Source organism: Protopterus annectens, chromosome 2.part0, assembly GCF_019279795.1.
Source record: "Protopterus annectens isolate FY-2018-M chromosome 2.part0, PAN1.0, whole genome shotgun sequence".
NCBI lineage: Eukaryota > Metazoa > Chordata > Ceratodontiformes > Protopteridae > Protopterus > Protopterus annectens.
Window position 1 is genome coordinate 1861519831 of NC_056728.1, and position 72089 is coordinate 1861591919.

A 72089-nucleotide genomic window follows, 5' to 3' on the forward strand; every position below is an offset into this window, starting at 1 on the left:
TGCTTCGTGCTGTGCCACCACCCTGGAGGTGTGGGTATCTTTGACGAATATTGATACTCCCCCTCCTTTTGTGGTTCGGTCCAAGTTTTGGCGACAAAAAGCATGGTATGAGGTATAACCTGATAGTGCTGGGGTGCTCTCGGGAGCCTTAAACCAGGTTTCTGTTACTGCACAGATATCGATGTTCTTCATGCTTTCCTTCAGGTAATGCACATCAGCAGAAATCCTGTTATTCTAGCAGCTTTCTATTTTTATAAAAGCAATATTCAATATCTGACCCTATTTTGGGGCTTTTGTAAAGATTGAGAGGTTTGATACATAATGGTCTTGAACATACAGAAATGTTTTACAAGCAGGCTGTGTTAGCACTGTAACTAAATATGCAACTGTAACTTAAAAATACGACGACAAATAACTGTCCATGTTTAAATTTTAAGAGAAGTTACATAACTGGTTCATAACGCAGCATACATAGAAAATATTCAGTGTATAGAGAGAGCCTGTATTAGTTTCAGACACACACAATCTAAGATATTAATCGCCCTGCCATTGCTACCCCTCCTCCTATGCAACAGTTCAGTTTATGCTACAAAACTTTAGGAGCAGTATACACATACTGAACTGTAGTTAACACTATTTTTACATTATTGTAGGCCAGTGTACCTTGCCAAGTTGAAGAGACATTCACAGTGACTGGAATGTATTTACAATGATGTTGGGCGCAAACCCACTTGCTTTACAGTGATGGGATCGCTAGGTGAAATGTAGACCAAAAGGCTCCATGACTCCCCATGCCTACTGCTCCAAATCCTAGCACACATACCCCAGTGTTGTCCCGTTTCCCCACACCATAACAATTTCTTTTTCATTTTCTCACGTTGCCTTGTACTTCAGCTTTCTAGATACTCTGATGTACATTTTAGAGCTTTTTTTTAACAAACCTTTTATCCAATGATGGCTTGAACAAAAATCATGAATAAGGAAAGAAATTCAGTGTTACTGTTCAACTTTACTTTTCCTTGCATCCTTTCAACACACCCCGACTGGTCAAGACTACACAGTAATTGTGCAAGAAATAACTGAACCACGGAGGGGGTCTTGGGGCTCCCAAGTCCCCTGAAGCTATGGTGTTATGGATACTCTAAGGTGCATTTTAGAGCAGTTTCCCATTCTTTTGATCCAGTGATGACCTGAACAAACTCACAAGTATGGAAAGAAATTCAGCCTTATTTTGTTCTTCCAAGGCTTTAACTTCAAAGCCAACAAAATAGTAGCTCACAATAAACTGGCAAGACAAATCTTTGGAAGGATACATATAGTCTCTCTGTGGATACTGCATGTTTCCTTACACTCCCCTCCCCTGAAAAAAAACAGTACTTCCCTGCAACCCTCCCATGTTACACTGGGAAGAAAGTGAAGGCACATGTGGACACAGTCATATAGTTCAGTTCCTGCATATTATATACACAATTAAACACATGCATATCTATATAGTACAGTTGTGTAAAATCTTACCATAACAGTAGATGCCCTTGCCTTTACTGCTGCAGTATTCTTGACTATATGGGATTCCCTGCTGCAGAAGCCCAACATCTGGCCAGTCTTCCAAAGACATGAATTTAAAATGTATGCCGAATGTCACCATAACCACCCTACGCAACGTTCAGTATAAAGGTGATGTTCAGGCTTACCAAAAACAGAACTAATTGCCCCAGGAGGAACACCAGTCCAAGGAACCCAAGAGGTAATGTGTTCAACCAGGAAGGTAAAGAACTAGGGGGGTGGAGGAAGGAGTGAATATTGTCACAGTGAAAGTAAGGACATCTACTATTATGGTAAGACTTCACACAATTGTACTATGCCCTTACATTCACTGCTGCAGTATTCTTAACTATACAGGAGAGTACCAAAGCTCAAGAGGAAACTAGGGAGGAGGAAGGAGCATAAAGAATCCCCCCAAAACTGAACTAGCAAAACCAGACCTAGCTCTACAGATACCATCCAACTTGTAGTGCTTGTTAAAGGTATGCACAGAAGTCCAGGTAGCTGTTTCCAGAATAGAATTAGCATCTAGGCCTTTGAAAAAAGCACCAGAAGAAGCCACAGCTCTAGTAGAATGAGCCTTAATTGAAAAAGGAAGGTTCTTGCCAATGAAAAGTGTAACAAAATGAAATAGCCTTAGAAATCCAAGAAGAAATAGTCTGCTTGGTTATAGCAAGCCCCAAAGATCTAGGATGAAAACAAACAAATAACTGATCAAATTTTCTGATAGCTTTGTTCATATCCAAATAAACTCTAAATTGCCTATGCATGTCCAAAGTATGTCAGTTTGCAGAGAGAGGAAAAAAAGGCAGATTAATAGACTAAGAGACAGCTCATTAACCGGTTTCAGCATAAAAGGGTTAACGCACAAGGACACTCTGTCCTCATGAAAAAATCAAAAAAGGAGGACAAGCCATAAGGGCATGCAACTCAGACACCTATCTGTCAGAAGTAAGCGTTAACAAAATAACAGTCATCCAGGAACAAAGTTGCAAGGAAGCTGAAGCAGCAGGCTCACAGGGAGCCTGAGTCAACTTCTCCAAAACAAAATTAAGATGTCAGGGAACAGGCTTCCTGGGAGGTCTAATATTAAGGACGCCTTTAAGAAATTGTTTCACCTCAAATCTAGCAGCTAAAGGAGTAGAAAAAGACAGACAAGCAGGTGGGCCTTAGTAGAAAAATGGGCCAAGCCAGCATTGAGCAATTCACACAAATAAGATAGAACCAAAGGAGCATCCACAATAAGTGGGTCCAGGTTATGACAGAGACACCAAACAGAAAACCTCTTCCACTGGGCTAAGCAGGATTTCCTAGTTGTAGGTTTCCTGGCCTCCTGCAGGACTTGCAGCATGACCTCAGAAAAAAAGGTGTCTATGAGGAATCAAAATCCTATCACCCACAGTGTCAGCTGAAGCGTGAACAAACACATGTTTAAGTTCCCATAAGGTCTTACCCTTATCCTGAAAGGACTTAAACAATCCAGCAGCAGATAGATAAGAGATCCCTTGGCTTGTAAGAGTAGATCCACCCTGTGAGGTAAATTGTGATGACTGCCCTGGCTATATGCAGAAGAGGGAACCAGTGCTGTTGCGGCCAAAAGGGCGTCACCAGCAAGATTTTGGGAGCATCCTGATGAATTGTGAACAGAAATTTAGGAATGAGAGGAAGGGGAGGGAATGCATAAAGAAACATCCCCTTCCAAGAGAATGAGACTGCGTCCACCGTCCATACCAGAGGACTTGGGACTCTGGGCACAAAACAGAGGAAGTTGTTTGTTCAGAGGGGAGGCAAAAAGATCCACTCGATGGGTACCCCGCTGGTGGATACTGTCCAGAAATGCATCCCTGTGAAGCATCCATTTGTGGGACTGAGTTAAGGACTTGCTCAGGGTGTCTGCCACAGTTTTCTGACTGGAAGAGGAACCAGTGCTGTTGGGGCCAAAAGGGAGTCACCAGCAAGATTTTGGGAGCATCCTGTTGAATTTTGAACATAACTTTAAGAATGAGAGGAAGGGGAGGGAATGTATAAAGAAACAAACCCTTCCAAGAGAATGAGACTGCGTCCACCTTCCGTACCAGAGGACCTGTACCTTTAGGGAGCCAAAAGTCGCACTCCATCCCATGTCTGAGACATCTGTGAACAATTCCTGAGTGAAGAGGGGGATGAAAAGGGATCCCTGGATTTAGGGACAACTGCTGAATCCACCAGAAAACTTTCTGTCTAAGGCAAGGAGGAAGAGGAACTGCAAATTCTAGAGGATGAGCATGATGAAGTCACACTGACTTCAGAAACCAGTGAAACTTTCTCATATGAAATTTGGCCAGAGGGACCATCAGAATGGTGGATGCCATGAAACTCAGAACTCTCAGAAACTCTCTGGTGGTAATGGAAGCTAGAAGAAGAAGAGTGTGGAAGAAAGAAATGAGAGTTGAGGCCTATACAGGGGGCAGTGATGCAAGCATTGGCACCGTCTGAATCCTGCAACCAAGAAAAACATGATCCTGAGAAGGAGTCAGAGAAGACTTTTTGAAATATATAGTGAACCCCAGGCTGTGAAGAAGGGATATGGCAAAATGAAGATTTTGCAAAAGGGTCTCTGGAGAGGACACCTGAATCAACAGGTAACCCAAGTAAAGAAATATTTGGATTACTTGAAGTCTGCAAAAGGCAATCACAGGAGCAAGGCATTTGGTGAACTTGGCCAGAAAAAAGGGCAAAGCAGGGAACTGAAAATGCCAGGAAGTAACAGAGAAACGCAAAAAATTCTATAAAGAGGATGGACTGAAATATGGAGATAAGCATCCTTGAGATCCAGAGACACCATATAGGCCTGAGGGGGCAAGAGAGGAAACAGAATCGGAAGGGACAACATCCAAAAGGAAGGTACCTTTAGAAAAGTGTTTAGATGAGAGCGGTCTAGAATAGGTCTCCAAGTGCCCTCTTTTCTGGGTACTAGAAAAAGTTGGGATTAGAACCCTTTCACCCTTTGGGACATTGGTACCTCTTGAATAGTATTCTGACACAAGAGATCTTAAAGAACCTCCGGTAATAAGGGAAGATGCTCCCAAGGAGGTTGAGGAATGCCCATAAATGGAGGACAGGATTTCTACACCATGAAGTACCCTTGACGAATGATTGACAGAACCCAAGAATCCTGCGTGATCTGAAGCTAAACTGGAAGAGAAAGAGAAAGGTGAAGAGAAAGATGATGTGGCTGGGAAGGGATGGATAGTCACACAGCACCTGGTTTGTCCAGATAGGAAGACTTCAGAGTCCCCAAAAATTCCGTAGCCTTAGCAGGAGGAGTCTGTTTGCCACTCTTCTTACCTTTAGTAGAAGGACATGATTGCCTATCAACAAAGACAAGCTTAACATGGTAGTTTTTCTGAAATTTAGACACAGGAGAAACAAACACATGTTTAAGTTCCCATAAGGTCTTACCCTTATCCTGAAAGGACTTAAACAATCCAGCAGCAGTTTCCCCAAACAAACGTTTAGAATCCAAAGGAGCATCCATCAACTTAGCTTTAATATCATCAGGTAGAGGTTGAGGCCTAAGCCAAGAATACCTTCTCATAACTGAACCAAAAACAGGAAAACAGGAGTCCTAGAAGAGGCATCCACCGCATCATAACTACATTTAATAGAATGATGTACGATTTGAGAGGAAGTTCCTAGCAAGGAAAGAACAGAAGTTTTACCCTCACAATCTGGAAAATCAGAAATAACTTGACAGGCCTGAGAAAGAACAGCCAAAACATACCTAGACATATGGGTCTAATAATTAATAGCCCTAAAAGTTAGGGTAGCAGAAGTGTAAATCATTTTGCCCAGCCTGTCCATAGCTCTACTGTCATTGTCAGAAGGCAATAACTTGGGTGAAGGAGGCAATTGACATGGCTTATCAAAGGCTATGGACACTACTGAAGGGTCAGCAGCAGGACATTTATATAAAAAAGAACAATCCTTAGGAACCTCACAAAACCTATCAAACTTTTTGGGAGGAGGGAGGAGAGAATCAGGAGTCTGAGAGGCATTGGAGAAAGCATCCAGTAAAGCAGTCAAGAGAGGAGGAATAGCCACAGCCAGTTTAGGAGAGTCCAACTGCATCAACTCATAGTACCTTTTATGGATATCAGAGACCTGAATACAATCCCACTTAAAAAATCCATTATCCTAGAGAGTGTGTCCCCAAAGGAAATTTCCTCCAAATGAACATCAGAACTAATACTAATACTTATGTAGCACACACAGACCCTAAGAACCTCATGATCTGGTTAAGTTTGACTTGCATATTGACCATACGATTAACGCAGTTAATAAAAAACTGTCTCTCGATACAAGATTAAACCCTTCCTAACTCCCCTAGCTAGAACTGTTATTGCGCGCACACGTATACTCTCCACCCTCCTTTATGCCTCCCCCTTATTCACAAACTTGAGTAAAAGAGACCTGAACAAACTCTCAAGCTGCTATAATCACATTGCTAGATTTGCCACTGGGACAGCCTATAGAACACACCACTGTCTTAGGTGGCTTGAATTACCTAATCTACTTCAGGTCAGCCAACTAGTAGTTGCCTATAAGATTCTCTACCAGCCCGAAAATACGCCTGTACTTAAAAACCTTATCACCCCCTACCATAACCTCAAGACACTTCAATCATCCAACAAAATATTAGTTTACACTTTCAAAACTAACAACTCAGCTGTGGAATCTCTGTTTGCCAATTGTGTTGGCAAAACATGGAATTCACTTCCTGCTGACCTAACCTCAGAACTCTCTCTATCTCAATTCAAAAAATGTCTTATACAATACTTTAAAACATGATGGCTATGTCCTTGTTCTACTCCCAACTAACTTCTACCCCCTCAACTGCGTGCCTAATGAGGACTTCTTGTAACAATGAGACTGTATCTTAATTATAAATTAATAATCTACTTGTTTTGTATTAACATATGTGACTGAGTGATGTTTATATCCTTTTATTGAATGTATTACTGTACAGAAATTGTAAAATGTGATATACATGTATATATGAATTAATTTTTGTATGTATGTCTGGAGCTTTTCTCCCCAGGCCTCCACTGAAAAAGGACATGTATCAAGTCGGACTATCCTTGTCAACAAATGTAAAATACATAAAATAAATAAATACATTTCTCCTCCTCTGACCCATTGTCCAAAGGAGAAGGAATTTGAGTAGAATAAGTTAGGAATTTGTCAGCAGAATCTGACTCATCCTCAGAAGAATCCTGGTATCTAGACCTTTTAAGAGGAGCAGAGGAGCAAGGAGGAGAAGGAACTGAAACCCCACGAGGAGGCTTTAAGGACATTAAGGCAGAAAATTATCCCTGAGTAAAAGCCTGCCACTCACTTTGTGGATCCCTAGAAGCAGAAGAAACATGTTTCATTTTTTGGTTCTAATTTAAGGGAATGCCCTGAGAAGGCTGAGATCCAGGACGACAGTCGAGAACTTTAGCAGGAACTTCTTCCCCAACTACAAACTGAGGAACTCCCCTAGGCCCCTCAGGAAAAAAAAATCAGCCGTGGTTCCCTTTAAATGTCTGAGATGGATGCCTGCAAAGCCTCTTCTGACGTGCTGCCAGCCAGATTCTCACTGACCTACAACACTGTTGCAGCATAGAAATGCATCAATACAGCTGGGCAAGCCTCTCGGTTCTTAAACCTCAGGAGAAACACCTGACAGAGGCTGGGCAGTGGAAGATGCTGGTCATACCTTTTTCACCTTCTTCTTCCCTAAGGGCTGACCCCCGGGACAGGAAATTCCTTCCATCGGGTCTTTAGCAAGTAGCCTAAGACTCTGGTTCTTAAGATACAAGGCAAGGGAAGAAAGGCTAATGTGAAGGGTTTTTGGAACAAATGCCTGACAAATAGAGCAAGATGCATGGTCATGAGAAGCACCTAAGCAAAAAAGACATTTATTGTTGTGGTCTCTATGGGGATCTATCTCCCACACTGGCATTTACCCTTCCTGGATGACATTAACCTCAAGGTACATAAAAAATAAAATTCCCGATGGGGCACTTACTGTATCTTGCAAAAATGAGAAAAAGGCATAAGAAGTCCCTGGAGAATGAAAATGTGTTTAACTGGCAGAAAACGGATGCAGTTAAACAGACCAACGGTGCAAAAGATACGTTCAGAGTGGCAGCAAAGAAGTTCTGTTTTTGGTAAGTCTGCATGTCACCTTTATGCCCTACGTTACACAGGGTGCGTATGGTGATGTTCAGATACCTTTTAAATTCAGAAGTCTTTGGAAGACTGGCCAGACGTCCGGCTTACGCGGAAGGGAATCCCATATAGTTAAGAACACTGCAGCAGTGAATGTAAAGACATATATATATATATATATATATATATATATATATATATATATATATATAAATGTATACATACACATACATACATAGATACACACACACACACACACACACACACACACACACATTTATCTATATCTATACGTACGTATATATATATATATATATATATATATATATATATATATATACATATATATATATATATAATACTTATGTGTGTGTGTGTGTGTGTGTGTGTATATATATATATATATATATATATATATATATATATATATACACATACACATATGTGTGTATGAGAAAAAACAAAAATCAGTGCTGTTACAACAAGGCCGTCATAAAACACTGCTGTGACTTGAGTAGAAACTTTAATAAAATAGTAAGACTTAAAAAACTTCTAAGAATACAGTGTCCTCTTTTAAAATTCATTTAAATACAAACCCAGTAAGAACACACACGTGTGTGTGTGTGTGTGTGTGTGTGTGTGTGTGTGTGTGTGTGTGTGTGTGTGTGTGTGTGTACACATACATACATCTACAACATATCTCCTCATCTCCTCACCTCTGTCCCCAAAAGGAGCCACCTTTTGTGCACCCATCTGATGTCAGCCCAGGAAAAAACTGAAAGAACAAAGTGAATACAGTAACATATTTCATCATGTTACTCTCAGACATATTTAAAAAATGTGTTTCCTTACCCCTTCTCCAAAAAGATAGCCATTTGGGTACATCTGACATTTGATTATGAGGAAATTGAAAAAATAAATACGACTGCAGTAATGTTTTCAAACTCACTGCTCCTAAACAGTGCACTGCTCCTATACAAGCTATAGTGATCTTTGCACACCTCTTAGGTCTGTGAATGAAGTAAAAGAAATAATGACCACACTGCCGCCAGTCCCCAGCACAAGTTAAAGCAATCTTCCTTTTAAGAGTAAAGTTAAAGAAGTCATAACCACACAAGGTATAATGACCACCTGAGCACACTTCTGAGGTGTGCGAGGAAAATTAAAAAAAAAAAAATGACCACAACAATCTCCATTTCCTCACACGGGTGAGTTGAAGGAAAGAGGCCACAAGTATGCCAAGTCAAAATCCATTTATATAGTCTGGGGGTTAGGAGCCACTAGAACCCTAGAAGTTGTAAGGGTCTGGATAATTTGTGATGCATTTTATGCCTCATTTTGAGACAATGACATTTTTATTGCATTTTACTGTTACCCAGAAGAGCTATGTATGTCCCCAGCATTACTGTGTATGTTTGCATATAGAAATTGGTGATACTTATGCACACATAGACACAAACAAACACACACATATGCACACTGATGCTGCCCCAACAAGCAAGGTCTGTCATAAGATGTGAAAACTCACATTCAGTCTGCATTCTCACCTTTATAAAAACTGAAGGAAAGCCAGTTCATCTACAGCATGTGTTTGAGCAATGGAAGAAACTCCGGCACATTGGTAAACCTATACAGACACAGGGAGGGCATGCGGACTCCACAGAGAAAAAGTCACAGCCAAGAGATTAACCAGAGCAAAGCACTATGAAATGACAATGCTACTCACTGCACCACTGTGCCAATGAGCATTTACTTTCATACCCATCCTGTTCATGCCAAACCACCAAAGATAGTCATCAGTCATATGCGAGGCTTATGTTTGAGATGGTAACTGAAATAAATTATGGTCAACGTCTTATTCATAAATACACTGCAACCCCCACCCCCCCAGACACACACAGACACTCAAGTCACCACTTCTTCAGATCATTAAAATGGAACACAGGGATGTGGCCAAACATATGATATCACAATTGGTTTGACTAAGAATATATTGTAATGATTTTAAAACAAAAATGAGTTAAGCTGGGGCTCTGGATCTCATATGCCATGGGGTTCTACTTGCAGCTGGGTGCACTTTAGAGCTTTTGTTTACTACCTTATGATGCAGCAATGACCTGTTAATAACATACCCAGTATCAGAAAGTTAGAACATGCCTGACATTATTCCACTTTCGGTACATGGTCAGTTACAATTCCTTGCTTGTATTACATTGATCATGGCAAAATTGACCTCGATGAATGTGGCTAAGATACATGTACCTTTGACGTAACTTAAACTGATCTATTTTGATACTGCAGTATTATGTAATATCTTAGCTTACAGTCGCGGAATATAAAACTACCTCAGACACCCTATTGATAACGTATGCAGCAATAAAATAAATGCTGCATGTATAAATTTAGTCCAGTGGAAATGTACACTATCTGATAAACCAAACTGTATTACTGCGTGTGTTTACTCAATGGTAAGCAGTGCATAACTGCAGTTTCTTAACCTGAAGCTGGTACCAGAAGCATGACATTAGTCATGCGAGCTTAAATCACATTGACAGCCATTACTGGTGCATATGCATGCAGCAGAAAAAGAGGAGTGTGCCATTTCAGCAAAAATCTGGGTAAATAACTTGTTCAGACTCAGATAATTATTTTTCTTTGGGTGCAGTCACAGAAAGATAAAATGTTGAATGCAGTCTGATAACCCACCCCTTACCCATATTCCTTTTATCTCCTCCCTCTTGTGCCCCAATATTTGTCTTCCTATCCTCATCTATGAGCTGTACATTTTCTTACACAGAAGCTGCTATCAAATGGTAAACCATTATAAATGGTCATTGTTTTTTAACAGAAATAATAATATATTGCTGTAACACTACTATAAACCCACATAAACTCACAACATTATGGCAACAAAGAAGAGGAAGTTCTACACATTAGCCTAAAAAGATGTACAACCCTGGTTTCTAAAAGCGAAACAAATCTGAGTAAAACACAGCATCTTTTTCTGAACAGTTTATGTTAAAAGTTGCAGAACTGTTGGCATTTGCGTTCACCTTCAGGAATCTAAATGGGATTATTATAACATTTATTAATCCAGATGAATTGAGATGCATAGTACCAAAAACATATAAACAAAAAGAAAATAGAGCATTACTTGGAAACATACAAGATGGCAGTAAACAGCTGTGCAGTGCAGAGGAAAAGATAATCTGCTTGATAACTTTAGCAGAAGTACTGTTCTAATATGGGCTGGGGTAATCTGGTTCCTAGAACCCAAATTTTGCTTTTAGTCCATGTCCTTTATGGACTGTTTTACTTTGTTTTTCCACAAAAATTGACTGCAAAAAAGTACCAAGCCCATGCTTCATGAAAGCAGGACAGACTCTAACTGGAGAAAACACCTAATGTCATATCTGCAAGCCACACCCTCTTGAAGTTGAAGCCAATCACTGCATGACTTTCAAAACCTAGACCTAACAGGAACACCACTCCCTGCCGGTTTTAGTTTGAGATACGTTAATGGAGAATAAAACCAGAAACAAGCGCAGTGTTACAAGAACTGCAAACTCAGAATAGGACTTGTCCCACCACTGCAGGGCAGGCTGTGAACAGTGGGATGCAGCATTCGAAACCATGAGTATCCTGCTGATAGCAGGATTTGTGGCAGGCTTAACACACACACACACACACATGCAGAGCCACAGCAATGATACTTTTACACTATTACACTGATTTCAGCAAATACCATACATTGTGTGGCACTACTACTGCCACACTACTTCAGTGACTGTTGTTTAACAGTGATTAAACAACAGTAGGGATAAATCACTTTTATTCTCCTCATCAAAGATTTGAGAAGGAACGCATACCTGTTACTATCTCTGATTTCACAGAACATCCCTGATTTTGACACATATTTTTGCCGATCCGTCTTAAAATGTTTGATTTCTTGGTAAATCACTGACAATAATGGAAGACTTTAGAATTTCCTGCTTCTTATTTTTCAAAAAATGCATGTTGGTGTAGGTCTATTAACTTTTTAAGTGAATTAGAATAATATTTTAAAAGTGATCCTGATGTTGTGCCTTTGTCCCCCCATTATATTTGACTTTGTCCAGAATTCATGAGTAAAGAAGTTTAGACTTATGGTATCCAGTGTCCTATCAGTGTTTATAAAATTCCCCTATGAAAGAGAAGATCAAAATCGTCTTCACTTTTCAAAAGCACAGGTAAGGACTGAAATCAGTAATTCTGGGCTGCTGATTTCTAGTGCTATCTTCAAACGCATTCACTGGTTATCAGTATGACTGAGGCCTCCCACAGGAGCAGGTATCATGGGTGCCTAATGCCAACTATGAATATATAGAATACAGTGCAGAGGGAAGGTAGAAGTGAAAGGAAGGTACAAAGATGAGAAAAGACAGGTTAGGGGGACACCTCACGGGTAGAATAATGAAGTATAGGGTGAAGAAAATAAGAGCCTAGAGGGAGGGGAATGGGTATAAGTCACAGAATAAGATTACAAATCCTATTTCACATAAAGGCTTACCAAGCTTTAATGATGCTGGCAGCCAAAAAGGGAACCAAAAGAAAATGGAAATCAAAAAGCAAACCCATTTTGGAAAAAGTGTGATTATGAAAGAAATAAAAATAGTGAGAGATGGGAGATCCCCAGCAATTTGGTTTTGTGAAGGGTAGATCCTGTCTATTTAATCTGGTAAATTTCTTTGAAAGAGTTATGTAAACTGTAGATGGTGGCCATGGAGCACACGTGGCATCTCTTGACCTGACTAAAGCCTTTGATACCATTCGGCATCATACAAAAGCTACATGCTGTAAAAATAGACCCATGTGTGGGTAATGGATAACAAACTAGCTGAAAGACATAACCTACACAGTGAGAGCTGGAGATGTCACATGAGAAAGTATTAAAGTGACGAGTGGTGTCCCTCAGGGCTTGATGCTAGGACCTCCCCTTTATGGTACTTACTTCTCAAGTCTTCTATCAGAAAGCTAGGATCTCTGGCTAATAACGTTTTCAGATGGTTGCAGACTAGGGACTGTTAAGTCACCCTATGACACCCAAGTCCTCCAAAATGAACTTGCCATAGAAACTCTGGTTTACTAAAATGGGCTCAAACTAAATTCCAATAATTATCACATCATCACTTTTGGTAGGCAATCCTTACTGTCTTTACATTGTCTAGACAACACACCTCTACAAAACAAATATGTAGTCAGGGACTTCAGTACTTGAGTTAATAGTTCCCTCTCTTCTGCTTATCATATAGCAATGGTTGTCAGGAAATCATTTTATTTATCCCAGCTAATTACCAAAAAAATATCATTAATATCTAAAAAGGTAACCATACCTTATGCTCAGCATTGATCAAGCCAGTTATCAAGTACAGTGCCCCCCCCCCTTCAGCTGTATCTCACTAAACATATCAAACAATTAGTAAGACCCCAAAGTTTCTTATCAAAATGATCACAGGCCTAAAGTCCTCGAGGCACAAAGAGAAGATGGAATCTCTATCTCTTTATTCAGGGTCCTAAAGACTTTTGAGGGGAGATCTCTGTCTTGTTTACTGCTCCATTAGAGATCCAATTATGCTGAAAAATTTGTTTCTCCACAAGTTCTGTTCCATTAACAGTATTTCACCTACAGATAAATAAAAGATGATGGAGGGACAGATTTACAATCCAGTGCCTACCAAACCTCTGGAATTAACTTCACCTGCATGCTAAGCAGTATGACTCACTATCTTCCTTTGAACATAAACTAAATATCTGGATGGTGTCTGCGCATTTACTCCAACTGGTATGGCTCTCCTGGAGAAAGGAAGTGCTGCCTGAAGCAGGATACTGGAAAGAAGCAACCCATCAGGGGACTAAGTGGCACTGCAATATCTATGAAATTATGAATCTATGAGAGCAATGGGGGAACGTTGGAGAAACCCGCATATAGAAAAATGGTATTTGTGGGAAAACTATGTACAAAAAAATGCTCAAGGAAATTAATGGTGTAAAAAAGATAGCAGGAATTAAATAAGAATAAATACAGTGATATTTGTACATTTGGTGTTGGCGTTGATAATGGGTGATCTGAATGCACATATTGGGACAGACAAAATAGGATCTTGCTTTTTTCCCACTTTTCTGAGATTTAAAAAAGTTCAGTTACAGGCTTGCTGTTCTGAACTGTTTGTAAGTTTCTTGGAGGCCATTTTTTGCTTGGGCTAAAGGGAAGTCTCTCTGTTCATCAGTGGCAGTGATAAACATTGAGCAGCCTGCCTGCCCCTGTGGGAGTGGTTACTGACTTGAAACTGTAGTTCTATTGGCCATTTTGGGTCAATTCCTAACTCCTTGATCTTCATCTCTTAAATCCCTCTTTTGTGCGGTTTTGCGTGTTTTTGTGCATAGCGCAACAACAGGCAGCGCCGCCTAATTGGGTTTAAACTATTCCTGGTACACAAAGTCTGCTCTTCACTTTTTCCATTAGAACTGCTCTATCTCTCAATTTAAACACCATATTCTCATTCTAAGGCCCTTCACTGGTCCAAATAAGTAATCTTACAAGTTAGCACTATTAAACCATAAGCACTACTTACTCTTATACTCTCTACGATTACCTTGTCCCCTATTGGTCCATCTTAATTCAGTTTCCCTATATTACTCTAGCATGTCCAAAGGTCAGTCAATGGTTTCCTCTCCAGTCCAGCTGGTGAATCTGGGAATTTTGAGGCAATGTTACAACTGTCTCATGTACACGGACAAGCCTCTCCTCCTCCAAACAGGTTCAAATATATGTGAGAGATGCAACCATATAGCCAAACTGGAGGCTGAGCTCTCTCATCTCAAAACTGGTGAAACCAGTCAGGAGGAGAAGGTAACCTCACACAACACAATTCCAGTATCACATAGTCCCACCACATCAGCGAACCAAACACATAAATACACAAAAACATACTTGGAGGCTCTAAATAAAAATCTACCTAAGCAACAGAGACCTCCAAAGCAGACATCCAAGCAAACGCTACCTCAAAACAAAACACGCACAACACATAGCCCACAATGTCAGTGTGCCAAGCAGCCACAGCCCTTAAGGCTGAATAACACACCTGATACTCTTGTAATAGGTAACTCTATTGTCAGACACACTGGCGTCCCGCTCACCAGGCTGAATAAAGAGAAGGTCACAGTGAGCTGCCTGTCGGGTGCTAGGATCCGCCACATAACGCAAGCACTTAGGTCACTCCAAAGCAAATACAAATATGACTCAGTCATTATCCATGCTGGTGTGAATGACCTGAGATGTACCTCCCTGGACTACATGAAAAGAGACATAGAGGAGCTCTCTGATCATGTAGCCCAGGCCGGTATGACCCTGACCTTGAGCAGCATCTTACCCTCGCCCAGAATGATGCCACAGTACAAAGACAAAATGATTGATTTTAACAATTGGCTAAAATTTTGGTGTCATTCAAAGGAGATCCAGTGTCTGTCAGCCTGGGATGACATGCTCGACAAGCCACGTTGCTTTGCTAGTGACGGCTTGCACCTATCACCACTGGGCTTTTGGATATTGGCAAAGGCTCTTGCCACCCCCATAGTGCCTTTTTTAGGCAAGGCTCTAAAGTCAAACCCACCTCCATAGACAGCACAAGAAACAAGAAACTAAGGGTAATACTGCTAAATGCCAGAAGTCTTAACCTCAAGATGCACGCACTCGAAGCTCTCCTCAGTATGGAGAACATCGATATCTGTGCAGTGACAGAAACCTGGTTCAAGGTTCCAGAGAGCACCCCAGCACTACCAGGGTATACCTCATATCATGCTTTTCGGCCCCAAAACCTGGACCGAACCACAAAAGGAGGGGGAGTTTCCATATTTATCAAGGATATCCACACCTCCAGGTTAGTGGCATTGCACGAAGTATCGGAGACCATCCATGTGCAACTAACAGTGGGCAAGACTGCTTTTCAGTTTATAGCATCCTACAGACCACCCTCTCAAAGTCAGGAATCCCACTCGGCTTTCCTGAAAACATTGGAGAACATGAAGATCTCTCCAAACACCATTATATTGGGCGACTTCAACTACCCAAACATAGACTGGGAGCACTACTCAAGCCCCAGCACCTTAGCCCAAAGGTTCCTGGAAATTATAAACTCAAATGCTATGGAACAACTAGTCACCACTCCCACAAGAGGGGATAACATACTAGACCTGATCATTACCAACATGGGGACTCTATGCTCCACACCTGAAGTATATCCCTCATTGGTAAGATCAGACCATAAATTAATTTCACTGGATGTCCACATCCCGACCCCACCCCAGCCCAGAAAACCACAGTGAAAAACTTCTCAAAAGCGAACTTCTCACTTCTCAAAACCGAAGTGGAATCCTTCAAGGCCCCAGGGCCAGTGGAAACTACGCCCCAAACTGCAGAATCCTATATAAACGCATTCTACGGACATCTCCAGGAATGCATGGATCATGCTATCCCAAACAAATCCAAAACCCAAACATCCAAAGGCAGGCATCCAGTCTGGTGGACCCCAGCCATAAATAAACTGTACAACAGAAGGAGGAAGATACTACATGATAGAGCAAAATCCCTAATAGGGAAGGCATCTCTGATCAGTACTAGCAAAAAATTACGATCCCTCATAAAATCCTCCAAGGCCAGCTTCGAGAGAAAAATTGCTCAGGACACTAAAGACAATCATAAGGCTTTTTTCAGTTATGTTAGGAACTTGGGATGCAACTCCCAGACTTGTTCTGAGTTGATTCTAAACAACAAAAAATACACTGAACCCACAGACATCGCCAATATCCTGGCAGACAGGTTCAGTGCAAACTTCTCCCAAAAAGAGCAAGTATCTATCCCGGCAGAGGGCTGCCTCCCAAACATCTCTGATGCTCAGGTGAAGGCTGCCCTCTCCAAAGCAAAAAACACTGCTTCCATGGGACCAGATGGCGTCCCGGGTTGCGTCCTACATAAACTCCAAGAAGAACTAATTCCTCAAATAAAACAACTGTACAATCTCAGCCTCACTACAGGATATGTGCCCACAGAATGGCGTACAGCAACAGTGGTCCCACTCCACAAAGGTGGAGCCTCTACGGACCCTGGAAACTATCGCCCCATAAGCCTGACTAGCTTAGTCTGCAAGGCTATGGAGAGGATCATCATGGAACTTATAAACAAAGACATTGGGGACCTACAGACACTAGATCCTACCCAGTTCGGCTTCGTCGAGGGCAGATCCTGCCTTTTGAACCTGGCTGACTTCTTCAAAACAGTCACCAAAGCCATAGATGAAGGGAAGGTAGTCCACACAGCCTATCTGGACCTAGCAAAGGCATTTGACACAATACCCCACTCGGGCATCATAGATAAGCTATCCAGCTTAAATATAAACCCCTATGTCATAAGATGGGTCGCAAACTGGCTCAAAGACAGAACCCACAGAGTGAGAGTTGCTGGAGCCATGTCAGACTCGAAACCGGTCACAAGTGGCGTCCCACAAGGTTCTGTCCTGGGACCGCTCTTGTTCGGTATATACTTTTCCGAGGTACAGGCCAACGTGGGAGGACTATGGCTCACCAAGTTCACAGACGACTGCAAACTAGGCGCCATAATCAACTCTCCAGCTGACACAAACATCCTTCAAAAAGGTCTCACAGAAATGGATAACTGGTGCCAGAGTCATGGTCTAAAGCTAAATGCCAAAAAGTGTATAGTCATACCCTTTGGCAAAAACAATGTGCCCACAAATTACCACATAGGCAGTAACCCATTAAATACAGAGAAAGAAATTAGGGATCTGGGGGACCCAAGTTGATAGCAATCTCTCCTTTGACAACCACATTGCCAAAGTGGTTAGAAAGACCTTTTACATAGCCCACCTCATCATGAAAGGATTTACCTCTAGATCAAGAGAGGTAATCGTGCCCCTTTATTCATCCCTCATCAGGCCCATCATAGAATACAATGCCCCTTTTGGGATGTACCTTACCCAACACCTGCAGCAATTAGAAAGACCCCAAAAGTACCTCACCAAGAGGATCAAGGGACTCAAACAGATGCCATATGCTGCTCGGTTAAAAAAACTCCAGCTCTACTCAGTTGCATACCGCCTACTTCGAGGCGATCTATGCCTGACATATAAAGCTATGTCTAATCCAGAATTAATGGACATGCTCCACCTCAGTAAATCTAAATACCTTAGAGCCACACGCTTAAGGGACTTGAACCTCAGCACTGAAATAAATAGAACTTGCTGGAGGGACAGATTCATAACCCAGAGGCTTCCTTCACTCTGGAATAGAATTCCACTCCATGTTAGGCAGAGCACCTCACTGAATCTCTTCAAGAAGAATCTTGATGAGTGGATGGGGGATCGTAGGTTAGTCCCGGGGATTACTTCCATGTCACTATTAGACAGAGGCACAGCAAACTAAACCTTAAAAAGGGCACAGTATACTCAAATCAAGGGGTGGCGTAAGCCAAACAAAATCGGGCTAGGCTTATAATTTCCCCAGGGCAGATAGCCCAGTATGAACCTATGAACCTATGAACGAGGACTGCCTGGGTCCACATATGTGTGGCAACAGGAATAAAGATGGACAGGCTGTTCTAGACTTCTGTCTGGCAAATAGTTTGATAGTAGCCAACACAGAGTTCAGAAACAGAGACAGTCAGAAGACCATATACAACAGTGGCCAACATGCAACTCAGATAGACTTCCTCCTAGTAAGGAAAGGGCACTGGTGTAGAATCAGCAATTGCAAAGTTATCCCCAGTGAAACAGTCAGCCCACAGCACAAACCACTGGTTGTCACAATCAGCTGCAAGGAGTGGTTAGGAAAGGCACTAAGCTCAACAAAGACCAGGCTGAAGACCTGGATGTTAACTGTAGAAAAAGCACAAAAGTTCAAGGGATAACTCAGGGTTCTAGCACTTCAAGAAGAAGAGGAAATAGGTGGAGTTGAAGAAGAATATAAGTGCCTCAAAACAGCATGTGTGAGGACTATGGAAGAGATAAGCAGCTGAGCCAGGTATCGAAATAATGTACATAAGGAAGGCTGCTGGTGGAATGTAGAAGTCCAGGAAGTCATCAAAGAAAGAGGGAGTGCAGAAAAAAGTGGGAGATAGAAAAGATGAATCAGGCTAGGAAAGAATACTGGTTGGCTAATGAAAAGGGTAAGAAAGAAGTTGCAGTAGTAAAGAACAATGCATCAGAAACACTCTATCAGCTTCTTAGAAGTGACTCAGCAGACGATGGCACAAAGAAACTCTATCGGGTTGCAAAGCAATGACAGAACGATAAAGAACATAGTCAGACACTCTTCATAAGGGATGCCAACAACAACCTGTTCACCAGTCCACAGGGACATCAAAGACAGATGGGATGACAACTTCCAGCAGTATCTGAATGAAGAAAACCCCACAAAAGCTGTACTGCCTCAAAAACAACATACGACGAGAGAAAAGGTGGAGCCCACTATATAGGAAGTAAGAACACAGCACTAAGGAAAATGAAGATAGGGAATGCAGGAGGCTTAGCTGAGGTCACAGCAGATATGATGAAGATGTTGGGCGAAACAGGGGAGAAATGGCACCTGAGGGTATTCATAGCACCAAGGAGAGAAAGGCATATCCCAGATGACTGGAGAATAAGCATACAAATTCCAGTGTTCAGAAAAGAAGGAGACATTCAAGACTGTGGGCAGAAGAGAGGTATCAGACTCCTGTCACATTGCATGAAAGTTCTGAAGTGGGTGATTGATAAATGAATACACAGAGTAGTAAAAAGTAAAATGGGAGATGAACAATTTGGATTTAGATCTGGATGTAGAACAACTGGCTCAATTTTTGCAGTGAGACAGATAGCTGAGAAGAAGCTAGAGATGAGGAAAAAGTCCAATTGGGCACTGGAAAAAGCATATTACAAGGTCTCAAGAAAGTTGATTTGGGCAGTCCTGTGGTGGTTCAGAATCCCAGAAACATTGGTAGAATTAGTATAAGCTATGTACAAGGACCGAATTACTCAATTATAATGGAGTATGGTCTTACAGAGGGGTTCCCATTTGGAGTGGGTGTGCATCAGGGTTCAGCTATGAGCCCAGTGATGTGGTGATGGACTACATTAGCAAACAGGTTACAGGGGACAGATCAACAAAGTTGTTGTTATGAAGATGATGTGACAATGTGACATTACAGGCAGACACCGAGCAAGAGCTTCAGCAAAGGATAGGGTAATGGAATGCAAAACTGAAGGCATATCTAATCAAACTGAGTACAGATAAGATAGTTGTAATGGCAGGAAATGGGGGAAATCAGAAGAAGTCGAGAACTGCGATAGAAGGGAAAATAATGGAACAGGTTAACAGCTTCAAGTATCTGGGAGGGGTGGTTAAGGAGAAGGGAAGTCTGAATGAATAGGTCAAACCTACAATCAAAGGTGCTGCAGCCAACTGGCATAGAGTATCAGGTGTAGTCTATGACAGAAGAATGCCAAAGAAACTCAACAATAAGGTGCACAAATAAGGAGAGCAGTTGAGGAAGCTAGAGGTGATGGAGATGAAGTCCCTGAGATGGGTGGCAGGATGCACACTGTGGGACAGACAAAGAAATGAGGACATAAGAGCAGAAGCCAAAGTAGCTCCAATTGCAGAAAAGATCAAAGAGAACAGACTACGGTGGTTCAGACACATGCAGAAAAGCAGAAGACAATCTGGTGAAGAAGATTTGGGGCAGATAGGAAGAAGGCAAGAAGAAATTAAGGTATCCAGCAAAGAGGTGGATGGATTATGTGAGAGAAGACCTATGACAGTCATGCATGAGTGTCAAAGAAGGCAGAAGAGTGACATTGAACAGAGACAGATGGCAATAGTTGACACAACACCCCAACCCCATGTAGAAAATAGAAAAAAATGGGGTTGATGATGATAAAATACAGTGTTGCACAGAATTAAGAAAAATGACATTGAGAATTATATTTTCTATGTGATATATGAAGATATAAACTGAAATGTAAGTTGAATTTAATTTTTTTTGTGTGAGGATTCATGTTGCAAGTTTGAATTGTGAAAACTGTGAAATTTATGAATTTGAAATAACGTACTTGTTAAAAAAAGGCAGTGCCATTCCTGACCTTGTAGTAGGCCACCACAAACCACTCATGTTCAGCTCCACTCCAGTGGGAGCTGGTCCAGTACTAGGAGCCAGGTCACTTCCACTCATGTTACTTAAACCTCTACACTTCACCACCTCATAGCTGACATTTCTAGTGGTTGTATAAGTTAAAGTACACCACATGGTGGTCTAACAAAGATGCTACTTACCACCACACAGTCATCAAAAGTGAGAACACCAAGCTTTAAGATCAGGTCAAGTTATCGTCCTTTAACATGAAGTAGTAGTAAGCAGAAACAAACCAAATCCCTTCCTAATCATCATCATCAACCCCTGTTTTCCCATGGGGTTGCAGTGCAGTGTCAACTGTCACTATTTCTCTTTCTCTATTCAATGCCGCTCTCCTACTTTCTTTGACAGTCCTGCCTGACTACTGCAAGTCTTCTCACACAGTCCATCCATCTCTTTGCTGGGCATCCTTGTTTCTTCTTGCCTTCTTCCTGTCTCTCTGAAATCTTCTTTACCAAATTATCTTCTGCTCTGATTTCTCCTCTTTCACATTACTTAAGCAAACCTCCACAGGCCATTTCTTCGGCTATGGCAATACATGACTGAATTAGTGCTTTTGTAAGGAAATCCTAGCCTCTTACTCATTTTCTCAAGTATATGTGTCAAGTACTCTGATGCACAAGCTTTTTATAAGGACAAAATTTGCAGATAAATGTGAAACAAGATGCATAAATTGTGAAAAAATTAAAAAAGATGGGTATTTAGTATTTTGTACCAACATAAGATTGTGTGTACTGAGGAGGCTGAATAGCAAGAACATGATGCACAAAGGAAAAAGAGCTATATCATATTTTAATATAGATAGCATTGTTGAGAAAACTCTGCACTGAGGTAAACTGTACCTTGGACTAAAGGAAAGTTTTTCGTAATATATAGTTGTGCTTTTAAGACTTTTGAACATTTCTCATGATGTCTTGAAGGATACATACATACATACAAATATTTCCAGCACGGGCATTAAAAGCCCCTCTAGCTTGCCAGTATATCATAACACTTGTTCCCATAATAAGGGTCCAGGCTGTTCTTAAAATATCTAAACTAGTAATTGCTTTAATGTAATTTGGTAGTCTGTTCCATGCATTAGGTACTCTGTCAGAGAACCATTTAGTACACTTTTCATTCCTATAAAATCTTCTACACAGGTTGTCTGATAATTCGCTAGTACTTTTTGATAACCCTAAACATTCTCACCCCAAACATTCGCAGAGGTAGTTGTCTCTAAATGCCCTATATATTTGAATAATATCTCCTCTTAGATATCTATGAGCACTGTACAAGTTCAGATATTTTAGTCTTTCATAATAACTTAAATTTTTACATCCATGGATGCCCCTGGTGTATTTCCGCTGTACTCTTTCCAGCTTACTTATGCTTGTTTTGTTATAGGGTTTCTATATTGTTATTCAATACTCAAGTTTGGGTCTAATGTAACTAACAAATAATGACTTCATCATTTTTGATTTCCTAGATTTTATAAATCTTTTTATACAATCTATAGTTTTAGTATATAGTTGGTTGATATGATTAGAAAAACTCATAGCTGAATCTACCCATATACTGAAGTCCTTAAATGAGTCTACACTTTCAAGTCACTGTGTGCTGTATTAAATATCCGCATTTCAATTTATGTCTGCCAAATCTCATATGATTAGTTTTTGATGTATTTATCAGCATATTATTCTCCTGTGCCAAAATGGTCAATTTAGTCAAATTATTTTGCAGACATGCCTTATCGGTAACACGTAATCAATTTACCCAATTTTAGGTCATCTGCATATAGACAGTAGAACACCTCAGATGAAAAAGTTAGGTCTGAAAGATACAATCTAAACAAGTAAGGGTCTAGGACAGAGCCCTGTGGGACACATTGAGTGTAACCAAGGATTTCACCTGTTCAGTTACTGTATGATACTTGCCATGTCCTATTTGTAAGCCATGCAGCTATCCATCTTATAAAGAGTAAATCAATACCTAGTTGTACTAATTTATTGATCAGTGTTTTGTGTAAGACCCTGTCAAATGCTGAAGTTAAATCTATATAAATTATACCACAGCACAAATTTTCATTCATAGCTGTTATTATATTATTATAGAACATCATGTTACTGAAGGTAATTGATTTGTTTTCAACATATGCATGCCGATATATGGTTTCAAGTCCTAGCCTATCCATTTCTGACAATAACTTATCCAGTATTACCTTCTCCATTATTTTTCCACAACATGAAAGTAGACTTAAGGGTCTATATGACTCCAGGTTTGTCCTACTCCCCTTTCCCTTGAAGAAAGGTTTAATAAGTGCATGTCTCCAATCTTAAGGAATCTCCCCATATTTATATGGCCTAGTAAATAACAGGTATAATGGTACTGTAAGTTCTTGCTGAAGTATTCTCAGGTCATTGTTACTAATTCCGTATCCTCCCTGTCCTTTGTTTGGATCTAGTTTGCACAGTTCTTTTTCAGTATAATCTAATTTGATTCCATTATCTGGGGTTACCTGGATGTCACTAGGACAACTTATTACCCCTTTTGTGGAGCCAAACTGTTTTGCATAAGATTTTGTAAATTTATCTATAATCTGTTGTGTCTGAGAATACATTTTAGAATCTGGACACAGTTTATCAATTTGTGTGTCTTTACTCCTTCCACATCTTATGTATCTATAAAAAGGTTTCATATTATGCTCAATATCTTTATATAAATTTTCTTCAAATTTTTCTTGATATTGTCTCATGCTATGCTTAGTCATTGTCCAGCTTGTTTATTTCAGTTTTTAAAGTTGTAGTTGGACCTCTCTTCCATTTCTTATATTTTTTGTCTCTCATCTTAATCAGATATCTTGTTCTTATGGAAATATATCCCCTGATGTTGTATGCCTAGATCCTGATGTTAAACATTTTTTTTTTATTTTTTGCACTCAATTTCTCTTTCAAAACTTTTCACATTGCATCTGCAGTTTTTTTTTCACTGAGCAACACACTCCATTTAGTTTTACATAGTGACTGTTTTGCTTCCATATAATCTGCAATTAACCTTCTGTGCATTGGTTTAGATTTTAGTTTAGCAGGATTATCTAGCAACGAATTAACCTTTATAACCCCATGATCACTGCACATCAATGGTGGTAAAACTTGACTTGAAGTAACAGTAATTTGTTTAGGAACACAAACAATGTCTAGTATGTTCCATCCCCTGGTAGGTTTTTTTTACAATCTAAAACAATTGTTCTGAATATATGTTGTGAATAATTTCCTTACTAACTGCGGTGGTGGTGCTGCGGTAGCATTGTCGTCTCACAGTAAGACATCCTGTTCGATTCTCAGCTAGAGCGTCTTCTGTGTGGAGACATGCGTGAATGGGCATACCTTCGTTGAAGGTTGTGCGTCAGGGCCGGCAACCCGGCACATAAAAAAAAAATCTACTGCTAATCATTAGCGGACTGGAGTTCCGCTGTGGCGACCCCTAACCAGGAAAAGCCGAAAGACACAACAACAACAACATAATTTCCTTACTAACATTGTTGAATCAATATTATTCCAGTCTGTTTCTGGTAAATTTAAATCCCCAGCTAATATTATTCTTGTAGGACTTGGATGTAGGACTGTAACAAATCCAGTAAACACAATTCAGTGTTTTGCCAAGATACTTAAGTGTCTGGATGATGAGTAAACAAGACAGAGACACTGATTATGTACCTAAGGTTCATAAGGTGTTAAAGCAGAGTGCATCACATGGCATGCAATTTCCTGTAACTAGCAACCAGCTCATTAGCACAGAAAGAGATAAATTCTTTAAAATTAAACTTAGAACTATACTATAGGGCTTTTTTGCATCAAAATAAAACACCTGAACAATTAAAAGACATTTAAATAAATGCAACTTTTTTAGTCCATGGAATTACCTTTAACTTGTAAACAATTAAATCTCTCTAAACTGATAAAAAGGTTGAAATAAAGCTGTAATTTCAATACACATGCTGCAAGAAATTATTTTTTGCAGGGGAAGATACTCCCTATCATACCTCTCAAATGTACAGATTTTCACAGAATGTCCAGATTTTTCCCTATTATTTTGATCTGTTTCTGATAAAATTGTGGTTTTCTGGAAAATCATTGACAAATCATTGAGGGCTGAAGTCAGAAAATAATGACAGTCCTTTGAGTTTCTGAATTCATATCCTTCATAAAATTCATACTAATGCAAAACATGTTCTATCAACTTTCTAAGTTCTAAGAGCAACATTTAAAAAGTGTCCCTATTTTTGGGCCTTTTCTCCCCATTATTTATGGCTTTGTCTAGATTACTTGCTCTAAAGGGTTGAGAGGTATGCTGCTCATACTCCCTGCTACTTAAATATTCCAACTTCAAGACTGAATAATACTGGGAAAAGGTCATATTCCCTAATTCCAATATTGCAGTGATTTTGTTCTGCTGATAATCTGTTTTGCTGACTAAATTGTGTTAAGAAAACAACCATTGACTCTCAGAAAATTTGACTTAATTTATGGCTTATATATATATATATATATATATATATATATATATATATATATATATATATATATATATATATATATATATGTGTGTGTGTGTGTGTGTGTGTGTGTGTATGAATATAAAACCTATATCATCTTTTAATTCCCAGTACAAACAATATATGTTATGTTATGTTGCAGTCTTTAAAAGAACAAGTCCTTAAAATCAGTTTAAGCAGAGTTATTTGCAGATAATATAAAAAGTTCAGCTTCTTGGAAATAAAACTGAGAGAAATGACAAAACATAATAAGTGTTTCACCATAGTCTTTCCATAATCCAAAACAAAGCATGAGTTTAAAATAAAAATTCAGACTTGTTATCCATGCCAACAGCCATTTTCAACAGTTCAACAAAAACAATTCTGCAAGGCTTAAGATAATGGGACACAATTCAACATCCCTCTTGGTTTCAGGGATACCCTTCTGGACTTTATTCTTAAGGGATACAATTCAACCTGCCTTGTTACTCCCCGAAGACTCCTTCAGGCTTCTTTGCTTCAGTCAGGAAAGTCTCACTCTTAGCAGGGTAATATGTTTGAAATACCCCTTCCTGCAGCTGATTTCTACAACCTTCCTGCCTTGCTCGGTTGTCTACTTGTCTTAGCCTTAAAGATCCAGTGAACAGTAGGCTCAGCAGCAACCATGGTGTCACATGACCCCCTACTGCAGAACCATCAGTTTCAGCCCCAGTAGATGGGTTGTAATCTAGCGACAGCATATCCACATTAAGGTAGCTACAGCCCAGACTATAATTTTAAAGCTGTAGAGCAGGAGGGTCAATGGCCAATGAAGCAATCCAGAGTTACTACCTTTCTTGCTGCACAACCAGTGAAAAGGGACATGATCTGTAACAAGTATAAACTCTCTTCCTAGCAAGTAGTACTTAAGGGTGGTGAGGGACTATCTGATGTCCAGATATTTTCCTTATATCTCTGAATAGCATTTTTTAGTATTGTTCAGCTTTCTGCTGATGTGATATACTGGATGCCCCCCCCCCCTTTATATTCTGAGACAATATCCACATCAAAGGTGTTGATGCGTACCAGGAGCTCTTTGGGAGAAGGCTGGTGCTATCAATACAGGCTTTGAACACAGCAGACTTTTCAGTTTCTTAAAGATTGCATCTGTCCACTGAATTTCAATTAAGTCTTACCTTTGGGTAGTTTAATCAGGATGCAGGTCATGGTAGCTAAATCAGGAGTGAATGTTTGCTAATAACTTACCAAGCTTAAAAAGTCTTAACCTGATTTTTTTTATTATTATTTTCTTTTGGCATGGGCAATTTCTAAACTATTACAGCTTTCTCAGACTGTGGTTTCACTATTCATCTGCCTCTTTAACTTTTTCTTTCCTGGAGCAGCAGTCAATCTAGCTTGATGAAAATCAGTTTTGAATATATGGAGACAGTTTTACCAGTCATTATAGATTACAATATCATTCAGGTAGGCTGTGGTATATATATTATGGGTGAAAATCACAGGTGCCTTATGTGCTTCCGGGTCCTGTGGTGCCAAGTGATTTTCATTCTTGGTTTGATATATATTATGGGGTTTTAGAAATGGGGTTTGTATTTTAGCGTAGCGTAACAATCAAATAACTATTCAAACAATTATTCAATTTGCACACATAATTAGTAATTCATTCAGTATATAAGGCTGGTGTAAAGATATGTTATTTGTACTCTGATGAAACCCGCATTGATTTGAGCGGGTGAAAGCGCTCAGTATTCTTTTTTAGCTGTATGTATTTTAAGCTGTAATTCTTTCGTTTTTATTGGAACTTGTGTGAGCAATAAAGCTTCTGGACGCCAAGGACATCGCTTCTTGTTTTACTAGTTTTTGTGGAGCGTTTTGTAGTACACAAATATCCCGAGTTGTTTCACTTTAAAACAGTGACAGAATTCAAACATTACTCTGGGATTAAATGGGGTGCCTTGACCAGTGAGAACTGCTCAGTGATTCCTACAAAAAGAAAAACTCGTACTAGTTATTTTACTATAGTCTTTGCACTGACACATTGTACGAGCACTGACTCTGAAATTACCCCATATAATTAATGATTATTGGGATACTGGTGGCCCTTAGTTGCTCTTACAAGTAGACCCATAATGTCCATTACTCAAATGTGATGCCCATGATGGGAAAGGGTTCTTAGGTCACATATGGATATGAAGTGGGGCTGTTCTATTCCTTTGGTTTCCCATTTATTCTCTTTATATTCTGCATATCTCTCCTCTGCTAGACCGAATAGAAAGTGAGTGCCATCTTAAAACTCACATGACTTACCTCAATGTCATCCAAGTCAGCTTTACTTTCATGAGTATTTTGACTTGAAATGGAGACTGCGGCTATTCTCCTACAAATACAAGTACGGTCACTTCTCCTTCATCTACTTCATCCCCTACTGAAGGCAACTCATGAAAATAATTTTCTTTCACTAGGAATGGCAGCTTCCATTTTTCATCTTAAGTTTTGTTCTTATTTTAAGTTAGTATATCTTGTTGAAATACCCCCCCCCCCATAGCTCTTTAAACTGGGAGTAGCCTTGGCCAGTTATTACATCATATCTTCAGTTATATGTTACAGTTATATTTACAGGGTGCAACACTTTATCTAGAAGAGTTGGTGTTCCTAGCTGTGTTGTACGGCATACACTTTTGTCACAATGGACACATATTACTTAAATATTTCATTTGTTATTTCCTTTATGCTGAAAAACATATTATGCTTTAACGAATCAAGTTATTGAATTCAGTAATCCCTGCATTTATTTTTCCTCTACTACAATATTGGACAGACTTAGTAGCAACACAGTAACAGAGGTTCATCATTATCACATTTTCATAACTTCACATTCCATAGACATACTTTTAGGTACAATTTCTGTATTACCATCATAAACTGAGCAGCACTTGACTATCCGCCATTTTCAAGAATATTTAAAACAAACCGACTTAAATAGTGAAGTTTCTTTTTCTTTTTTGCAGACAAAACAACATGTTGATTCAAAGGCTTATTATTAGCCCTTGGTGCATGCAAAGATTGCAGTTTTAGTAAGCAACGGATGTGTTACTAGAACAGCTAGTCATTCAAAAGGCTTAGTGTTACTCTGGAATATCCATTTTCTTAAGTTTTAGGGAGTGCCCTTTTAAACCTACCTACTGCCAAAATGTCTAAAATTTTGTTTACATTATTTACATGAGGTTCTAGCCACAGTCCTAAAATATGTGTTGTCAGCCATCTGCACTCTTAATATTCTGGCCATACTAAATCTCCAGTTGTAAAACATAAGGGGTTGCACTTCAGATACAGCTCCAGCTCTTGCCAAAATCTCTCATTTCAGTTTCAGCTATTCATGGGCATCAGCACTGTTACAGTCATAAATAAATAACATTAAGAATTTACCTTATATGCCTTTAGTCAGGAATAACACTTCAAGATGTGCAAAAAGAAATTTTATTTTTACAGCGCTGGGAGACGGTCTTCATAGAAGATGTCAAAATAGTCTCTGAACAGAGACAAACCACATTTTTTATACATGTTTCTTATGAAATCTAGTCATGCGCTTTCATTACATTACAATGACCATGTCCTATAGAAAACTTTGCAAATGTCCTCATCCCTCACGATTTTCGCCTTAGACTTCACGTGACCACCTTCCTATACATGATTCATTTGCTTCCAAGGGGTCTTGTTTCTGACCTTGGATGTTTTAAACCTACCCTAGCAACAACGCATTCCTAGCCTGGAGGAGTCAGGCTAACAAATTCCTTTTTTTGTAATAACTACATGCCTCACTTCATGCAACACGTACTATTCTCTCTTATTACATACTAAAGGAATGCAGTTTAAAAGACGGCAACACTGTGGCTTATGAAGCTGTATTTTTCCCAGCCCTGCATACAAATTATATTTGCCTTTTTAACAATCATATTATAGCATCATTAATAAACTGAAATTAATATACATTTTAATAAGCTGGTCTTGTCCCATAACAGTTTCCTCCATCTGACACTATCAGTGTCATACCATATAATTATATATATATTTTTTTAACTTGATAAAATATGCCTCTACGTCACAGTAGTCATCATCATTTTATGTCAAAATAGAACTGTCATTGATTTGTGCATGCAGTAACATTTCATGTGCAGGTGAGGTTACACATCTTGTAATCACAGCCTTTAGAATAGAAAATACCAGAATGATCACAAATATAATAAAAAGTACAGTGACAATAACAATGACAATACCCTGGGTTATGCTAGTTCCCAGGTTATCAAAAATACTGCCCTTTGTTCCGTGAAGTTTGACAGTTTTTCCTGTTTATCATGATAGTCACTAATATATGAACAGCAACAACTCCTTATGAGGGCACATGACCCCCCCCCCCTTTTGCAGCAAGCATTATATCAAGTGCCATTCGATTCTGTAACACCACAGTTCACATTTCAGTCATTTCTCAGTTTGCCATCCTGATGTGATGTGAAGATTCGTTGGCCACCTCCTGTAGAATTTGGGCAAGTATGGTTATTTTAAGCATTGTCCTTTGTACTCCATCCCCAGGATTAAAAATTGAAAATACTTGCTCTGTACAGTGGATTGCTCACTTATTTCTCAGTCTACCTGCTGGTGGGTGTTCGAAATGTTGAATAGCAGGAGTAATACAGCCTAAAGAGTAACATCCAGACCAGTTTGTAGGAAACCAGGGGTAGGCATGATCACCACAGATGTAACGGTCACTTATCATGCCCATGCCATGCCCCCAGTCATAGCTTTTTAAGTGCAAAGAGTCTAGCACACTTTCATGCCTGGTGTCATTATATTTGCTTTTCCCTACTGGTACAGTCCCATTTTTGGCATAACATGTTGTCTCCATGATGTGTGGTTGCAAGTTGAAGAGACACAACCTTTGAAAAATCAGTTACATTATGCCAGGTTAAGCTGGTGTCATTAAGGTCCTTTTTAAATGACACCTGTGATGCAGGAGTGGGAATCATGGGTATCCTTGCCTTGGAATGATGAGGTACAGGCAAACATATTTAGCAATTTGTTTTGTTTAGATTTTTGGCATATTGCCAAAGGACCGGCAAGTAACTGTTTTCTCTCGACCAGTTTATAGAAGGGAACAGCAGCAGAAGCAAAACAAAAGTACCTGTTGTCACTGGATTTATCATGGACTGCTACTGAAACTGACTTTTTCACTGGGCAGATGATTTATCTGTCACACCTCAATCTCCCTCTGTTGGCTGCGATGATTTCTCTGGGATCCCCACACGGCAGGTCTTCTTGCAATGAGATGAATGGATCCACGTTGGTAGTCCTGCACAGCGAACAATGGTCAGGGTCATCAGCAGGACCTGGAAAGGACCCTTCCACCTCGGGGTGAGACTGTTCTTCCTCTGGAAATTTTTTTATGTAGACCCAATCAGCCGGTTGTAGTTGATGACAGGGTTGGTCAGGAGGCTTTGGTAACTGCTTTTACTGTTTGATGATATTGCTGCAAAATCTTGAGGAGTTTCCTACAATAACAAATCATAGCATCATTTGACAAAGTTAAATCGTCATTTCCCACTGGAGGGATAGCTGGAAGGGCCATGGGTCTTTCCATTAATATTTCAGATGGACTCAACTTCTTGGTGGCATTTATTGAAGCATTCATACTCAATGCTAAAGGAAGGGCTTCGGGCCACTTTAAATGGGTTTCAGCACAAATCTTTGAAATTTTATTTTTAAGATTTCTGTTCACCCTTTCCACTAATTCAGATGACTGGGGATGGTTGGGGCAGTGAAGACTCAACTTAGTATTAAAAACTTTACATAGTCCCTTAAGCAATGCATAATTAAAATGTGTTCTCTGGTCACTATTAATAGAACATGGTATACCAAATCTCGATATATAGTCATACAAAAACTTTTGACAACTATGACTGCATCTGCTTTGCGACATGGGTAAACTTCCACCCATGCAGAGAACATACAGACCAAGATAAATTAAAAATGATTAGTCTTAGGCATCTGGATGAAGTCCAGCTGTATGTTAACAAAAGGTCCCCAAGGTGGAGGTAAACATGCAGCCTTACTGCTGGCATGTTTACTTAACACTATATTTTAATCATACACTACAGTTTTATACATACTGAAGTATCAAAGAGGAGAAATGAGGGGCATACCAACTTCGGGTAATTTGATTAAATAAAGCTGTCTTACCTGTATGGGCCGGTAGATGATATGCCCTTACCAGGTAAGGTAGCAAAGAGGCAGGCACCACCAGGTGGCCGTCCAGATGTCGCCATATGCCATCAGAGGATTTTCTACATCCATCCTTGAGACACCTCAGAACTTCTCCCTGTGATGCTTCAACTTGAAAGGCTGATAACTTTTTAAAATCAAACATCATTACTGTTGGAGTTTGTCATAGTTACATGCACAGATCTTACAACAATCTTTAACTGCTTGTTTAGCAGCTTGGTCTGCCAAATTACTGTCTTTTGTTACAGCATCTATGCCCTTTTGATGGGCACAACATTTGATTACAGACAGCTTTTTAGGTAACAAAAGTGCATCTAACAATGATTTTATGTACCCTGAATTTTTAATTTGATTTTCTGAAGAGGTTAAAAACCCTCTCTCTCTGCAAAATTGCCCAAAATCATGTACCACCCCGAAAGCATAACGGCTGTCTGTAAAAATATTGGCCACCTTTTGTTATTGGCTAACTCACAGGCTTTTTGCAAAGCCACTAGCTCAGCTGTTTGAACAGAGTGAATACCCTCTAATCTTTGTATTGTTTCCTCAGTGCAGACTGCTATTCCTGAGATCAACTTTTTGGTTTGATCTCTTCAACAGGAACCATCCCCAGACAGATGCATGTCAGCATTGGGTAAAGGAGTGTCCTCTAAGTCCTCCCTAGGAGAAAGCAAATTGTTAGTTACACACACACACACACACACACACACACACACACACACACACACACACACACACACACACACAATCATGCTCTTCACCATCCTCAGCAGTCGGTAACAGAGATGCAGGATTTAGAACAGGACAGCAGATCAGAGAAATAGATGGATCAGAAAGAAATGTAAGTTCATATCTATCACGACACAAGCACAGTTCACAAAAGATTTAATCCAAACGATAAAACGATACACAAGAAGTTAAGCGCTTTCATCCACTAGGGACTTCTTCAGAACACTTAACATAAAAAATTTTTTTATATATACATGATTTTGTAGTACTATCATGCTTTGATGGAAGGTTTACACGCACTGGCATCACAACACGCACTGAAAGGGTTCATGAAAAAGTTTTATGAAAAAGTTTTATGAAAAAGTTTTTATGAAAAAGTTATACGAAAAAGAACTTTTGTTTATATGTACTTTTTATGTTTATATAGTGTATATTTGCTATGAAATCAGGAAATTTTAGAGATTTCCCTGCACTTGCACTTTAAATTCTTAATGAGGAAATGACATGTGATGTAATTATCAGCATTTTTTAATGTATTTAATGGAGTAGTAGTAGTACAATTAAGTGTTCTGAAGAAGTCCCTAGTGGATGAAAGCGCTTAACTTCTTGTGTATCGTTTTATCGTTTGGATTAAATCTTTTGTGAACTGTGCTTGTGTCGTGCTGGTGCCTTTTCTCTTCTGAGACAGGAGATTTTGCTGATCTGTTTTTTACATTTGTGGACTGTTCTCAGGTTGCATTCATTAAGTTCATATCTAGTTAGACGTACAGTCAAGAGGGATGAGTTTTATTTTAAGTAATAAAGATGATTCAGAGTGACGGATAGCTACTGTAAGATCCTACTCTGAGATATTAAATGACCAACATAACATACCTGAGGTGTAACCTTAGCTGTATTTTTTTTTGTTGACACTTTGTGTCCTTTTTTTGCAAGGATAGTCAGAAGATGCAAGGTATTTTCTGCAAGGATAGTCAGAAGATTCAAGGTATTTTGTTAACACTGCTGGAAGGAATTGGGTGCTATCAGTAAATCATTTACATATTGTACTAAGACAGACCCACCAGGAAATGTCACATTTTCCAAATCTTTTGTAAAATTTGAGAAAATAATGAAGATGATTCAGTATATCCTTGTGGCAACAGTGTCCAGGTATATTGCTGTCCCTGATAAGTAAAAGCAAACAGAAATTGACTGTCAGGGTGAATTGGTATAGAAAAGAATGCTGAACATAAGTCTATCACAGAAAAGTAATTAGCTGTAGGTGGTATGAACTTAGTATTGTTGCTGGATTTGGAACAACAGGAAAAGTAGGTAGTACTGCATTACTTACAGCCCTTAAGTCTTGTACAAAGTATCCTTTTCTGGCCTTTTCACTGGAAAAATAGTATTACAAGGGCTTTTAGCTGGTATTATTATGTATTAGAGACTGAATTACAGGTTTGATTCCCTGCTCTGCTTCTGGATTTAGTGGATATTGTGGAACTCTGGGGAGAGATTTTGATGGATTTAATTTTATTTTTACTGGTTTTGCTGATTTCAGTATACCTACTTTATTTGCATGCTTAGCCCACAAGTTGGCAGGTACCTTCTGTAGTAACTCTTTATTTGCCTGTATGCTTCCAGCAGGCTGTTCTTTAGCTTATGCTAAAACTGCCAATACTTCCCCCTCTGATTCTGTTGGAAAATTTAGATACACCCCTCCTGTGGTACAGTAAATAGTACAACCCAGCTTACATAACAAATCTCTTCCTAATAGGTTTACTGGTGCAGTAGTACTCAAAAGAAAATAATGCTTTAAAAGACAGCAACACTGTGGCTTATGAAGCTGTATCTTTCCCAGCCCTGCATACAAATTATATTTGCTTTTTAACAATCATATTATAGCATCATCAATAAACTGAATGACTATACATTTTAATAAGCTGGTCTTGTCCCCTAACAGCACCATTCAAGTCTATATTTGCCTTCAGTGAACCCCCCCCCATATAAATGAAATGCCAAAATTCTGTCCCACTTGGATTTTGGCCAGTTCACTCAAACCAGGTACATTTTGAAAGCCATCGGGAAGATTTCCAGACCATTTTTCTTGCTTACTGTCATCAAGGGGCCACTGGTGTTTGGAATTCCTGACATAGGAGACTGGTTCATGAGAGTGGAAAACTGTTGTTGCAGGCTAAACAGATGTTAATCAATAACTACACTTCTCTCCAAGAGGCTAAACACGTGTTGATCAGTGGTGACTCTCTTTTCCTCATGAAGGCCTTACCTAGCAGGAGCAGGAGGCATTAGTCTTGCTTAACTGGATGACATTTTCATTTATAGACAGTCATGGGCAGAATATCTTTAACCTGTCAGAGAAGAAGAGCAATAGCTTTTTATCACAATGGCTACTCTGTCAAGATTAACATGCAATGTAAATGACCTTACATGTACAGGCAAAAAGCAAGGAGTATTGCATTATATTAAGAAGTGTAAGGTGCAAATAACAAGGTTACAAGAAACATGTTTGGACTGAAATGAGCATGCAAATTTGACAAATGAAAGATTTCAAGTTGGACATTCAGTAGAATATCAGGGTCAAAGAAAGAGAGGAGTAAGAAAACTGATTGTTTTGTGGTCCAATAGTGAAAGAAGAGGAGAAAAGACAAACATGGTAGAGTTGTGGTAGTAAGTGGTAACTGCCAGGTGAGGAGGATTAAGATGGCATGTGCTTATATTCCACCTATAACTACAATTAAAATTCTTAAGAGAATTTAGGGAGAAGTAATAATTTGGGACTGGAACCTGAATAATAAGGATGTACTGGGGGACCTAGAAGGAAAGTATAGTAAAAAAGGGTATATTTTTGAAGAAATAGTAGATAATATATGGTATAGAAATGTGAATTCAGTAGCACAACACAGACTTTACATATTATTATTTCCCAATATACAGTAACTTGACTAGACTGGATAAAAGTTATATTTCACATAATTATTTGTATTTAATTGAAAGCTTTGTGACACATCCAATAAATATTTCAGATGATGCAGTAATAAAAACTACAATAAATATGCAGGATAGTGAAGTAAAAATGAGTCACTGGCACATTCCTATTTACCTGTTAAAAGGAATTTAAGGAATGGGTAGTGGAAATGATTCAGGAGTTATTAGAGAAGACAGAAGTTTCTTCAGAAGAAATAGATAGTGAGATAACATGAAAATGGAGTTTAAAAACACAGTAGAAATGACAGAGAAAAATAAGGGGAAAGAAGTCATATGAATTATTTACAGTGGTCGACGAAGATTAAATTACTGAAGGAGAATTTCACAGATCAAGAAGAGGAGTAACTGCAGAGTGCTAAAGGGAAAATAATGGGGTAGTTGGTTAATATGCATGTGCTTTCTAAGCATACATGTAGTTGGTTAATTTGCATATGCTTGGGAAGGTTGCTGTTAAACAAATATTTTGATAACACTCCCATAGCAAAAAAGCGTATCTTTTTTTAGCACAAGGACTTAGGCAACAGAAAGTAGAAAGGGTTTTTGCCAAACTTAGGAAGTAGAGACCATATACAAGTATTAGAGATACTTTGAAAATTTTATAAAAATGTGTATGAAGCAGAGGAATAGGGAAACCACAAAAAGGTGTAACTGTAAATATTTGTGGAAGACCTAATTATGACAAGGTTAGAGGAAGGTGAGGCTCAGCTGTTAATAGCTAAAACAGAAGAGATGAGATAAAAATGAAGTGCAATAAATCAACAAGAAAGTCTCCAGAAACAGAAAGTATGCTTGTGAAGGTTTGGAAATCAAGAGGGAAGAATGTGATACAGATCTGAAAGGTTTTATTTACAATGTTTTAAAATGGGGGAGGGATCACCAATGTCTTGGTAGAAAGCTATAGTGGCTATATAACCCAAATAGGGTAAAGTACTTTCAAGCTAAGCTTCACATAGACCCATTTCAATTTTAAATCATGATTATAAACTGTTTATGCCAAAATTAGCTAAAGGTTTTTCTAAAATTCAAAAAGTGACAGGTATGAATCAATGTTGTTTGTGTGTGTGTGGGGTGGGGGTGGGGGGCAAACATTTCACATTAACAGAAAACAATGATAGTCCATACAGAAGCAGAGTGTAATAATGCCACTATTGTGGGTGGGTCCTGATGCAGAGAAATCATTAAATAGATTCACTTGGGCTTATGACTAGGGTAATGGTTGCAGGGTTCATCTCTTGCAAGCTATGTTTAAATAGAGGAACCAGGCAGGGATGTCATTTGTTCCCTTTGTTATTTGCTCTATATTTAGAGCTATTATCATAAATAAGGGACTCATAAATTCAAGGATATAACTGTTATGATTATCAAAAAAGTTAGCTTTATATGCAGATGCTATTATTTTGTACTTTATAAATAAAAAAACAGACACTTCAGTGTTGTGGAATTAAAAAGTATTCTATTAAGCAGGTAAGTATGTGTGGGAAAAGACTAAACAAAAGATAATACAATAAATTGAGAAGCTGTAAGATCTTGATTATGGATATAGATATTCAGATATAAACAGTGAAAATGTTTTGGTCCCTTTAGCGTTATATAGAGGTCAGTCATATTTTTATCAATCAGAGAAGTTGGGAATGATGACTAAATCAAAGTTGTGTACTTACCATAAGGATAGATCTGTGCTGTCTTCTTCCATCCTTCTCAACCTGTGGATTATTGGCTACAACTCGGATCTACTGTTGGACCTTTCAGAATGTTCAGTCCACGAGCTTCATCTCCTCTACATATAATACCCTGCTCTAATAGCCTGCGCTTACATCCAGTTTGCCTCATACATGTTCCTAGAATTCTAAAACACACATAATAGGGTAACCAAGCTGCAAAAAATAGAGGACAGCAAAAGGACCCTCTTTCAAACAGCTGTGAGGCCAGACTGCAAGGTCGGTCAGGTGCAACTTACTAAAGATGACAATTTTGATGGGGCACAAAGGAAGGGATGGTTGAGAAGTAGAGAAGAAGTCAACAAGGCTCTATCATTATGGTAATTTCATAACATTCATATCCAGTGTTGCCTTTTCTGTCCATCCCAACCTGTGTGAAAGAGTTCCCAGCCAGCAAAAACCTCAGGGTGGCCCTAGGAGTGAACATTCCACAAAATGGTGGTACCAAAAGAAGTTCTAGACCTAGACTGAATGTCCAATTTGTAATGGAACACAAAGGTATGAGTGTTAGAGCAAGTAATTGGAGCACAAATATAATTAATCAAAGCCCGAGTTAAAAAAAGGTGGTTGAAGTAGCCACTGCTCTAGTGGAATGACCTCTAAGCTTAACAGGTAAAGAAATTCAGGGAGTATGCAAAGGAGATACAATTTGAAAGACATCTGAATAGGGTTACTTTGAAAACAGGCTTACCAAGTTTTGATTTAGAAAAGGAGACAAAATGTTGGCAAGATTTTCTGAAACTTTTTGTTCTGTCCAAATAGAATCTGAGTTGTCTATGAATATCCAAACATCGTGGTAAATATTCTCCCTTGTTACTGAAATTTGGAAAGAAAACTGGCAAATGAATGGACTGGTTTAAATTAGATTCCAAAGCAATGTTAGGCAGAAAGGAAGGGTTGGTCCTAAATGTAAACCTATATTTATGAAAAATCAAATAAGGGAGAAAAGAGGATAGTACTTCAAATTCAGGCACTCTTCTGGCTGATGCAATTGCCACAAAAAAGTTTGCTACAACAAAGGTTTTAAAGGCACCAAAGCTGGTTCAAATGGATGTCTATGGAGAACTTGCAATAGCAGACAAAGGACCCAAGGAGGCACCAGATCATGAACGAGTGGACATAATAAAAAAGTGTCCCTCAAAAAGGACTATGAAAGCTTGAAAATGCCACAGGGGTATTATTCATTCCAATGTGAAAGTTAAAAATGGTGGCTAGTTGCACCTTAATAATAGAATAGCTAAGACTAAAATGAAAAAGACCAGCCAAGAAGCCCAGAATAGTATTTAAGGGCAACAAAAAGGGAGCTAAGCCCTTGGAAGAAGCCTGAATGGAGAAACCCTTCCATTTATTAGTCTAAAACCACCTAGGGAAGGTTTGTGAGAGGATGAAAGGATGTGAATGACTCTCTCAGACAGCATGGGATCCCTCGCAAGCATCACAATTGGAGTTGCTAGCTTGACGCATAAATGTTTGGGGCAGGAAATCCTGAAGGAAGAGAAATCAGACCCAAAACAGAGCAAGCAAAGTAGGTGCAGACAAAGGAAGGGTAACCAGAATGGTACAATAATAAAAATGTTGCAATTTAAATTATTTGAGTAGTTTAAGTGATCTAATTTCCAATGGGAGTTTATTCCAAGAAATGGTAGGGTAGTAACTGTACAGGTTTTGACCAATTTTGCTCTTGGGTTTATAGATTTGTGGTAAGTCTTGCTCTGTGCTTCTGAGAGTCCTAGAAGGAGTGTAGAAGGAAATTAGAGGAGACAAGCTGGGACAGAAAGATGGTTGGTACAAGAAAGAGTGGATAATCTAAAGCTGAGAGCGGAGAAGCTGGTGGGGTAATTCTAGCCAGTTTAATTGTTTTAAAGTGAGACAGTGATGAGATCTATAGCTTTGGTTCGCAGCAAATCTGGCCATTTTGTTATAGGTAGTTTCTAGCTTAGTTCAGAGAGAGGGTAGTAGGTTGGTGAGGTTCTGAGAACTGTACAATAGGCTTGGTATAAGCATAAGAGGAAGACTTTAGTTTTGTTAGAAACTTTTTATTTCTGTATAACAGTCCAAGTTTTTGATGGGTTTTCTTAATACAATTATTAACATGCAGATCAAATTTCAGTTGGTCATCTATCATGATCCCTAGAAGTTTAGTGTTGGGTTCAGCTATGATAGGTATTTTACTTAGAGAATGGATAGCAAAAGTGGATTTAAGGTGGATTAGGTTTTTGGGAAGAAAAAGTAAGAGTTTGTTTTTTTTTTGTTAGGATTCAGAATTAGCTGGTTGTTAGAGACCCAGGCTTCAACAGAGTTGAAGGATTTTTGAGCAACAGAATTTAAGTCAGAAAGGGTGTCTGCAGTAGTGATGACTTTAGAGTCATCACCATACTGGACGAGGGATGACTGAGAGCAGGAGGTATGGAGTAGATTAGTAAATATGTCAAAGAGTAGCGGACCAAGAATAGATCCTTGGGAAACACCCATTTTGATAGGGAGAGGAAAGGAGAGATCAGAGAGCCATTTTACCAATTGCAGTCAATCTGTGAGGTAATTAGTAAACCAGGCAATGGTAGCAGTGGAGAAGTTAAGATTAGTAAGTTTGTCCAGAAGAAAGGAGTGAGAGACTGTATTGAATGCTTTAGAGAGATCTAGGAATAAGCATGACACTAGTTTATTGTTATCTCTGTCCACAGAAATAGTGTTGATAAAGGATAGAAGGGCAGTAATGGTACTATGTTTTGGACAAAAGCCATGTTGTGTCAGGGTGAGTAGATTTTCTTGCAGTGGTGTTTCATGACTTGCTTATGCATGCATTTTTCTAATATTTTTGAGAGAGGTGACAGGATGGCTACGGGTCTGAAATTGGAGTTTTCTGTGGAGCTACCACCTTTGTGTATTGATAGAGTATAGAATTCTTTCCAGACAGAGAGAACTTTTGATTCAGAGATAGAATGGTTTATCTGTGTAGAGACTGGGAGGGCTACAGAGTCTGCTACTATCTGAAGGAAGTAGGGAGATATATTATTAGCAGATGTAGAACAGGGTTTTAGTTTGTAAAGTAGAGATTTAATGTAGCTGGTAGGGAAAATATGTTAGTAAAATTTGGACTAGAGGAGGGGTCAGATGGATTTGTAGTGTTAGAATTAGCTGAGACAGGAGTTATCATCTTGCTACTGGATTCAATGAAGTAGGAATTAAAGACAGAAGCTGTTTCTTGGGGTGTATTTTTTGGGCAGGGGTTAGGATATGAGGGGTTATCAGGATGCAGTATTTGATTTATTGAGTGTCAGAATTTCTTAGGATGTGATCTTTGTGAAGTTGGTGGGTTATTATAGAAATATTTAAGAACCAATACATTCATGTACTTTAACTGGTTCCAGGCTGGACTTCTCATAATTCACTGTTTTTCCCAAGGACAAACATAGCTGGAGCAAGGAATCTCGACCCTTGATTAGGGATGTCTTCAAGGAAGTGGTCAGGAACTAGTGGTCCAGGTATGGGAAGACCTAGAAACTTGCGGCCTGATCCAGGCTGCCATTACTGCCATGTATTTGGTGTACTTCTGGGGAGCTGTGGAGAGACCAAAGGGAAGAGCCCAAAAGTAGTAATGGCCATCTCCCAGCCAAAAGCACAGTAATCTCCTGGAATGCCTTGCTATCTTTATGAGATGGTAAGCTTCCTTGACATCCACTGAGCGCATCCAGTTGTTCTTCCTTAGAAGAGCTAGAATGGACTGCACTGTGACCATTAGGAATTTGGTCTGTTTGACAAATCAGTTCAACTTGCTGAGGTCCAGAATGGCCCTGATGTCCTTGTTTATCCTTGGCACTGAACAGAACCATAAACAGACCCGTGGTCTGGTGGGACTTCTTGGATGACTCGGTTAATAAGCAGGTTTTGAATTTCCCTGCTACCTGCCTTTAATGGTGAGTGGCAAATCTGGAAGGGATTCTTAGGAGTTTTTGGGAGTGGACAAAAAGGGAATTGTATACCTTCTGGACATGACTCTTAACACCCATATGTCTGACATGATGGAATCCCAAGCTTTTGGGTGGAGATCCAAACAAACCCAACTGCCTCTAGAGTGCAACAGATGGGCAAACCTTCAAGTGAGCGGGAAGGGCCTCCCACAAAAAAGGCTGTAGAAGCCATGGTTCTGCAGACCACCCCATCACTGTGGACAGCATCCATTCCCATGTCACAGGGAAAACCCTCACTAGGGGCATCTTGGCACGTTACAAAAAAGAGACTATTTTCACCCTTCTGGTTCATACAGAAGGACCTCTGAGTGGCAGATGAGTGAACTCCAACAGCAGACAGTGTCTTTCCATCCTGTTCACTCCTACTCAGTGTCTCTTTCACCTTTGGGCCAAACAAGGAAAAAATGTAAAAAGGAGTGTTAACAAAAGATGTCTTGAAGCAGTCTGCAGAATTACACAAAAATATCCAGACATGACAGAGCATGGTGATACTGGTGCCTGCCATGCGGGATGTCTCATTGGTCATATTGAATAACAGCCTCATGGAGACATTGGATATAGGCTGCATTGTAGACAACTGAGTCTCCACAGTATTCTTAGACTCCAGAGGCTGCTGTTTCTTAATGAACTTTGACACTACAGTGATGAGGTCCATTGAAATCTTGTCAAATAGGCAAGATAATTCAGTGCATGTGATGCAAAGGTGTATGAAATATATGTGTGCTTTCTCAAATGATCCAAAATCTGAGACTGTCTTCAGAGATGTCCTTTATGGTGACAGCTGCAATCATGGTGGCATATATGGCTGGACCCTTGCACCAGTGAGGCCTGTCCTTGCGAGGGGCCAAAATTTTATCAGGTTTTTCTGGGGATTAGTTCCACCACATCAGGGTCTCTAAAAGCACTCTGAGACATCAGGGGGGCTTCCAGAAAGGGAACTGCCCAGAATGTGGATGGGCTCACACCAAAAGCCTCCAGAAACACCAACTCCTCTGGGCAGGGGGCTTCAGTGGTCCACTCCCCCATGCTGTTTCACTAATTTAAGCATGTCACCAAAGAAGGCATCATCGTGGGGGGGATTTGAGAGAGCTCTTCATCGAGATCAGTATCCTTTGTGAGGGATTCTGGTGGGAATCCAAGTGCTTCCTTTTACAGTTATTCTTTCCATGTATCTCCCTATGTGGGGACATGGGAGAAGACACAGAAGAGATGGGGTCCCAGGATGCAGGGGAGCCTAGAGACCCAAAGATGCAGGCTGTCTCTGAGGCAACAGATGTGGATCTGTAGGCACAGATAAGGGTAGAGATTGTGATGGGTCTGATGTAACTACTGAAAGTCTTACCTTTGAACAGGAGAGAGAGTCCTGTCCACAACAACAAAGGCTGAAACTGAAGTCAGATGTCTAGAACCACAGCTACTCCGATCTGAAGACCTAAATGTGCCACTAGTGTCTGGAGCTGACTCAATCAGCTCTGACATTTAGATTGCAACCAAACTATTGAGAGTCAATGAGCCCAGAGGCAGACATGACTCTGAGACCCAGAAGGTTGACCCCAGCCCAGGGTTGCTGGTCCTGAAAATTTGGCTCTGAGAAGCACCCAGCTCTGACAGGTATGCAGTCGAGAACACCCAGGACTGAGTCAGAGTCTGAAGAGTCCAAGCCATCAGTAGCACAGTCAAGCCACCCCAAAACCTAGGGAACCTAGTGTTGGAATAGCAACACTGGGAGCCAAAACCTCAGGTTTCAGAGCTGAGGAAGCAGGAATGATTCCTAGCTACACCTGGGTCTGAGGAAAGGATTGCATAAATTACTCTAGATCCAATGACTTGAGGCTCCCAACCAACCTGGCAGACTTAGATGAGAAAGCTGCTGAAGGTGGCTTGGATGACCTCTTAGTGGTCATCAGGTCTGGTGGCTTGAATGATCTCTTAGTGGACATCAGATCTGAAGATTGGATCAAGAAGAGTGGATTTCAGACTAGAGGAGGGGCGGGTGATGGTCCTGTTAAAACTCTGCTAGAGTAATTGGAAAGAGAAAAGACGGAGTCTGCATGAAGTGGCGGTATGGTCCTTAAAGAAAAGGGGGCTCAGTAAACTCAGGGTAGGGAAGTTGGATAACTCCAAGACCTCCAGTACTGTATGACAGAAAGATCACCATGGTTACAGACCACAACCTTTAAAGATTGTTACATAGGCAACTTGGCAAACCAGAAAGCTTTACAGATGGTGTTTATCATTGCAGTTCTACAACATGCCTATCCAGCGCATAAGTGGTATTCTTAACACTATTGCAAATGGTCTGTACAGACAGAGTATTGCATAATGTATCAAAAGACTGCACTTTTATTACAAACTTAATTTCCTGAGAGATCCTGCTAGAAAATTTGGTTGAAGTTCTTGGAGGGGGAGGGGTTGTGGTGCCAGGGCAGTGTCAGTCAAGACAAAGGTAATTTGGCAGTTTTGCAAACTGCACTTCAGTCTGTTTTAATCTCCAAAATGTTTATTTTGCTGTGGCCTGAGAATGTGCAAACATCCCTCTCTGAGTGTAAAAGCAAAGAAATGTAAGAAACTTGTATTTGAAGTACAAAGTATAACTTTTGGCAGTTTTTTCAGGAAGGACTTAATTGCTTGGATTTAATTGGGTCCCACAAGGGTTTGGATCAGGAAAGCCAAGGATCATAAAATGGAAGTACAAATTGCTTCAAAGAAATAGCTGGCCAAAACTATAAAAATGGAGCAATCATTAATATACAGTTAATAGATGTTTATTTGTAGCTAATCCATTGTGTAGCTAATCTATTGTTTCTCCATGTGTGAAAGGAACTAATGAAAGCTTATATAATATAATGTAATTATTCTAGTTTCTTGCAGAAAAAATTATGAAATCTGATGAAAACTTGGTTTCTGTATAAGAAATAAGCAAACATTTGTATATATTTGAATTTGAAACCAGGGTACAATCTAGTCTTCCTAAAAGTATTGAGGTGACCACACCCCTGTAAGAGTTCTGCTTGCAAATTTGCCATGTGTTGGTTTCTCTTAGAATGGTTAATGACTAGTATTTCTTCAGTAACAGGCAGTATATTTATTTACCTGCACATCAGATTTTTCTATACATATTATGTCTATATGACTTGTTATTTATTTCTTCCTGTGTGCCTTGCTTTAATTATTACATATTTGGTCTGAATCAGTATTGTTTTATTTACAATTTGTTGTTTTATTTATTTGCATTTAAACTCTTGAGCTGGTATTTATTATTTAAATATGTATGATGATTCTTTATTATCTGATAAGAGGATTATAATTACTTATCAATGCATACTGATAAAGCTGTGGCTTTCATCTCTGCTTTTCTAAATGACTTGAGCCTTCTACCCTGAAATATATTTTAAAAAATTGTATTTTGCTAAATCAACAGTGGCTGTTAACCTGTGTGCATGGTCTCTGGCCATATCTAGAGTGGTGGCAGTATTACCATCCCAGGAGGAAAGCTTTGGGGAATTAGAGAACTATGCCAGCATTACCTGGGAATTGTATGTGTGTGTGTTTGTCTGTGGGAGAGGGAGAGAAAGAACTAAAGAATAACTTATTTGCAAAGCAGTTTCAGTAGGTAAGAGACACTGGAAGACAATGGTTCACAGACAGAGAGTAGTGAGAAAGGGGCTGGGGTGCCAAGCTAAAAACAGCTATGTAAGTGATCAGTGTGCAGTTGGAAGCCAATACCAAGAAAAGCAGTGCACATTCCCTTTATATTCTTGAGGCCAGGTTGCTTTCATTGAATTAGTTATTTAATTAAATTTATTTGCACTTTTTTTTTTTTACTTTAACCTGTTGAGTGTTAGTGATTTGACTTGAGAGACCATTCTCATTAGCCAACAGATGTAGATGTGGCAGTGGAGTCAATCCAAAGACCATAATTCCTATTGCTGACATACCCAGGTGCCCAATGACAATTGGTGGCAATCATTGCCATTTGTGACAGATGCCTCCTAAGGACATGTAACAAAACAGGAAAGCCATAGTCATTTAAAATGAAATGGAGCACATAGCCCCCATGTTCACTTAACATACTCAGCACATGAATTACATTAGATTATTCAACCAAAAAGACATACATTAAAACTGTTTAGTTAAGCATTTTATATGTGGGGATTATAAGCAATATTTTCCAATGTCCAGTCAGCAATTATAGGCTTCTCCTGTTCTACAGAACATCAGTAGATACCAGCACACGGAAGCACCTCAAACTTTTAAATGGTCTGAATTCCCAGTCCTAGTAAGCCTTATTTACTTTTTGCATACATTTTCAATTTAGTGGACAGAATGGGGTCATCAGTATTTTCAAATAGGTCTGTGTAACTACTCAGTCCATTTGAATATCTTTTGGTATTAAATCTTAATCTCATAATATTTCTCATGCCTTGGATGGCTCTCTGAGCTTGAGCCCTTACTGAATAATATTGTTCTGTTTGCAATAGTCAGTTCATGCTACTATATGACATTTGCCTTTGATTACATAACTTCCCAATGGTTTTGTTTACTTTTATTAATGGAACAGTCACCACAATATTCCCTACTTTACTAGCATGTCAAGGTATGTGTTATTGCTTTTTCTAACTCTGATATACAAAAGTTCAAATGCTGACTTGAATTACTTAATTCTGCTAGCATCTCAGACTGAAAGCAAGGTGTAATGGCACTCATTTCAACATGTAGGATGTCATCATGTGCTGTCATTTTCAACAAGGTTTCAGAGCAACCTTTCTGATACAACTTAGACACTTACTTGTCAGTTTCATAAGTCACAGGATGAAGACCACTAGCATTTCTACCAATCAAAAACTGCCCTTTAAAGAATCCTTCTCTGCATATGACTAGGATGACAACTATTAAGGTGCAGATTACCATTTGCTTTGAATAGCTTGGTAAATATTCTGCAGTTCACTACCAAACCATTTTTGGAATTTTCTACATCAAAAAACAACAATCTGTGGGAATCATGTCTAACATCCTATTTCAATATAATTAAAACACTTCAAAGTTCTTTACACTTTATAGAAATTAAAATACAACCACCTACATACAAATTTAAGCAGAATCTGTGAATTGAATACATTCAGAAATATGTATATGTATAAGTATGCTGTTTCTATGCTGACATCCTTGGCATGGAATGTAACCCTGCACATAGTCTGGGGACTGCTAACTGTTCCTGAAATCTGTCCAGAACACCAGTAGCTGCCTGTGGCTAAGTGCTATGCATTATGAACACACACCATACCACTGATCATCATAATGAACATCTGCTGTAGGCAAAATAAGCCGCAACCCCTCTAAATGTTTGGCTATTGGTTCATATTTACAAAACTCTTTAGAACAGAGGATTATGTCTCCACTTCATCCACCCACAAACACTTTTTACAGTTTCTGCACATTGGAAGTCTCCAATCATAATTAACTTATTATTATATATTTGAGACATGAATGCCAAGAAATTCACCCTGAGACTGAAATGCAAGAGGTTAATCTTGACATTCACACTGTATGAATGTATAGTAAGAGTTATGATCAGTGAGACCCAATCATACTTTTTTGAAATGTATGAAGCGTTACCTGCTTCATGTACTATAAGATTAAAAAAGTGTAGGAATGAAAATGTTTTACCAGCTTTGAAAGACTTTGAAAACCATACCATAAGTACTGTCAAACAGCAGGCAGAAATGAGGTGTCCCTCTGAAGTGTCCCACTGAAGAACAAATTAATTTAAAAACAGCCACTTCATTCTGCCACACTTTTTTCTTTGTGTGAAGTAGTGAAATATCTAAGTTTTTAAATCTGTGTTCCCTTCTACTACTGTCCTTTGCAGGCTAGTACTCTCCAATGATAATTCTTAGTGTGAAACCCAATTTTGACTGAATTTAGGGGAGCTTACCAAAAGCTTGTTAAGAATTCTTCTTATATCCAGAAAGGCACTTAACAAAATTATCCTTTTCCTAATTTTGTTGCATAATTGCAGTATTCCATGTCTCCCCCATACATGTGTATGTGTGTGTGTGTGTGTGTGTGTGTGTGTGTGTGTGTGTGTGTGTGTGTGTGTGTGTGTGTGTGTGTGTGTGTGTGTGTGTGTGCGCGCGTGTGTGTGTGTGTGCGTGCGTGCATGTGTGTGCGTGTGTGTGTGTGTGTGTGTGTGTGTGTGTGTGTGTGTGTGTGTGTGTGTGTGTGTATCTATAAATTATCAGCCCTCTTTTTTCATATTTTTTTCTTTATAATATTGGGAGAATTTGTCAACTGTCACCACCTCTGAACTATATTCTTTGACAGTCAGGTCTCACTGATTGCAGGTCTTCTCTCACACAATGTCCATCTCTTTCTAGACATCGTCATTTCCACTTGCATTCTTTCTGTCTCCCCTAAATCTTCTTCATCAAATCATCTTCTGCTTTCCTGCATGTGCCAGAACCACTTTAATCTAGTTATCTTTGATATTGACAGATTGGGATTACTTTTTCTTCCAATCTAATGTCACCATTTTGTCTGTTAAAAGTATGCATTCTAACACCCATCACAGGCACTTCAGCTCCACTCTAGCTTCCTCAGCTGCTCTAACTTCACTGCCTAGGTTTCTGTACAAAAAGTACTGGTTGCACGATTTTTTCACACACACACTACTTTTAGCTTCTTTGGCATTCTTCTGTCACACACTATACATAACACTCTGTACCAGTTGGCTGTATTACTTCTTATGCTAGCTTTGACCTCCTCAGACTTTGCTTCTCCTCAGTCAGCCTTCCAGACCCTGGAGGTTAGAAAATATGTTCAATTAATTCCTTTCTATCTCAGTTTTCAGTTTCTTCTGATTTACCCCATTTGTTGCCATGACAACTGTGTCTGTACTCATCAATCGAGTCTTCAGTTTTTCATTCCACTCCCCTTTCATTTTCTGAATCTGACTGCTATGCCACATCATTTGCATACAGCAGCTTGTTGATCTCTCCTCTCCAACCTGTTCGCTAATGTAGTCCATCACCACTATGAATAACAATGAACTCAAAGCTGAACCCTGATACACACCCACTCCCACTGGAAACTCCTATCTGAATATTGTATATACTTATGTCACTGTGCCCTTGTACATCACTAATTCTTCGAATATTTCAGGGACTTAGAACCATCATCACAGGACTGCCTAGATTAGCTTTTTTGAGACTTATGCTTTCTTCAAATCTAGGAATGCCCATTTGGAATCTTTCCTCAACTCCAGCTTCTTCTCCACTATCTGTCTCATTGCAAACAGTGGGTCATTATATTGCATTCTGACCTGAATATGAACTGCTCGTCTCCCATCTCACCTTCTTTTATTCTGAGTATTTATCAGTCACCTTCTCCACCACCTTCATGCAGTATGACAGGAGTTTTATACCTCTGTATTACCTACAGTTGTGAATGTCCCCTTTGTTCTTGTATACCGGCACTCAATTGCTTATTTTGTAGTCATATGGAATACAACTTTGTCCCCATACCTCAGTGAACACCCTCAGGTGACATTTCTCCCCTAATTCACCTAATATCTTGATGACATTGTCTATGACTTCATCTAAGCCTGCTGTCATTTTCCTCAGTGATGCTCTTACTTCTTTCATCATAAGCTTTGTATGGGGCATTAGAGCATCTATGTTTTTTGTTTTCATTTGAAAGCTGCTGGATATACTCCTTCTATCTCAGTTTGATATCCTGTAGAGTGGTGAGCAGATAGTTTCTGACATCCCTTATGAATGGCGTTTGACTATCTTCTTTATCTTTCTGTCTTTGACTTGCAACTTAGTCAAGCTTCTTTGTGTCACTCACTGAGTCGCTTTGCAGATCCTGGTAGAGTGCTTCTGATGCCCTATTCTTTGCTATTAGGACTGCTCTCTCGGCTGATTAGCCAATCAGAATTCCTTCTTGGCCTGGCCTGCACCCTTTTCTTCTGGTGACTTTCTTGACTTCTGCATTCCATCACCAGCTTTCCTTATGTACCTTTCAGGTGCTCATATTGGAAGCTTTTTCTTTTTTTTGTAACAAAGCAAAGGATAGATGCATGCAGCAATATTTTTTTTCAGACAAGTAGACTTTCCTGGTGCTAAAATCTGAAGTACATTCTTTTTTTTTTTGCTTTCAATGCAATGGATAGGTGTGCATAGCTTTTTTTAGCTCAGATTTTCAGCCAATGGAAGAGACTTTCTTGATGTTCAAATCAGAAGTGGGATCATTTTTATATACAATGAAATGGATAGATGTATGCAGACATTTTTTTGGGCTCAGATTTTCAGCCAATGAGAAAGACTTTCGGTCATATCAGAAGTGCTGTCTTTTTTGTCTATAGTGCAACAGACAGATGCACACAGCAATGTTGTTTTTGGAATGGATTTCGCTTGCAGAGCAGAATAGGAATAGTAACTGATGTAGGCAGCAAGCAAGCAACCAACCAAATATTTCAGCTTGACAGGATGTCTAAGACACTTCTTTTACAGTGTGTGTGTGTGTGTGTGTGTGTGTGTGTGTGTGTGTGTGTGTGTGTGTGTGTGTATGTAATTAATGCCCCATTTCATTAAGTAACCTGACAAAGTCAAACATTGTACATGAGGTACAGCTAGCACTAATCCTTCACACCAACTGTCATCTGCCTATCTGTGCACGATTTTGCAGAACATCTCTGCTTTTGCCAAGTCACTTAACCAGACAGTGATTTCAGGCAAGGCTAGGCTCCTCAAATAGTCCCCTGGAATGAAAGCCAGTTATCATATAAAGGAATGAAATTGACTGTGGTAAACAGGAACATCATCATATGAACCATGTTCTTCGGATATGATTCTTGGGTTCCTTGTTCTGTTGAATGTTGGCAGTTCATTTATTTAGCCGAGAATAAATTGGACAGCATGATGTTAATTTCACCAGAAATGCATTTTGAAATTTAATTTGTTTTTTTTTTGCAGACACACAGGAGAGAAGTGCACTATGTTTGGGCTACAACAGTCGGTCTAGCACGTAGTGCAGATAACTAAGGCTGTAAGCTGTTCAACAGCTCCTTCCTGTAGTACAAGGTTTAAGTTCCTCACCTTTCATTTGTCTTTGTGACTCTGAGTAAGTTAATTCACCAGACAGTATGCCTGGGCTTCTACTGAAAAGGGACACTTGTCTCCAGTGGGCTGCCCAAGGCTGTTAGTAAATGTGTTACCCATTTGACTATTGAATTCCTGCACCCTTCACATAGCCACTTATTAGTACATCTGTTTACGCTACTTAAATATGAATCCCAGCATGCCTCTTGTAGTTTAATTGGTTTCCAGATGCATTTTCACTAAACATGAGTTTTAAGGAAAGACAAAGTTTACTGTTGCTCATACTGACTGTTTTCTACAAGTGTGTTTTATTTAGAAAATGATAGTCAGTGCTTTTCCTGAAAAAATTAGAATAAAAGTTTTAAATTAAATTAAAATCTTTGTGATAATTGTAAAAATAAAGAAAATAGTATGTACAATGATAAGTTTAAAACATCTTTATGGTAATTAAGGAGTCCATAATTCAGCTCTGACTCTAGAGGTGTATGTTGCAACAGTATGGCATTATCGGTCAATCAAGTAGTTTATATCTGCATTATGTGTGTTTCTGATACCCTATTCATTGCCATAGATACTGCTCTCTCAGCCTGTTAGTCAACCAGTATTCCTTCTTAGCCTGGCACATATTTTCTCCCTCTTACTTTCTTCTGCACTCATTTCTTTTAATGACTTCCTGAACTTCTGCATTCCATCGCCAGCTTTCCTTATGTACCTTATATCCATACCTGGCTTGGTCAGATACCTGTTCTATAGTCTTCACACATGCTATTTTAAGATGCTACCATTCTTTGGATTTTATTTCCTTTTCTTCTTGAGGTTCTAGAGCCCCCAGTATGTCCTTCAACTGTTGTGTTATTTCTCCAATCAACTTCTAGTTTTTCCACTTAGTCTATGATAGGGGCTTCTCTGATCACTGCCTGAAGCTGATTGTGGCCACCAGAGGTTTTTACTATGGGCCATCTGTTTCCACTGAAGATGAGTTTACAATCTCTGATTCTACCCCATTGCCCTTTTCTTACAAGTAGGAAGTCTGAGTTGAAAATTGGCTACTCTTATGTGTGATAGTGTAACTCTCACTTTTGATGAACCCATCATTGGGCACCATCAAGCAATTTGCCAGACAGAAGTCTAGAAGGGTCAGGGCCAGACCAAGCACAAAGATGATCTAGGCAGATACCTAGGGCCCTGTGCTGGCTGGGGGCCCAGCCTAGCTGTTAAACACTTAAAGAAAACCACTCTGCATGCTATAGAACATTTTAAATGCTTCACTCCACACAGTATAAAAACATTTTAAATGCTTCACACTCTCAGAGCAATATCACACTTTTTACACTATAAACACATTTTAACTCTGCTTCACAAGCTGCAATATTAATCTCTAGTCTTGGTTGTGAATTAGTACTAATCTATGAATATTTGAACCTATGAACCTATAATGTCAGCAGTTTAAGTAGCCTTTTATAGTTGAAATGTTCTGACGTGTACTTTTGTCATTATTGCTTCATACATTTTGTTTTACCACTTACTGGAAAAACATGTTCAAACTACAAATATAAAATGCACACTAATAAATGCTGATGTATTAAACAAGAACTGTATTTAATTATTTGTCCTTTGTTGATTGGTTTAGTCCCACTAGGCTTGTGGCCACTCTTTAGGGGAGACCCAATATAAAATAAAAATAAAATGAATAGAAATAAAAGTTAAAACAATCATGAAGGTGGATAAAAGAACCCAAGTATTTATGCATGGTCCTAAAAATATGTGCTAGGGGGTAACAATTGTTTGAAAACAGTGCAGGGTTGAAGCTACACAATCCTCCATTGATGCCATAGCAGTTATTGTGGAACAGAATCATCATATAGCCATATTCTTTGGGTATGATCCTCGGTTTCCTTGTTATGTTAACTGTTGACAGTGTGTTTATTATTTAGCTATGAATATACTCCTCAGCATGAAATCTAAGAGTTTAATGTTAATATTTTAATTACAAATACATTTTTAATTTATCTTGTTTTTGCAGGCACGCAGGTATGAAATACACAGTGTAGGGCAACAGGACTGCTTCTGCTTTTACTAGACCCTACAGAAGTCAGAACCAATGTAACCTAAGTCAGAATAAGGCTACCAATAGTATTTTTGGCCTGTCCTCTATCATATGTAAAACCATTGGGATCTACACTGTTGGATGGAACATGTGCAGACAAACCTGCCTAATTAATGACGAAGGTATATGATACACAGACCTCACTGTTGCTATTCCAATGCAGTATTTCTACGTTTTCTGAAAAAGGAAAAAATATGCTTCTGTCACACTCAACCTGAGAACTATATCCAGAAATATGTCTCTGTTGAGCATTCACTCATGGTGGTCTAATAATACATTATCTTGTGAGGGGAATGAAGGCCATTCTGAGGGTATGACTTGACTCCTGCACCAGGTCCAATGCTTGGAATGTTACAAATTATAGAAGATATGAATGAGTGCCTCCCTGCCTGCTGATCACTGTGGTGTACTGCATCACTGTGGTGCTATCTGGATGTGTAATGTTCCCTGTTGTCAAATGGGTTTGAATGCCTAGATGGCAAAAAACACAGCCATCATCTCCATTACACTGATGTGGACCCTCCTGAAGTTTCTCCCAAGTCTCCTGGATGCTCAGGTCTCCTGCATGGGCTTCCCAGGTTGATTCCAAAATCAATGGTGAGAGTCTGATATTCTGGTTCTTGCTTTCAGGGTACCCCCAGGTCAAGACAAACTTGGTTTATCCACTATGTACTTGTCTGATGCAGGATAGCAGAGGAATGGGGCATTGCAAAGACTAAGCATGCTAGCCTCATCCATTTCTTAGCTACAATTGTAATTCCCTTATATGTAGTCTTGCCGGGGACTCATCTGAATGCAAAAAGCTATGAAGCCCAAGACCCTGAAGAACCCTTTTTCTGAGAGATTATTCTGCTCAGACTGTCTTAAAGTACTGGGAAAAAAAGAAAGAAATAAAGAAAGAAAGGCTGGCAGCCTTTACCTATCTTCACACATCTCCTCAACACTGGAGACCTCAAGCTAGTTTTTCAAGTGACCCTTAATTAACATTGCTTGAGAGGGTTAGGTCTATCTGAGTATACCTTACCCCATTCCCTGTCTTGAGAGCCCATTTGCGTTGGCATTGCTAAACTCACTGCAGTGCTGCACTGACATATGTGCTTGCAACCCTAGGCTCCATCTTAGCAACTTGGCATTTTGCTGTCTGGCTCTGTGTAACCATGTTAGGGGGTTGTGATCTGTCACTACAATGAATTTTCTCCCATACAGTTAAGGCTGCAGTTTCTGAAGTGCCCACTCTATGGCTAGACATTCCTTTTCTACAGCTACATAGCATTCCTCCCTCAGTTGGAGCCTATGACTGAGATAAACCACTAGGTGCTCTTCTCCCTCTGAAGAAATCTGGCTAAGTACAGCCCCCTACAGTGAATTTTCTTCCATACATATAAGGGTGAAGTTTCTGCAGTGCCCACACTATGGCTAGACATTCCTTTTCTACAGCTACATAGCATTGCTCCCTGGATTGGAGCCTCCGACTGAGATAAACCACTGGGTGCTCTTTCCCCCTGAAGAAATCTGGCTAAGTGCAGCCCCCTACAGTGAATTTTCTTCCACACAGATAATGCTGAAGTTTCTGCAGTGCCCACACTGTGGCTAGACATTCCTTTTCTACAGCTACACAGCATTCCTCCCTGGGTTGGAGCCTATGACTGAGATAAACCACTGGGTGCTCTTCTTCCTCTGAAGAAATCTGGCTAAGTACAGCCCCCACCCCATGGTTTGAAGCATCCAACTGCACAACAAATGCTTGATGTAATCTGGACTGGCTAACACAGGGAGTCCTCCCAAAGCTTCTTTAAGCTTCTGGAATGCCTGCTCGCATCCTGTGGTCCACACTACCTTATCTGGCCTATTCTTCCTTGTCAGGTCTGTAAGGGGAGCAGCTATGTTCCTAAAAATGCCCTCACCTGCCTTTGGTAACAGGTGCAGGCCATGCCTGAATGACTTCCACTTTGTCAGGTTCTGGCCTGATCTTACCACTCTCCACTCTATGTCTCAGGTAGGAGACCTCTGCCATACTCATCTGACATTTGCTCAGCTTAATGGTCAACCCTGCCCTCTGTAGTCTGCCCAGCACCTCTCTGACATGCTGAAGGTGCTCTTGCCTGGAATGGCTGTAGATGGCAATATCATCTAGGTAAGCAAGGGCAAACCCTCCTGCTCCTGCTAGTATATGATCTACCAGCCTCTGGAAAGTTGCTGGGATATTTTTCATCCCAAAGGGCATCTTTGTGAACTCATACAAGTCAAAAGGAGTCACAAAGGCTGACCTGTCTTTAGCACTGGGAGTCAAGGGCACCTGCTAGTAACCCATGGTAAGTTCAATGGTTGTAAGATGCTTCGCCCCACCCAGCTTCTCTAGGGCCTCATCTGTCCTAGGCATAGGATAAGCATTTGAATCTGTGTGACAATTTCCTGTAGTCCACACAGAACCTGGTGCAGCCATCTTTTGGCACCAGCAACACTTGGGAGGCCCAAGAACTGCTGGACTCTTGAAGCACCCCTAGTTCCAACATCTCCTGTATCTCCTCCCTCAGAGTCTGTTTGACTCTCTCAAGCATTCTATAAGGGGCCTGCCTAATAGGCCTTTGGGGTCCTGTATCCACGTGGTGCTGCACCAGGTGGGTGCACCCTGGTTTTCCAGTGAACATGTCCCCAAACCCCTGTAGCACTGCTCAGATTTCTCGAACTTGGGTAGGAGATATCTGCTGGGACATTGCTACCCCTTCCACTGAGGTGTCAGTCCGAGCCTCACTGAGGAGATCAGTCACCAGATCTCCCTCAGACTCCTCCTGCAATCCACTGCAAATGCTCAGCACAAGGGCCTCCCTATCATGGTAAGGTTTCATCATGTTAACATGGTACAATTTGTGCCCCTGCCTCCTGCCTAGCAGTTCCACCATGTAGTTAACATCACTTATCTTTCTTACCACCTTGTAGGTTCTCTCCCAAGCTGCTTGCAGCTTGTTGTGTCTGGGAGGAATGAGAACCATTACCTGTTACCCTACAGCATACTCTCTAGCTCGAGCATTTCCATCATACCTTACCTTTTTCTGTTGTTGGCTTCTACCAGGTTCTCCTGAGCCAAGCCCGTGAGTTCCCTGAGCCTTGTCCTGAGGTTTAAAACATATGCCACAACAGAATCCTTGTGAGATTCACACACCTTCCCACTCATCTCAAATTAAATCTAGAGGTTCCCTCACCCTATGCCCATACAGCAACTCAAAGGGTGAAAAAACGGTGGATTCCTGGGGAACCCCTCTGTAAGCAAACAACAGATGGGGCAAATATTTGTCTCACTCCCTCTTAAATTGGTCTGCAAATGCCCGTAGCATGGACTTGATTGTAGAGTTTAAACCCTCAACAAGACTATTAGTCTGGGGATGGAAGGGGGTGGTCTTCAGGTGCTTCACCCCACAGGACTTCCACAGACAAGCCAGCAGGTCTGACATGAAATTGGCACCTCTGTCAGTCACTATTTCTTTTGGGAAATCTACACTGCTGAAAATTTCTAACAAAGCAATTGCCACTTTTTCTACTTTAATGGAGGACAGAGCCACTGCCTCAGGGTATTGTGTAGCATAATCCACTACCACTAGGATATAGTTTTTCCCTGTGGAACTTGGGGTACTCAGTGGCCCCACAATATCCATAGCTACCCTCTGAAATGGCTCCTCAATCACAGGCAAAGGCATCAAAGGAGCTCTCTTCTCGTCTCCTGCCTTGCCTACCTTTTGGCACTGCTCACAGGTCCTGCAGTACCCTCTTACATCTCGAAATTCTAGGTCAATAGAAGTTCTGCATAATACGTCTCTTTGTACATTTTATGCCCATATGACCTGCAAGGGAATATCATGGGCTATGGCTAGAAGTGCCAGATTGTAGGCTCTAGGCACTACCAACTGCTGTACTCTCTCACCTTCTAGCCCTCCTTCAGGGGTCCACTCTCTATACAGTAACCCTTTGTCCCAGTATACAGATTCCCCTTTCCCTTGAGAATCAGGTGCCTCATTAGCTACCTGCCTCAAGCCTTGTAATGTAGGGTCTGAGAGCTGAGCTTGTCTCAACTCTCTCTTTTTAACCCTTCCCAGCTCCCCTTCCACAGGAAGTCTGGCATCCTCTGACAGTGGTGCCTCACTGTCAGCCTAGGTACTACTACTCACCTCTATCTTTGCAGTCCCTCTGTCCAAGGGAACCTCAGTACCCACAAGCAGCTGTGGCTCACCTTCAGTTTCACTGCTACAGAGTAGCTCCCTCCCTGAGGTAGCCACCTCACATCCTGGCTACAAGTATGCAGTCTGTCTGGGTCTCCCCCAGGCTACCAGACCCACATGCTTGTCTTGAAGCCTGACTGCATGTAACTGCATTAACACATAGTACAGCCTCATCAAAATCCTTCCCTATCAGGACATCTGCAGGATGGTAAATCTGTACCCTTCTTGTCTGAAGACAACCTATTATTGGTATTTTGTCTATCCCACATACTAGCTCTCTCAACTTTTGTTCCCCACCTTGCCTCCATGGACATCTGTATGCCACATGGCCCCACTGGTTGCATTCAAAACATTTAACCCTAGGTCCTGCATGTGTACCTGGACTAGTGGCTTCCCCTGTTACTGGCAGATTCTGTTGAGGCAGTCTGTGCTGCCCACCATGGGTTCCTTTAGACCCATGAGCAGTACTGGGGGTCTCTTTTCTGTGCAGGGACACCCTGCTTGCTAGGTATAGGTCTCCCTTCTTCCCCAACTCATCTGAAGTAGCACATTGTCTATCAACTAACCATATCCTCTTGTTCTCAGGCAAAGTGCTAAGGGCTTGTTCCTTCACTAAAAGGTCTGCCAGCCCTTCAAAAGTGGTAACCTGACATCCACTCACCCACCTATGAAAATAAGTGCTCAGTTCAGCAACATATTCACACACACTTTCATCTGCCTTGTGTCTATGCTCATGAAACTTTTTTCCTATAAGTTTCAGGTGTTAGCTTAAAGCATTCTAACAAGCAATGCTTAACAACAATGTAATTAACAGTCAATTTCAGACATTTTAGACAACACAGTTACAGCTTTATCATGGAGTAAGGGGTCAGGAACCATACCCAGAGCCTTTGGTCAACATCATACTGTTTACATACCCTCTCAAACATATGAATGAAACTATCAAAATTATCCCCTTCTTTAAACTGCAGAAGAAATTTACTGACCTTTTGTGCTTCTGGCGTCATGTTACTCCCTTCCCCGTTATCTCCATGACTCTGGTAAAGAGTCAGCATCTCTTTGTCTCCCTGTTTCTCATTCTCCTCAGCCTGCAGACATCTCAGTCTCTCAGCAGCTTCTATTTCCAAATGCCTGGCCTCCAACTCAAGTCTCTTTAGCTTCAGATTGATTTTTAAGTCCTCTGCAGAAAGGTTCATCTGTACATTCTCTGAGGGTGGTACATCTCCACTACCAATATGATCATCCTCATGGTTGCTGTTTTCTGATGCAGCTGTGACCAAAGCTGCAATCATGTCTACCTTAGTCAGGTTTCTTTGCACCAGTCCCCTAGCCTGGCACATCTCAGCCAGCTGGCTCCTTGTCAGCTTTCCGTACTCCTCTGCTGACATGCTGCCTGCTCTCCCTGACTAACTAAGCTAACAAATGAAATAAAACAATTGTGATCTGAACTCTAAGTATTCACTGCATGGCTGATTTAGAGTACAAAACACCTTCAATGATCAGAGTACACAAGCTACAGGAATTCACTCTACCCACACCACTGCAAGCCAATTAGTATTTGCCAACCAATTAATATGTGGTGTGGATATCCCACCACTGCCAAACAATTAATATGTGATGCCCATGCTCTGGCCCAGCAATCAAGGGGCCACAATTCTCACCACTAACACCAGTGAGGGGTGTCCATATAGGGAAAGGATAATAAATACACACACAGTAAAGTACAATTTCCCTTAAGAGCACACAGAAATCACAGTCAGTCTTGGGCTGGTTTCTCCCTTTCTCTCCAGGTCCCCAATAAGACTCCCCACTGGCACAGCTATAGAGTCCAGATCTCAGCCTAGTGGGCCAGCTAAAACCTCCAGGACCCTCTCTGTCCAACCAGTGCTTTGTGTCCTTGCCCAAGTAGCTGACACACACACACTTTGAGATAAGAGTTTATACAACCACACAGACACTCCTGGCGAAGGTTGGCGAAGGGGTTCTCCAGCTGTGCCCCTTTTCTGTCCAGTCTAAAAGGTAGTACCAGCTGCCACCACCCACTACTAATATCAGCTACTCAAAGGCCCTTCTGAAAGGGTGTCCAATTATTACTATGCAATATTATTATCCAAATGGTAAGTGTGACTGAAAAGTCAAGGCTTATTAGTGACTTGGTACAGTATTTCTATATACATGCAATGTAGTCTAGAGCTTAAATTAACTCTACATAAAACAGCCACAGTAGAAACATTTAAAACATTTAATAATAAATAATAAAAACACAAGACAATGCTTCTTACTTTATTAGTGCTAGTCATGAGTTCAGAGATCAAAGAGAAATACTTAAAGTAATACCATAGAAAAGTTCTGACATCAACACAGAAAAACACTTATATTTCCTATCTATTTCTAATAGAAAACACAGTTCTAAATAACTTACATACAGAGCGAGACAGTGATTGTGATGTTGGATATTCTCAAGACAAAATGCTCTGAGCTCTCTGATTCTCTCTTTAAATTGATAACACAGAGCTGCTTCACATTACATAATTCTTCACACTTTTCTGGTGTTCCCAGGCTAACAGAAACTACATTTACATTCTTTACACCTGGTCAGAAACTACAGTAATAAAGGACATTTATACATGCAAATTCTAGCCATTAATTCTAGTCTTAAAACAATAGGCAGGATGCCTCCCTCTCGACATATCAGCTCTGAATTTTGACATCAAAGACAGTCATAAAATGCTTGACTTAGCTTTCTTACAGCAGAGTGCACTGTTGTTACATTTCTGCAGTTCAATATCCAATGCAGTCTTTTCACATTTAAGAGAACAAGCCTGTGGCTTACATTAATATTACAAATGACAGAATTATCTACAAAATTCTATCTGGCTAGGCTGGCAGCCTTTACCTATCTTCAAACCTGGATATGGGGATGTTGAGATAAACTACATCTAAAAGTTGCCTATGGAAACTTCCAGAAGTAAAAACAGAAGTCTCTGCAAGGTTAGCATTTTGAACTTGGAAACTTTACAAACCACTTTAATGCTGATATATCTAAAATGTCCTCCAAGTCCTAAGTTCTTAGACCCACAGAAACATTCTGGAGTACAATTCTGTGCCCTCCTCTTTTGCTAGTACTCTCTCTGTGGCTTTTTTGAATAATCTTTAGCAGGGGTGGGATCAGATGTACTTAGAGTCATAGGTACTAGGCTGCCATCCACAACAGCCTTTTTAAAACTAGCCATTTGGTGCCTTTGAGGTTATTTGTAGGGGTATGTGAAAGCTAGGGAATGTGTGGTCAAACATTTACAGGATGCCTCTATTAGAGACATAGGTGACAAACCAGGGAAGAATTTCTGATTATGCTTGAATAGGGTCAGGGAAGAACTCTGCTTCTCAGAGATAGGAAGCCTGTTCCAGAGAAGAGGCATTCTCTAAAACACATACCTGTCCATCTAGCATGTCCTACTTAAGTCACAAGCAAGGTTTACGTCCCTGAATCGGGCACCTCTGATGCCATTTGTTTTGTGGATATACAAGAGGTTCATCAGTGCAGGATTCTGGGATACTTTGCATGCCAAATACAGATCATCCCTCAACAGTCTATAGGAGATACAATAAAGGGATAGGGCTTTGAGGGAATCCACACATGACACGTTAATGGTCTATATTCTTTTTGTGAAGAACCTCTGTGGATGATCCATTTGGATGTGCCTGGTCAGGTACATTCTGAAGGGGCATTGTACTCGATGCTGTGTCTGATCAGAGCTAAGTACAGTGGAACTTTGACTTCCTTGAACCTAGAGATTACAAAGACATGCATCTGGAGCATTTCTCCCTGGATCTCCACTGAAAACTGGCTTTGTTCCAAGCTGGACTTTCCCAGTAATCAAATGTGAAATAAATAAATAAATATGCCATACCCTTGCTTATACGCTGAGCAACACAAAATGATTTCCTTACTACCTTAGACACATGCTGGTCAAAGGTCAGGTTACTGTTTACGTACAACCCCAAATCCCTGACTACTGGGTCTTTATCAATTACATAGTTTCCTGGAACAGCTGACTTCCCAAAAGGTACTATTTTGCATTTTTTGGCAGTGGATTTTAAACTGTGTGTATGGTACCAGTTATTTGTCTGTATTACCACTTACTGGAGGATTCTAATGTCTTGAAGGGATTCTAGGACTCCTCAGTTTGCAATCATCTACAAACTAGGTCAGTCAAAGGCCACTGACATTGGCCTTGACATCTGAGAAGTAGATGCCAAAAAAGAGTGGACCCAGCACTGAGCCCTGAGGACCTCCACTTGTGACCAGCCTCTTTGTGGAGGTAGAGTCCTCTATACTACATTCCTATGTCGTGTCTGAAAGCTATCTGGCAAGCCAGGATGTAAGACAGGTGTTTGCTTGTTTGTTTTCAATGCCTGAGTGGGATGTTGTATCAAATACCTTGGACGGTTCAAGGTTGGCAGTATGCACTATTCTGACCTCATCTAATGCCTCTGTGACCTTTTCAAAGTCTACCAGATTGAGTAGACATGACAACCAAACAGGGCTAGATCCAGTGTCTGGAGGTTTCCAATAAATTGTTATTCATTCATAGGTTTGTACTAGGCTAATGGCCCTGGAGCCTATACAAGCCTAGCTCAAAAAGAATTGCCCAGGCACTGTGCCACCCGATGTTAGTTCACAGTGCCCATATCCAGTAGGGCAACTGGAATGATCCCTGGAGTGAACTTTCTGTTACCCATCCACTCGTCAAGATTTCTCTTGAAGAGGGCCAGCGAGGTGCTTTGCTTGACATGAATGGGAAGCTTATTCTAGAGTATGGGCAGTCTTTGAGAGATGAACCTGTCCCTCCAGCATGTTCTGTTAATTGTGGTAATGAGGTTGTGATCTCTGGAGCATGTGGCATGGGGGGACTGGGATTTCTTTAGATGTAACATTTCAAGTAGGGCTGGGTCGGACATGGCTTTGTAAGTCAAGCAGAGATCACGTTTAAGTAGATGATAAGAGACTGAGAACAGCTGAAATTTCTTGAGTCTGTCCATGTGGGACATGTGTTTAGGCCTAGGATCCTTTTTGTGAGGTACTTTTGAGGCCTCTCCAGCTGCAGCTGTCAATAGTGTCTGATCAGGTACATGCCAAATGGGGTGTTATATTCAATGATTGGTCTAATGAGGGATGAGTAGAGAGGGATGATGACCTCTTTCTTTCTGGACGCGAAATCTTTGGTTATAAGATGTGCCATGTAAAAGGACTTTCTGACCACAGTGGCAATGTGGTGGTCAAAAGTGAAGTGGCTGTCGACCTGGGTGCCCAGATCTCTTATGGCCCCTTCAGTGTTAAGTGGGCTCCCATCATCGCGGTAATTCGTGGGAACTCAGTGTTTTCCAAAGGGGATGATAACACATTTTTGGCATTAAGCTTCAGGGCATGGTTTCGACACCAGTCATTGGTCTCAGAGAGGCCCTTTTGTAGGATGTCTGCATCACTTGGGGAGTTGATAATGACTCCTAGCTTGCAGTCATATGTGAAGTTGGTCAGCCAGAGTCCTTCTGTGTTGGCCTGGAAACAGGAGAGGGCCCAGGAACGTGCCCTGTGGTACTCCACTCATGACTGACCAACAGTCTGACCTGAAATCCACAACTTTCACTCTGTGAGTACTGTCTGTGAGCCAATTTGCAACCCACCTAGTGATTTAAGGATTAATGCCTAGTTTGGTGAGTGTATCAGATACCTCAGTGGGGAACGGTATTAAAGGCCTTGGCCAGGTTGAGGTAAGCTATATGTACTGCCTTACCCTCATCCATAGCCTTGGTGACTGCCTCGAAGTCAACCAGGATCAGCAGGCAGGATCTCCCCTTGACAAAGCCAAACTGTGTGGGGTCAAGAGTTTGGAGATTGCCTATATCTTTGTTAAGCAAGTCCATGATGATGCGCTCCATAGCTTTGCATACCAGACTCATCAGGATAATGGGGCGATAGTTCCCAGGGTCTGTAGTTGCTCCCCCTTTATGGAGCGGGATGACTGTAGCAGTGTGCCATTCATTAGGGACATAGCCTGAGGTAAGGCTGTGAGTGAACAGGGCACATAGATGTGGTACCAGTTCATTTTGTAGCTCATGTAGGATGCAGGCAGGATATTATCAGGTCCCATGGATGCTGTACTCTTGGCTTTGGACAATGCAGCTTTTACCTGTGCCACAGAAATGGTGGGTACCAGGCTTTCTGGTATTGTGATAGGGCCCTTGGGGGGGTAAAGCTGGCACTGAATCTGTCGGTTAGTATGTTGGCTATATCTGTTGGCTCAGTATAGGAGGTGCCAGTGGGCAATAACACAAAGCAAATTAGAGTATTGCCTTTGAGGTTTTTGGTATAGCTATAGAAGGCTTTGTGCTCGTTTTTGGTGTCAGCCACAATTCTGCCTTCATAGCTGGCTTTAGAGGATTTGATAAGGGATCTCAGCTTTTTGTTGAGATTGATAAGTGAGGTTTTCCAGTCTTGTCACTTCATTTGTTTTTTTTGCAACAGTTTCTTCCTTCTGTTGTAGGGTTTATTGATGGCTGGGGACCACTAGATTGGCTTCCTGATAATTCTTTCCATGGCTTTGCATTTTAGACTAGTCAGACTAATGCTTCTGTAGTTTCTGGGGTCCATAGAAGGCTCACCTTTATGCAGAGGAGGATGACTGTTGCAATTATCCATTCTCATGGCATGAAGCCTTACTGCAGGCTATGGTTAATTAGTGACAACAGTGGTCCTTATAGGACAAGTTTCATACTAATTTAGGAGGCATCCAGGGATATTATCAGGATCCATCGATTCAGTGTTCTTGCCCTTGGACAGTGTATTAAGGATCAGTTCCCTAGTGATAGTTGGGTTATATTCGATGGAATTTAATAAAGGAGCCAGTGGATTTTGCTATACCTTCTGGTTCCATGTTTCACTCCTTGTCTTCCCCTTTATTCTACTATCTGTTATTGTCTCACCTGGAACACTATAATTATTTACTGTAGTAAAGCTTTGTCTGTACAATAATTATATTCACCTGTCTACTATTTTTGTCTTAACTATACCATTCTGTCTGCTATTTCTGTATTCACAATACCATCCTGCAGCTGGTTCTGGTTTCCTACAAGAAATGTCACAACTGTCTACTATCTGGTATCATCAATGTCTATATTGCATATAGTACTGTGTGAAATTATATGCACACAGGGTGGTGGTGCTGCGGTAGCATTGTCGCCTCACAGTAAGACGTTGCTCCATTTGATTCTCAGTTAGACCGTCTTCTGTGTGGCGACATGCGTGAATGGGCGTTCCTTCATTGAAGGTTGTGCGTCAGGCCCGGCAAGTCGGCACGTAAAAATCTACTGCCAATCATTAGCGGACCGGAGTTCCGTTGTGGCAACCCCTAACCGGGAAAAGCCGAAAGACACAACAACAACTGTGTGAAATTGTATTTGGAATGTGTACTGATGTAATTTATGTTTAATTTGAATTGCAATGTATACTGCATACTACTGTACAGTATTCATCCCCTAGTTAACTCTGATGTTAGTATTGTTCATGTTAGTCTGTTATATTTTTTACTGCAGTAGAGCTTTTCTCCCTGGGCCTCTGCTGAAAATGGGCTTCAGCCTAGTTGGACATTCCCGGTAAATAAATGTAAAATAAAATAAAGAAAGAAAGAAAATGTAGGTGGCTCCATTGATGACCATTTCTGCATATTGTCGTGCTAAAGAAAGCCTTGTGGTTGTCCTTAGCATGGGAAGTTATTTTTACCTCAAAATTGAGTTTAGTAGATCTGATTTGCACATTAATGGTAGATGTGATCCCTGGACACTGGAGGAATGTCTTGGGTATAAGCTAAAGAAGAAAGACATAAGTTGAAAATGAACACCTGAAATCTTGTACTCCCTTCAGGTAGGCCTCCTCTTACATTTTAATGGTCTCCAGGAAGGGCTGAAACGGACAAACAATTGGTGTCAGAGCCATGCACTAAAACTAAATGCCAAGAAATACATAATAGTATCCTTTGGGAAGTCATCCACTCTGGTAACTATCATATTAACAACACATCCCTTAGAACTGACCCAGTTGTCAGGGACTTAGGGACACACACAGATAATAATCTAGCCTTTGACCATCATGTGTCTACAGTAGTGAAAAAAATCATTCTATGTCGCACAACTTATAATCAAAGGTATGTCATCTAGGCCCAAGAAAGTTGTTTCACTGCATTTGGCATTCATCAGACCTAACATTGAGTACAGTGACGCCTTTGTTTTGTACCTAACCAGGCATATCCAAATGGAATGTCCACAGAGGTTCCTCACTAAAAGAATACAGGGCACAAGTAAAATGTCCTATGCAGACTGCCTCAAGGCCCTATCCCTGTATTCTGTCTCCTGCAGGCTGTTGAGGGGAGATCTATGCCTGGCATACAGGGCATTGTCAGATCCCACTATGATGGACCTCCAGCATATCCACAAAACAAACATCATCAGAATTATCCATTATAAAGACTTAAACCTTGCTGTGATATAAATAGGACATACAGGACAGACAGGTATGTATCCCAGAGCCTACCACATCTCTGGAACAGGATCCGCATCCATGTGAAGTAGAGTTCCTCCCTAACCTAATTCAAGTGTAACTTCAACAATTGGATGAGGAACAGGAAATTCAACCCTGGCTTGGCACCGATGTCTCTAGTGGACATAGGCAACATGGCTTATCCAGATGTTTTTTGTTCTGAAGAAGTCCCATGTAATTGTATGGGGGACGAAAGAGCTTAACGTTTCTTGTGGTTGTATTCAATAAAGAGAACTGCTTCTATTTGAGGTCCTGTCTTTGGCTGCATTTCTTGTTCCTTTGGAGTCTTATTGTGTGTTCCTGGTTCTCTTGTCACAACCTATAAATGGGGGTCTATATTATATAAACAAAGAATTAAAATGTCGACTCACCTTAGATTGGCCCCTATTTCTCAAAACCGCACAACGTTGAACCCTCAAATCATCGATTTCTGTCCAAGGGAAAGAAATCAGTAGCCCAAGCACACACATTGCATTACAACAAACACTATTAAAGTGGAGGGCTTCACCCCCACACCCCCTTATCTAAATATGCTAACTCCGAGATTGCACTACAGTTGGGAAAAGGGCAGATTTAAAAGAACGGCCAACTGATGAGTTGGCCGTTCAACATTGCGCAGCTTCGAGAAATAGGGGTTGATTAAAGGTGAGTCGACATTTTAATGCTTTGTTTATATAATATAGACCCATAAATGGTTCATCTCCCAGGCCCCTAGTTGTGAATGTTTCATCTCCCAAGCCCCTGCTTACAATTGTCAAGGATACCAGAACTTGTCAGAGATTTGGGATGCATGCCTAGGCTTAAAAGGTTTCACATGGTCGTTAGTCTAGTAAACACCTATGAACTTATGAACACATATCAAACCACTACAAAGACCACAAAGATTCCTAACTAAGAAGCTCACTGGTTTAAAAACACTAAGCTATCAGGAAAGACTAGAAAGACTGTCCCTATTTTCTGTATCTTACAGACTCCTAAGTGGAGACCTATGCCTTCCCTTCTGAGGTATTAGCAACTCAACAGTCCTGGACCTTCTATATTTCCATAAAACAAATAGCCCCAGAAATTCCAGAACCAGGTACATGAATCCTTACCAACAGATAAAACTAGGAGGTGAGATAGGTTCACTACATAGTGCCTGGCTGTCCACAAGAGAAGGGGCTTGGTCTTAAGGTGGGTACTAGCAAGATGTAAATGGCTGTATGACTTACGATTATAGGAATCACAGGACAAGTGTGATATAGATTTCAGTGTCAGAACTAGATACCATGGGAGAGGTTTCAGGACTAACTATCAGCAAAAAGGTTTCAACATGTACATAGGGTATGCTGTGGGATAGCAGTGTGGTAAACTCCTGAGGTGGTCACAACAGAGGCTAAGGCAGTAACTGACACTAGGTATGGATGTTGTTAAAGTGCCTTGCTGAAACTTGACTCTACAAGACTTCAGGGGATATCTGACTTTGATGTCTCATCACTGGTCTTCTGACTTTTCTTCACTCTTGGAAGCTTTTCCGAGTAGTTCGGAGATCACATGGTGGAGAGGGACCAGACAGAAGGTAAGTACTCCTAGAGAGATTCAGCTTTAAGGTGACAATCTACACTGATCAGAGGGGGAAGGGGGAAGAAATCTAACTCAGACCAGTCATTGGGCTTCTGCAGGCTGGAATCCCAAGAGTACATACAGCAACAATGGATATTACAATGAATATGACAAGGTGATGTTTCTCCTGCACATTTTTTGTCACCAAGCCATCAACTTGGAAAAACTCTGGGCAATAAGGAAATACATCATAACACAATGTATCAAAATTAATGTACACACATTGTAAAATACAGGCACTATTTGTTTTAGACCTAAACATTGATGAGCTAGAAGGCATCCATCATGTCCAGTGACCCCATCCAGGCACCAAGAGTAACAAAGCCTGTAAGAGTATGCAGAAGGCCTCTCTAAATGCATACATAATATGGGTTATGCTGGCTGAAGTTACTGAAATTCAAAGTGGGACAAAAACTGTCCATTCCCCTTGAAGATAAGAAAGAAATGACAGTAAACCTCTGCCCCCCTTTATGAAAATGGCACTGCCTCTACAACCTTTCCCATGAGATCCACTGAAATGGACTAATCTGACAGTAGAGTTCTGTCTAGGGAGGACCATTAACTCCTAGTATGTAACAGAGGGTGATCACATGTAGTAGCAGCAATACTTCTAGCCATCACATCGGCAGTCCCATATTGTTGTCAGGACATTTACTAAGTAGATTGTGTAGTGTATCATCCTCTTAGATGGCGCACCTACCACAGGAAGGGGAAAGACTGTGACCCTTAAAGAGCTTCTTTGTGTAGCAAGGAAACCTCTTCCTCTTTTGAGCTTTGCCAGGCCTAGAAAAGGAAGGAGAGGAATTACAACGAGAGGAAGATCGGTCTTGGGGCCTCTGCTGTTTGGGATATATTTTTATGAGGTGCAATCCAAAACCAGTGGTGTGTGGTTGACCAAGTTTGCAGATGACTGCAAGCTGGGTGCCATTTTAAATTCCCTTAGTGATGTGAACATCCTCCAAGAGGGCCTCACCCACACTAATTACTGGTGCCAGAAGCATGGCCTCAAACTGAATGCCAAAAAATGCATCATTATCCCCTTTGGGGAAAATGTCATCCCCACTAATTATCACATTAATAACAATGTACTAAGCATGCAATCAGTTGTGAGGGACTTGAGCACCCAGGTTGATAGCAACCTGACTTTTGATCACCACGTTGCCTCCATTGTATGGAAGGCTTTCTACATGGCCCAACTCATAAGGGTATTTCATCCAGGAACAAGGAGGTCATAATATCCCTGTACTCCTCCCTTATCAGACACATTATCAAGTACAAATGCCTCCTTTGGCACATACCTTGCCAAGCACATGCAGCAGTTGGAGAGACCACAGAGGTTCATGACCAGGAAAATCCAGGGTCTCAAACACCTATCCTATACAGATAGTCTAAAAGCCCTGTCCCTCTACTCAGTCTCATGCAGACTGCTCAGAGGTGACCTGTGACTAGCATGCAAGGCCATTTCAGACCCAGCCTTGATGGAGTTGCTGCATATCCATAAGAAACTCCACTCACGCAACCTGCATGCAAGACCTTAACCTGGTCTGACATTAATAAAACTTGTTGGCAGGATAGATTTGTGTCCCAAAGACTCCCCAGTCTGTGGAATAGACTCCCTCTCCATGTCAAGCACAGTACCTCTTCTAGCCCTCTTTAAGAGTAACCTAGACAACTGGATGGGAAACAGAAAATATACCCCTGGGATCCCACCTGTTTCCCTGCTGGACAGGGGAAACAAGGGCTGTTTTTGAGGAAACATGGGTGAAATTCTTGGCTAGGCTTAAAAAGGCCTCCGGGGCAATAGCCTAGTATCATCCTATGAACCTACGAACCTATAAGGAGTCATCAAGGCCATTCACAAAGGTAAGGGCTTGATTCCCTCTTCAAGACAGCAGTAATTTGGTCCTGACCAGTCGGTGAGGGCTGCCCGTATGACCACCTTGAAGAATGATTTAGTTAATGAACTTAACTTTATTGAGGAACTCTTTGTGACTAGGGGTTACCCAAAAGATTTGGTGAATTCCATTAAAGAAGAAATTTTGAATGGGTGGTGTATAAGAAACCTTCCTTTGATGTCTCTTAGAGAAGACGTTATGAGTGTGGGGGGGTTCATCTGTTGGTGGTAATCAGGATGTGATACCCAGGGGGTATGAGGTGAAATCTGAGTCAAGAATTATATTTTGTGACTGATTACCATAGAGACACTCAGGAGGTTAAAATATTATTTGGAGGTACAGGGATCTTTTTTCAAGTATGCCTAATAATTTGGATGTCTTCTTGAGGACCTTGAAATTTGGATTTAGAATAGGTCCAAACTTGAAAATTTATTTTGAAGGTATTACATATCATAAAGAGAACAACAGTAGAAAGGGTACCTTTAAGTGTGGGATGTGCACCCAATGCCCTTATATTTCAAATCTGTCTGAATTACAATCTTGTGGGACATTTGAAAGATTAATAGCAACTGATTACTATAGCTGTTATACCAAAGGGGAGGTTTACTTGGCTTATTATGTAGAGTGTTTCTCATACTACATGGGGAAAAAGTACAGTTTTGTACCTACCATAAATGTAGATGTTCGAGGATTCCCTTGCTGCAGTCCTGACAATTGGGTATAGCCCGCGTCCCAGTCGGCCCGAATACCAGAGTATAAGGCTGACGTCGGTCATGGCGCCTTAGACTGACGTCAGTACGTCAGGGTACTAATGCGCATGACCGACGCCATTTCCTCAGTCTTTTCTTGCCCCAGATGTCAGAAGACCCAAAAAGACAAGTCCCAAAAACAACCTGCACCAAAAAACATGTACAATATATACAGTAATATATACAAAAAATATAAACATGTAAACTCACCTACACAACCACCCTGAAACACAGAGGGGAAGGAGGGAGGGTAAATTGGACTGCAGCAAGGAAATCCTCGAACATCTACATTTATGGTAGGTACAAAACTGTACTATGTTCTTCGTCTTCCCTTGCTGCAGTCCTGACAATTGGGTAGAATCCCAAAGCAGAGGTAAGGGAGGCTGGCAAATTATAAAGTAGCAGGAGCTGACAACATGCCTTGTAAAACAGCTGTGGCAAAACCAGCTCTAGTCTTAGAGTATATAGGCAGGTGATAATGCCTAGAGAAAGTATGCACTGAACTCCAAGTAGCTGCTTCCAGAATATCCTTAGTTGCCACCCCCTTAGAAATGCTGTTGAAGTGGCAGTAGCCCTAGTGGAATGAGGCCTAATCCCAGCTGGAACCTCTTTGCCATGATGGGAATAACAAAATGCAATGCAAAAGCCAATCCACCTAGAAATAGTTTGTTTTGACACAGGCTTGCCCTGTGAACTTAAAGCAAAAGAAACAAGTAACTGCTGAGACTGCCTAAAATGTTTAGTCCTGCTCAAATAATAACGCAATTGCCTGTGTACATCTAAAGTGTGCAAAATCTTTTCCCCTTTATTTTGAGGATCTGCAGAAAACGTAGGCAAATGAATAGTTTGGTTTAAAGCCACACTAGAAACCACCTTAGGCATAAAGGAAGGATTAGTACGTAATGATACCCTGTCCTTATGGAAAATCAAAGAGGGCTCTACTGCCATAAGGGCCTGCAACTCAGACACCCTTCTTGCAGAAGTAATAGCCAACAGAAAAGCAGTCTTCCATGACAAATATTTCAATTCAGCAGTAGCTGCAGGCTCAAAAGGTTGTAGAGTAAGTTTTTCCAACACAAAATTGAGATCCCAAGCAGGAGTAGGAGCTCTACGTGGGCGTCTTATATTCTTTGCCCCTCTAAGAAACTGCTTGAACAAAGGATGCGAAAACAAAGGTGGGTCACAATCATAGTGAGCTGAAATTGCTGCAGCATGAATCTTTATGGAAGAGAAAGACAAACCTTTGTCCAATAATTCAGTAAGATATTGAAGAGCCACACTCAAATTAGGCTCTGAAATCTCCAAATTCTTTGCTGTACTCCAAAATAAAAATCTCTTCCATTTTTCTGCGGACACTCTCCTAGTACTAGGCCTTCTAGCTTCCATAATCACATTTAAAACTTGTTGAGGAAGCTGAGACCTACCATGCTTCAACACAGAATATGCCAAGCTGTGAGATGAAGAGATTGAAGCTTGACATTGAGCAGATGACCGTCCTTCTGAGATAACAGATGAGGAATCAGAGGTAAAGGCCATGGAGGCTTCTTTACAAGACTCCTTAGAAGTGGGTACCAGTGTTGCGAGGCCAATCTGGAGCTATCAAAATCATCCTTGGCCTGTCCTGTCTGACCTTTAGTAATACCTTTGGAAGAAGAGGTAGAGGTGGAAAGGCATAGACATGAAGGTTTTTCCAACTGAAAGACAGAGCATCCACTTTCCAAGCTGTGTGATGAAACCCCTTTGTGCAATACTTTGGCAGCTGGTGGTTTAGTGGAGAAGCGAACAGATCTATGTCTGGAGTTCCCCATGACACTGTCAATTTCTGAAATACATGAAGATCCAGTTTCCACTCGTGGGGATCCATGATTTGTCTGCTTAATACATCTGCTAGGGAGTTCTGTGCTCCTGGCAGAAACCTTGCCTGAAGAGTCAGTTGCAGGCTTAACGCAATCTCCCATAAAATCATTGCTTGCCTGCATAGAGGATAAGAATGTGTTCCCCCTTGCTTGTTGATGTACCACATGACAGTTGTGTTGTCTGTCAGAATCAACACCTGCCCTGGAAGAAGTAACTCCTTGAACGCCATCAATGCAAACTGGACTGCTAACATCTCCTTCATATTGATATGTAGATGCTGTAGTCTGGCAGGCCACTTGTCTTGTATCCACTTTCCATTTAGATGAGCTCCCCAAGCAGTGTCCGAGGCATCTGTCGTTAAAATCTGACTCGCCTCTGGCCGGGTCACAGAGAGTCCTTGTTTAGGTGACATTCCTGAGCCCACCACAAGAATTCCTTTTGAAGGCAAGGTATTATTTGAATGACAGTGTCCAAATCTTGGCAGTGCTGTGTCCATACATTTTTGAGATACCATTGCAGCTTCCTCATATGCAGTTTGGCATTGGGAAGCACCAGAATACAAGATGCCATGAACCCTAATGCTTGAAGGACTGTCCTTGCAGTCAGCACGGACTGATGAGATAGTTGGTGGAAGTAAAGTGACAGACTCTTTTGTTTGTCCGGGGTTAAAAAGGCCATCTGGGCTGCTGTATTCAGTCTCACACCCAGAAAGCACATGTCTTGAGAGGGTACTAGACTGGACTTTATTTCGTTCACAGAATACCCTAGGCATCTTAGCACTGCTATGACATATTCCAGATGCTGTAGAAGGTGTTCCTTTCTTGAGCCAGAATCA